The following is a 72,089-nucleotide window of genomic DNA, read 5'->3' on the forward strand; positions in this document are numbered from 1 at the left end:
GCAACTAGACATGGAGTTGCAAAAACAAGCATATGTAAATGTAGAAAAACTCCTTACTATAACCTTCCCGACCATGACAAACATTGTTTATGTCATATACACTATGTCCAAGCACACCACCCTCTTCAAAATATATATATATATATATATATATATATATATATATATATATATATATATATATATATATTACATGAATAAGGTAGAAGAGGAAAAATGATGGTAACACTTACTTGGGATTGGTATAAGTTTAAGTATATTTATACCTTGTAGTAAGCAACATTCACAACACTTTTATCACAATAATATTTAACAATAGAGTAATTTCCTCAATTACTTGGAGCACAATGAGGCAAATGAACCTCTTATTTATAAGCAGATCACCATGACCCTTTACCTTCTTGTTTCCTTTCATTCAATGATAACATCTATTCACTTCCAAAACTACAAAGAGTCGTGACTGTGCAAGACCTCCTATATTAGTGTGCCCTTTGAGAACTGTCATATCATTATTATACCCTTTTCGTCACTTCGCTTCTCGAGGCTGGGGATACTATACCTATAAGAATACAACTAAGGATACAATTTTTATTTGCAAAAACAAAAAAGGCTAACAACTAGAAACTGAAGGTCGACCACCGAATATTGATAGCTAAAACCTAACATCGTAAATTCTCACAAACTCTTCAGCATGTTCCATTCTAATGACTGAGGGACAAGTGTACTATTTATGACTATGTCATCCTCAATCATGACCAAAATTGATACTAATCGTATACATGTCGGCCGATTGAGTTGACATGTATCCAATTCCTTCTTATCTGACTAAGGTAACTTGTGTATTAAGTTTACTTTAATTGGGCCTACCAGATCATCAACCCCACATGTAATAGGGCCCCACATGTAATTGGACCTCTTGGTTGAAGCCCATTTAGGTAAAAGCTTACAAAATATAATAATATAAATAAGACATCAGATAAGGTAAATATTTACATTAGTTTATTAATCACAACATTAATTGTTGACTAGAGCATATGGTTGACTTGAACGTTTGACTATTTTCTGTAAGAATATCCATATTTTGTGTTAGGAGGACAACAACCTAAGGAAAGAAAGATGAATACCTGAAATTGGAGTATCACAATGTTTTTTGAAGTCTCTACAGAGTATATTCGGTCTCGTAAAAGCAAATTAACTTTTTTATTGATTTGAATTTTTTTAGAACTAGCTAGTTTTAAATAATTTTGATTGATACTTTAAAAAAGGGTTAAATATGTTTTTGGTCCCTTAACTTTCAATTCAGTGAAATTTGGAGTTAGTCCATCTTCGAAACTTTAAACCAATTTAGTATTTCATTTTTATAAATGCGTGGATTTAGTCCTTTTTAACCAAATTTTGTTAAATTTATTTGATGTTTCAAACGCATTTCATGATTGTATTTGAGTTGATTATACTGTTTGAAACATTTTCGCTTTAATGTTAAGTCAAATACTATTATCAAACGCGTTTGAAACGTCAAATAAACTTAACAAAATTTGGTTAAAAGGACTAAATCCACATATTTCGAAAGAAAAATGATTAAATTGATCCAAAATTTCGAAAAGAGACTAATTCCAAATTTCACTTAAAGTTAAGGGACCAAAACATATTCCACCCCTTTAAAAAAAGACTAAACCAGAATTGAAATTAATCATTTAAATATTTATATTATTTATTCTTTCCTTGATATGTGAAATATGTAGATACTATGGAATAGATGAGTAATACTATATATTTAGTATATAAAGTGAGGGGAATAATATATATATATATATATATATATATATATATATATATATATATATATATATATATATATATATATATATTACATGAATAAGGTGGAAGAGGAAAAATGATGGTAATACTTACTTGGGATTGGTATAAGTTTAATTATATTCATAATTATATTCATAATTATTTTTAAAATAAAAATTTACATTTTATCTTTTTCAGTAAATATATTATACCTTTTACCATATTATTTTAATTATTAATTATATTTAAAAAAAATTACAATAATTGTAAGATGATATTACAAAAAGTTTAATATAAAAAAATATATAGAGAAAGATATAGAGAGAGAGTTGCTCGTGATGGGGTTACTTTAGTAGGGGTGTATGCCTCTGAAAAGTGCTTTGTGTGAACTTAAAATAACTTTTTTACAAAGCGCTAAATGCTACTTGCAAAGTTCTAAAGTGTTGCTGCATCTTCTTTCGGTTCCATGCGTAAAGGGCAATATGATCAAGGTAAGGATGTTTCAAGAAGACTACAAGGATATTGAAAGGATGCAAACACCATTAAATGGAACAATTGTTCTAAACAAGGACGATAAACCCATGACTCATTTCGAATTATGTTCAGAAGTTGTCTAATCTAGGACATTCTTGGTTGACAACAAGTGTTTTTTGTGTGTACCTGATCGGCATTGTTTTGGTATGGAACCAGACAATCTCAAGAATCCTTTATGTTGATCTTTCCTCCACTCCTCTATGAAATCTTTCTGAATTTGCTCACTATGTGAATTTCGAGGGTAAGGTACTTGCAGGCACTCCGACGCTCAAGTCAAATAGTGATTCCATATGAGGTTAGTCTAGTTCCACACAAAAATTCCACTCAAGGTGAGAAAAGCATACCTCTTTGTAGTCACTAGACCGTAATTTATATTACTCATATAGTATACCTGTTATGATTATTTGTGGTCTGTTCATATTTGAGGATCAACTCTTTCTTTTTTGTCTAAGATTTGCACGCATCAACTCTTTCCTTATTGACTGAGATTGCTTGTCTGTACATTGCCAAGGATCAACTCTTTCATTATTTAATGAGATTGCTCGTTGCTCCTCTGTACCTCTGCAAATCATTTCCCTTTTTTCCATCCATCGCATTATTGGGCCAAGATATACACGATCAAATGGGCTTAAATATACCCAGCCTTCTTGTCTTGCTAATGGTGCTTTGTTGGACTATTGTGTTTATTTGGACTGTTGTGCTTAATTGGGATGTAGAGAAGATTTCCTTCAACATTCATTACCGGGCCGGGATGAGGCCGGCCCTTGCCTAGGTCAGGATGATGTCGGCAACATGTGTACTTTGGTTGGGCTGATATGATGCCGGCCTACACCTCACTGTGAATATTCACTTTTCATTTGTCTTCATCAGTTGTAAAAATTGGACCTTTTAATTTTAAAAAATATTATTTTATTACAAATCAAATCACACATCAGGACAGGGTAACACTCACCTTTTTACTCAAAAAATGAAAAACTTCTATTAACTATTACATTTCATTTCAGGAGATTTCTTCTTGCATCTCAAAAAAATTTCAAATCTCAAAATTTCCTGTGACCTTCTATTAATATATATATATATATATATATGAATTATATAAATATATTAATTACATACATACTTAAAAAATAAATAAAGTTATAAAATAATTAAATTTTAAATAAAATATATATATATATATATATTTGGATTTTTTAATTTAAAATTTAAAATTTTTTAGTTTTATTTACTTTTTAATATTTTAACTTAGTTTTTTTATATTTTATTTTATTTTTAGAATATATATTAAAACATAAAAAACAAATAAAAACAAAAATAATTAAAATTAAAACATTTAAACTTTAAGTAAAATTAAAAAAAATGAAATAGAATAAAAATAATATATATATATATATATAAATTATATATAATTAAGTTTTAAAAAATTAATTAAAATTAAAATTAAATATATTATAATACTTTATTTATTATTTATCTTTGATATATATTCTAAAAATAAAATAAAATAAAATATTAAAAATTAAATTAAAATATTAAAAATTAAATAAAACTAAAAGTTATTAAACTTTAAATTAAAAAACAAATGAATATATATATATATATATATATATATATATATATATAATTTTTTTTCTTTTTCATTAATTATTTTATCTATTTTGTATGAACTTTTTTTAAGCTTTTTAAAAATTTAATTTTCTTTATTTTAATTATTTTTTCTTAATTTTTTTTCTTTTATTATATTCATTTTTAATTTTATCATTTAAATTTGTTTTAATATAATGTGTTAAAAAATGAATAATACTAAAACATAAATAAAATAAAATCATATTTAAAAGTTAAAAACGAAATATATATATATATATATATATATATATATATATATATATATGTGTGTGTGTGTGTGTGTAAATTCACTTTCGATGTATATATATAGTTTTTTAATGTAGAATTTTGGTATAATTTTTTTTTATATTCGAGAGTCTCATTTTTATCGGATGTTGACATTCCAAAGTATCTTTACTGGAAATCGACATCCAGAAGTAATTTAGGGTGCAATATATGTTACTATATATGATCAAATAGTTAAAGGATATTTTTGGAATTTGATATTTTGTTAGAAGTGTATAAGTAATTTTTGGAGTTACAGGAAGCAATTTCATTGAATATTCTTGGGATCAGGAAGGTTATCCCATTGGGTAAAGGGTTCTCTGAGTTTGAGTTCAAATCTGAAAGATTTTAAGAAGGATTCTAGAGGTAAAATCTTGTAATTTTGTTTCCACAAACCTTTATTATGACTTTGTATTTTTAATGGTATAATTCATTTATTTGAAGAATTTGAAATTTTTTAAAATAAATTGACTTGTGTGGACGAGGAAGCTAAATGGAAATTAAATTTTAGAAATTTAAATTTTAAATAACTAATATAAAAGAGTTTGAAATTTACTAAAAAAGAGAAAATTCAAATTCTACATGTTATTGAAATTCTCTTTAGTCGAGATGAAAAAAGTGCACAAGTCCAAAACATCGATCCTCAACTCAGGCCAAGGCATCTCAATATCGAGTTTCCATTGATTAGGCTCAATTATGAGTCCATGCTAACTTCTTTCGACTTTCACTCAGCGTCTGTTCGTTTGAAAGGTTCCTACTGTTCACGTGTATTAGAGAAGATGGATTTAAAAATATTTTGTGTTCTCATTTAACGATTCAAACAGAAAAGCGAAGACTGATTTGCGGGTTTTTTCTAAAAACTCATCCCCTCAATTTTGCAGAGATTTGAGATAATATACAAACATTTACTTTTCTACCCCTTCACATATATTTCATCTTTGCTATCTAATAATAGAAACTTGTTCGCAATCTTATTTCACCTCATCTTCCATCTTTCAAACCTTGTCCGCATATTAGGTTTTCGATTTACTCCACTGTTTGAATCTGATTTGATAGAAATTGTTAATGGGATGGTGGTATTTATGCAAAAAATCAACTCTTGTATGAGACTCAAGAATTGGTGATTGCTACCAGTAAAAGGTTAAGGAGAGGGAATGTGAAAGTGTGTGAAATAAGATGGTGAGTAAATATACTTGTGTGGGCACCGGTTACGTAACCGGTGCCTAGAAGAGCTTAACACCGGTTACGACACCGGTGTATATGTATTGTTTTTTTTAATTTTTTTTTAATTTTTTTAAACTTTTTTTAAAAATTTAATTCTATAAATTTTGTTTACATTCATAAAAATTTATTTATTATTTATTTAAAATTTCATATAATTTTAATATATTTTTACTTTGTATTAATTAATTATAATTATTTTTATAACATCAAATTACAAAATCATTCTCTTTTTTCATCAAGGGTATTTTGGTAACTCTAATTATATCTGTTTTTATAATTTATTTTATTTATCACATCAATCAAATTTTTCACTAACTTTCATAAAACTTATCTCCAAATCCACTCACTTTACCTTCTAAATCCACTCAAAAAAACACACAAATTCATTCACCCAAATCAACACAAATTCATCTTCGCACTCTCTCCCATATCCACACCCCCAAAGGAACACACCCTCAGACTTCCCGTTTATGACAAAAAAACGAATTGTCAATCTTTTGTCTGTTAGACTCAACTTGACCTTGTAAGTTTGAAATGGTGATTTAAGCCAAGAAGGGAGGTTGAATTGGTTGTTTAAAACTTTTTCGAAAGCATAACAAACCTTTTAATTGAACCAAATAGACTAGACAATTAGAATGTAAAAGTTGCAGAACAATACAATTTTAATCGGTCAAAAAATAAAACAGCAGACTAATTTGTTCTTGAGTTATGAACAGTCAATTAAAATTTCAAATCAGTCGGCTAAAATCCTGGAAATTTATGCAGAATGCAGAATTTGCAGATTTAACTCAAGCAACAAACTTTTACATACAAGAATTGTTCCAAACAATATTTCTAACAAGTATACAATCTCATATTACACAAGAACACATTAAAGTACAACAAAGAGTGGATTACTTGGTTTTTTTGAGTTTTTAGAGTGATTCAAAGTGAGTGAGATAAAGGAAAGAGAATTGCACAGTTGTTTTTATACTGGTTCACTCAATCACAAAGCTACATTCAGTTTACTAGGACAACCTGAGCCTAGTTTCCACTGTATTCAAAATACACACCAAGATTACACTTTTGAACAAAAAAACTCACAAGATTTTTTACTCACAAAAATCTAGACTAACACCTTGCAAGAATCTCACTTACAGACTTGAAATCACATAAGGCAAACAACCAGAGCCACGAGAACAACCAAATCTGATGGTGGCTCTCCCTAGCCAACCATACATACGTTGCAACTATGTATTGCAAAGAGAGGGAGAGAGAGAGAGAGAGAAAGAGTTTTCCAAAGATGAATGAAAAGATTTCGTGCACAAAAACTCAGAAATTTAGCTCTACTCTCGAAAACACAACATATATAGTCTGGTTTAAATAAAATCAGTTGGTTGAATTTTCTATACAGTCAATTGATTTCACTTAACTTAAGTGAAATCATTCGATTGAAAAATAATTCAACTGATTGAATACATTCACATAAGAAACTATATACTACAAGTCTTTTAACCTATTAAAACTCATTTTAACAAATTAAAAGAGACACATTAAGGCTAACAAGACATCTAACATATGTCATATAGCCTACGAACATGATATAACACATAATCATTACATTTAACACATTATTTCCGTATTTAATATACTAGAAACATAATCTTCAAGTGGATCTTCATCACAAACACATGTGATCTTCATGCACTTGGTTTTATCAAATCTTTGCTTCAAACTTGCTTGTGTCAACAGACCTTCTGCCTGAGTTGACTCAGTTCAACCCTTCGATATGGACTGACTAAGTTGGACCTTTGTCCCTTGTGATTTGGCTATACTTTCGACATAGACTTACTTAGCTCGACTTTCAGTGATGAAGAACCATTTTAGTTTTTAGAATGTGTTTAGGGTGTAGAGAGATATCTATTCAAACTGGTGGTGTTTTACTCAAAATATTCGACCCTTTTATAAGATAAAGAGGTCTTCTTTTATAGATTATGGAAGGGAGCTCCCAGCAAAACAAAGGATTGAAAACCATATACAAAAAGGTGTGGGAGGCGTGACATCCTTTGCTCTCCAACGCTCTCTTGGGTTTAGATGGGACGCTATTTGACCGTTTTCTTGCAGTGAGATTGAGATTTTTCTTTGCTTTTGCTTTTGGAATAAATCCATGTATATTGCACGTTAACTATTCACCAATCTTGTATACTGTTTTAATATCAGCAAAGATATGGACATAACTTTGTCTATAATTTTATGTTTTACCTCTTTTCATAGAAAAAACAATTAAAGGGTAGAAGTGAGTTTTTCCATTCATTTTTTAGCAATTATATAAAAAGAGTATATAGAAAATCAAAGCGTAAAAACAACATTCGTTTTCAATTGAGCACTTCCCACCAGACAAATTCTCTACTGCAAGTTTATGCAGAAGGGAAGTTAATCCTCCCTCTAATTTTCTAATAATTTAACAATTAGATACTGAGGAACACGAAACTAAATCACGATTACAGTAACAAACGAAGAGCGTCATGAAACTAGAATAATGCAGATACTTGTTTTTGTCTTCATGTGGTGATAGCATCCAAAGCCAAGATGGTGCTAAGGTTCATAGGGTTCATGTAGCCTTTAGAACCTGACATAATTTCCTCCACAATAAGTCTGTTGGCCTTCTCGGATGGATGGAATGCATCCCAAAATACATACTGCCCTCTGTTAGAGCACAGGTTGGAGAGTGGTGTGCACAAACCAAGACCATTGTAGGGTCCTTGTCCACAACAAGCTACCTTTGCAGTAACAAACCCTGCACAAAGCACCAACAACAGCAACACAAACCTTAGACCTTAATTGTTGCTTTATTACTGCACTAGTTTCAACATGGCTTTAAAAGTTATGATGGCAACCACATTGTCTTTCAAGTAACATGAAACACAACCTGTAACATAACTGCAACCACAGTGTAAAACCTGGACATAGAGGATATGGAATTAGATAACATGAAAAATAATTAGTAGTACGTACCAAACTGTCGGGGGTTAGAAACAAAGTTGTTATGCATTTTTCCTGTGTTTGCAGCAACGAAAACGTCCTTTCCAATTTTCCTGTTGAGTTGTAGCAACATTTGTTCCAGTTGTGGGTTAAACAATTCTGCAGCTCTTTGTAGTTCAGCAGCACATTCTCCATTTCTTCCACGTTGGGCCAATTCTGAAGGAACACAACCCAAAGGTCCTGTGCCTGTCACAAGAACTCTCCTAGCTCCAAGATCATACAGCTTCTGCAGAATTTGTATATGAAAAAATGAGAGAAATAGTTATGACAACACATTATGCGTTAACCCTTTTGTTTAATCAATAGGGTTTTACCTGCAAAAGCTTTTGGTACTCAGAGATGAGATACTTCACATATTGAGGAAGTGGGTATTGGCGAGACCTTGCTGAATTTGGCACCAAGTAGTAGTTGTTCACAAAATCATTGCCTCCTACAGTGATGAGGACTAGTGCTTGATTCACCAAGCTCTTAGTTTGTGAAGATCCAATTAGAGAACTCACACGGTTTTGGTATTCCTGAAAAAGCTCCAGCTGTCTGTACATTCTGATCACATTCACCTGCAGAATGTTTGTGTATATTCAGTTAGGTTGAGGTTTTCAACAAAACATGATATGAAAGTAGGAAGAAGTGAACTTACAAACTGAATTCCAGTGTCATTAAGGATCCCAATTCCGGCTGAAGCGAAATTGGCACCAACTAGAAGCTTGTTTCCTCTTAATTCTGGACTCAAGTATGGCAATGTAGACTCGGCACCAAGTTCCTGACCTGAACACAAGCCAAACCACATAGTTAGACACACACTTTATCATATGAAAAGTTACATTACAAAAAAGGGTTCAAATCCTCAAATGTGCAAGATAAAAGTGAAACTTGAAAAGATGAACATTGAAGAAAAACAATGTGGGAGAGAGAGATGTGTAAACTGAACTGATAAGATCAGGAATGTTGAAGCCATTGGAGAAACGACCAGTTGGTCTGTGAGTTGGAGCGTAATCAATGCCATAAGGAGGAGCATCAGCACGTGCAGTGGTAGCCAAGAAATTGTTATTTCCATTATCAACAAGTGAATCTCCAAATACAAAGAATGCCCTTGGCCTTGCTTCAGCACCAAACACAATGATCCCAATTACTAGAACAAAACTAAGAATGAAACTTGAGAAGGTTGTCATATTGAAAGGAACCTTTTGGGTGTGGGTTGGTGAGTTAACACTGAATGTAGAAGTAGTAGTTTTGGGTTATGGATGAAGAATTACGAGAGCATTTATAACAAACTTTTCTTATGTGATTTTGTACAGATCTTACTGGCTTTGGAGGTTGATTTATGGTGGTCTTTAATTAAAGCTGAATAATGTTCATTGTTCTTCTTCTGAAATTGTTGGCATTGTGATCATAAACATAAATGCGATAGGTTTGATTCGTTGAAGTGCAAGCAGAAAAGGGAAGATTATTGTAAAGGCTACTTACACGTTATTGTTTTGTGATCTATAGCTTTTTCTAGTCATTAAATTTTACTCAAGACTTTTTCTTATGATACTCAGTTGGAGATATGAAACTAAGTATTTGTAGTCTTGTGCATTATGTAAGGAATATTATTAATCAATGGAGACTTCATATTCAAACAATAAATATGATAATGATAATAACTATTTGTTTTTTTAATGGTTATTTAATATGTAATCGGACTTGTTTGGTTTCTAATTAAGAAAAAGGCATTAATCTTTTTAAATCAGTATTCTTTTCTTTACTTTTATGATGGTTGATGGATATATATCTCATTAAGATTGAAACCTTTTTATTGATTTACTAATGTTGTATATACGGTAATTAAAAATAAGTTGCTAGAAAAGCACAAGTAATATATAGAATCTAAGCATTAAAGAAAATAAGGCTCTCTTATTTAATGATATTTAAATTACTTTTTAACATGGCGCTCTTATAATAAAAATAGTAATAATAATAATATCTTATAATAATAATAATAATATGAGTTTGTCGTTTTCATAAACAATTAAATTAATTATTGTCTAGTGATTATATAATTTGTATTAGTCAAGTAATATTTATTTCAAAAGAAAAAACAAGCAAGATAAGATGACTATATAACAGTTTATTTTAATTTCATGTACAAAGCTATTAGTTCCTTATCTCACAAAAAGCCACTAAAATAAAGTATCTCAACGTTTGAAAATTGATATTATTATTATTATTATTATTTGTATTATATATATATATATATATATATATATAGAGAGAGAGAGAGAGAGAGAGAGAGAGAGAGGGAGATATATAGATGTAGATATATATGTATCTATGTTTGTGGGTGAAGGGACACAATTTAATCGTTATTGGCTGCATAATAGAGAAATATTAATGTGAAAATAATTGTATGTTGAAAAAAAGTATTCTCAGTTCGAATGAGGACAATTTAAGAATGTTAAACACCGATTTAAAACAATAATAAGTATTCTACTTTTTAAAATAATTTAACTTAAATAATCTTACTATTTCAACAAAAAAGGGCAGATAATTAATTTAAAATATAGAATAAATAAATTTGAAATACCATTATAGAGTAATGGTTTTATATAACAACCACTTTCATTGTTTGGTGAAAAGTTTTAATGGTTTAATCGTAGCCTTTGAAGTTGATGAGGTCAAACAAAATTAATTTTTGGAGCTAAGACTGCGGTGCGTGATTGATTATAGTACTTGCAACAATGAATTTGCTATTATTTATTCAGTTGCCACTTCTGAGGCAATTAAAAATCTCTTCAAAGGATTATTATCATTATTATTTTCACTTACAATATATAAGTTGAACTATTTGTAAGAGAAAAGATATAAAGCGAGGGAAAATAAATAAAAAAATAGTTTTTTTGGTCTCAAAAATCGAACATTAAACTAATTCAATAGTTTTCTTGATTGAACTTATTAGTCTGGTCAAAATTTAAAAATAATAGAAATAAAAGAGCTACTATATATATGTGTGTGTATATTTCAAAATTTATATACCTATATATGCTTATATTTTTCGGTTGTTATGCATTAAAAAAAGTTACTTGCAAATTGTGAGAATGTGGTCTCTGTAAAGTAGTTACTTCTTTTGTTTGTAGAATAAACGGTGGCTTTATTTTGAATAAATGTTATTGATTGTATCTTGTTTCTAAGCCTGAATTCTTTATCACCATTCTAACTATAAATAAAGTTGAGGTGTTAAAATACTTTTAAATATGTGTGCCAAATCGATTTATAGTCTGATTGGATTTAACAAAATTAAAAAAAAAAAATTAAATGTGGACCAAATTGAACTTTTCCTTAATTCCCTTAATTCATGGATTAAATGGTTGAATATAGATTGACTTGCATGACTTATAATCTATCAAGAATAACCTTTATAATTTTTTTAATTAAAAATTATTTATTAATTATAATTACATAAATTGGTAATTTAATTTTTTTAAAAGCTAATGTTGTTCATTAATCTTTTAATAGTTCAAATACTTAATTTGTTTGTTTAATCCATTTAGAGGTTAATACTTCAATTTTCAATTATTCTATTCATAGTCGTGTTTAGTGAAATATGTGAATATTTTAATAATGTTGCTATAAATAAATAAGTCGAATCAATTTACTATAGTTGAACTGCAATAATGTATAAAATAAATTAAAAAAGGAAAACATCCATTTTTAACTGAGTCAGCTTATTTAACCCATCAACCTACAACAAATCGATCAAGTCATAAAATAAAGTGAATCTAGTTGAACTAACTCATTTTAGTCCAAATTGTACTATGTTTATCTATGCGAAGTATGTATGTTCATTTTGACATCTCTAAAAATTAAAAAATTAAAAAAAAATTAAAAATCTAAGTAATAGTCTAAGTTCTACATTAATAAATGTTAGAAAATGAATACTCAAATAATACTAATAATAATAAAAATATAAAATGATATAATAATAATTATTAAATCAATAATAATACTAAGACCTAAATATAAAACAATGAATATTAATCAGATATCAACAAATATAATATCAATAATAAATAAAAAATAAACAAGGAAAAATATCCTGGATTGAGGCACGCATAACACTATCCTTAGAGAGAAAACGCCCCTACTGCACAGGGCTAAACAAATACACAATCATATGTGTTTCAAATCATATGCGCGTTTCTCTCCCAAGATACAACAACCCGTCAGATCGATCGAGTGTAGCGAAGGATCTCCGAACCTTATAAACACCACTGTCTTAAAGATAATATAGTAAAGAAAAAAAGAACATCTCAGAGAAAACTCTAGTGTTTGTTGTCCCTGTTGTTATGTCTTTTCCCATGCACCTAGGTGGTATTTATAGGTAGAAAAGGGAGACAAAAGAAGTAAATTGTAATAAGAATATAGCCGTTAGCCATAAATGACATTAACCCATAAAATTAAAAGTTCATGAAAACTTGAGTAACTGTGGGTTTTTTATTTTAATTATTTATTTTTTAAATTATATTAAAATATTTCCAACAATCCCCCACATAATTTAAAAAATAAAGTAAAATAAAAAATATATTATCTTTTAAAACAAAATATTGTAGTTCAGTGTAAGGAACCTTCGGAGTCTGACCTTTACACCTAGTGTTTATAAACTTCCACCCGAGAAAATGTAGAGACTTAATTCTCTTGAGCTACATCCCCTATGACCGGGTTTTAGTAAATAACACATACAATATCGGTGTTCATTATAGGTTCTAATCATTGGGGGCACGTTATGGCCTTGTGCATGTATCTTGTTTCATGAGTGTCACTTAGAGACTTGCCCATGTCTCACAATGACGGCCCCACCATCACACTCACTAGGTAAACCCTTAAAGGGTGGTTTGTGACTCACACCCCTACAATAATTGTCATCGGGTTTATTAAGAGGTATTTTATAAAATAATGCACAAACCTCAACCATTGGGTTTATTAAGAGGTATTTTATAAAATAAGCATAATAATGCACATACCTCAACCTTATTATTGCCACAATTTATAGTACACCTCGCCACAGGAATGAGACATAAAATTTAATCAAATTATTTGGTGTACTTTAGTCAACAACAACTTCGTTGTTACCCATTGAACTCCATTCCATGGGATCGTCATTTATGTGGAGATGAGTGTCCATTGTTGCAACTAATTTATGGGCTATAGTCTCATTCCCCTTGACGACTTAAATTCTTGTTTTTGATGTATCAACCTTTTGATAAGCAAATCTGCAATATTTCTTTTTTACCTGACAAAGTCAAGAGAGATAATCATGAGTAATTAAGTTTCTAATACATTTGTCTCTCATTCTAATATCTCAATTTTTCATTGACATTTTTACTAGAAACTCTAAATATAACAATTTGATTGTCAAGATGGATTGGAAAAAGAAATAATTTATGCTTGCATAATAGACCATGACAACAACTTTTTAACATATTTCCATGATAGGACACCTTCATCCAAGGTTAAAACATAACCATACCAATAGGTGATTTTGTGTCACCAAAATCAATATCCAATTTACATTAAAAATATCATTCAATAATCTCAAGAAATTGGACATATTGCCATAATATAAGAAACACAAATAATATTACACTAGATGGAAAAATAGTTCTTGAGGTATAACAAACAAATTTAGTCAATTTATTATTTGAAGGAAACACCTCTAAATATTTATCGATATAAATAACCAAAGATTTTTTTTTTCTCATTAAAAGGTATATTAATCTTTACAAGAAACCCCACACTTTAAAATATTTTAAATGTGGTTCTTTTTTTCTTTCATAACTTATAACAAGTTTTATCACAATTTTTTTTGTTCAAAATATGGTAAGCTGGATATAAAATTCCACCCTATATAATTTTATTGGCAAAGACAAGCCACAACTTGAAGCATAACATTTATTATATCAAATAAAAGCATTTTTTTTCTTTCGTTGCACCTTTATGAAGATGTTACATAATGAATTATACCATGAATTTTACATAAAAGCATTCATTTATAAAGACATGTATCATCACTTCTCTATTTAATTAATTTTGCACCTCAAAATTTTATAATTGAATGGTCTCTAACCAAACTTATCAACAATTATAATAATAGCATGTCATATAACACAACTTTCAACATTTGTAATAACCAAAGAAAAAGTTATTAAATATTTTATTACAAGATAAAGGTACTTAACTCAAACAAAATCATCACAAATATATCATTTACCAACCAAAACACATGTTTAGAAATAATAATTTATTGTACTAAAAAATCACTCCATAACCTTGATGAACAAAAAGAAAGTTTCTAAATTCAGAAACATGAACAACTCTTCTTTTTTTAAATAATTGCTGGAAGACAAGTTTAGTTTTTACTTGACCATCCCTTCGATTTATCATATGGAGATTTCTTCTTTTATCAGCATTTACACGATCTTAAACATGATATCAATTAAAGTAATTCATTTTAATTTCATGTCATAAACAATAATTTTGAATTCATAAATATGATAATTTATTATCAATCATTTTTTTCATATAAATATCAAACTATTGTTTGTTCGCAAATGCAAAGTTTAGTTCAATTGTTTTCATAACACAATAGTAGTTTTATGACAAATTATTTTATAATTATTTTCATACAAACACTTATAGTATATATATGATATAGAACATCTTTATCAATGGTAAGAAAAGAATAGACAATATTAAAGTATAAATTAATATAACAACAAAAACTTAGTTATAGACATCACAAAAATTTATTTAATGAGTAGAAATTTCATTTATCCATAATTTTATTTAGTGTTACCAATAAAAATAGAAACAATTATACATATCAATTTTTAGACTTAGTTGAAACTGATTTAAATATAACCATAAGAAACACATTAGTTCATAAAATGTGTTTTCAGTCTTCAACTTTATATTGTTTTTTATTTTAGAAATGAATATAATTGCGTAATCAAAAATAGAAATAACAAGATATTTTTCTCTCTAAGAATGTTAGCAAATGATTACTCAAATAATACTAATAATAATAAAAATATAAAATGATATAATAATAATTATTAAATCAAAAATAATACTAAGACATATATATATATATATATATAAAATAATGAATATTAATCAGATATCAACAAATATAATAACAATAATAAATAAAAAATAAACAAGGAAAGGAATAGAAATATCCTGGATTGAGGCACGCATAACGCTATCCTTAGAGAGAAAACGCCCCTACTGCACAGGGCTAAACAAATACACAATGATATGTGTTTCAAATTATATGCGTTTCTCTCCCAAGATACAACAACAACCCATCAGATCGATTGAGTGCAGCGAAGGATCTCCGAAACTTATGAACACCACTTTCTTAATAATAAATATAGACAAGAAAAGAAGAACATTGTAGAGAAAACTCTAGTGTTTGTTGTCCCTGTTGTTGTGTCTTTTCCCATGCACCTAGGTGATATTTATAGGTAGAAAAAGGAGACAAAGAAGTAAATAGCAAAGAAGTAAATAGTAATAAGAATATAGTTGTTAGTCATAAAACTTGAGTAACTGTAAGTTTTTTATTTTAATTATTTATTTTTTAAATTATATTAAAATATTTTCAAGAATAAAAAATAAATAAACTAAGAAAAAAAGAATATTCGAATACCTATCCTCCTAAAAAAAGCTAATAGATGTGTGGTTGCTAAAAATAAGTTAATCAATATCATTAATTAATACAAAATATTACATTGGCATTGAGATTGTGTTATGTTTTAGTATGTATATATTTTGATAGTTATATTCATAGTTCTAGATGTTTATGCATGTAGATTCTATCAAGTGAAAGTTGGTTGGATTTGGTTGTTGTGCTAATCATCAGTAGCGAAGTAACGATCAGCAAACTCTCCTAAGCCAGGGATGACATGAGAATTCTCATTGAGTGATACATCAATCTCTGATGTTACAAGTTTTATCAGTGGAAATCTCTCACACACTGCATTTATTCCTTGTGGTGCCTGCATGCATCAAAGTTTCTTAATAACAATGCAATCAAAACAAAAGGGTAAAGAAAACAAATCAAACTCACTTACTGCAACTAAGTTTAGAAATATGATATTAGATTCTGCTACACCTTTCTTCAGAAGTAGAGAGATAGCTTTCACTGCAGAGTTTCCTGATACTTACTAATATTAGACACTCCTTCAAGCAAATTTAAGTAGGCCAAAATTCAACTCAAGTAGAACTAGCATATATGTATAAATATATTTTTTTTAATGATTTAGGTTCAAAAGATACATAATATTTTTGCTTATCTTGTGAGGATTTTTTATTTGTGTAATCTTTTTTCTTTGAAAGAAGATTTACTACGTATTTAAAAGTTTCACATTTACACTTTTAATGTATATCTATGGATATTTTTGTACACACATTCAAAAAATCTTAATATTTCACTCATTTATTTATATATTAGTTATTGTCAATAAAACAACACAAATCAGGATACGAATACACTAGATTAATGAGGTGGGTATTTAGGTTTGAGCACAAAGGTTACCTGTGAAATCTGAAACCCACATAATATCCTGTTCCTAAAAATTAGAGACGGTTTAAATTTTGGGTAAACAATTTTATTTGCTGCTATTGGGAACTTTTTGTTTTTAATTTAATGTAACAAATATAGTTTTAATAAAAAAAATGGGTAAGCTAGGTAAAAATAAAAACTTTAAAGATCGTTTTGACAATGAACATCATGTATAGGTGATTATAGTGTAATAAGATAAATATTTATTATAAAGTTTCATTTTATAAAATAAATTTTAGAACATATTTATCGATTATTATCATTTGATGTAATTAGTTAAGTATGCTAATTATCTCTAATAATAACTAATTATCTAATTGTTGTTTTCAAACATACATTTACATTTAATCAATTATATAGGTATATCTTAAAGTTTAAGGGACATTCAAAATAAGGGAAAAATAATTAAAAGTAATATATATATATATATATATATATATATATATATATATAATATTGAGTTAAAAATGTTTTGTCGCTTAACATGTAGTGTAAATTAGAATTAGTCCATTTTCGAAACTTTTGACCAATTTAGTCTTTCATCTTAAAAAATGCGTTGATTTAGTCATTTTAACCAAATTTTGTAAGTTTATTCGTCGTTTCAAACTTGCGTTGCTCAGCTAATATTGAAGCAAAAAATGTGTCAAATAATGTAAACAAGTCAAATGTTATCATGAAAAATTTTTGAAACGTCAAATTAACTTAACAAAATTTGGTTAAAAGAATTAAATTCACATATCTCTAAAGTCGGGGACTAAATTGGACCAAAATTTCAAAGATTAAGGATTAAAAACACATTTAACAATTTTGTAGTAAAATTAATACTTATAGTTTGCACATACCGATAGTTTATTAGGTGACATCAATGCTTAGCTTTATGATCAAAATGACAAGAGATAAATACACTTAATAAAAAGAAGTATTTAGGTGAAGAAAAGAAAATGAAATGAGAATGGTAAAGCCCATTTGTTATATGGTTTGAAGATGCAAATCTCAATCATAATACAATATACATTTCTCAGCCTAATTATTTATTTAGTTTGTTATTCTAGCACATACCTTTTTTATTGCATCATTGTAATGTTTTATTATTCTATGGACAATGATATTTTGAGAACTAAATTATGACAACTTTTTATTACAACCAGAGGTAGTATCTTCTAAGTGATTTTGGAATATAGAAAAATAAGAAAATGGTAGAATGGAAAGCCACTTCGAAGATGTCACCTCAGGTTGTAAGGAAAAAGTTGTTAAAATTTAGTTATTAAAAAATTATTTTCCTTATTCTATTCATGCTTTCATGTGTTACTATTGATGATATATTGAGTCATCTTTTACATATAAGTAATGAATAAAGTGGCAAGTAAATTGTCAATTTATGTGTTTGTATTTTGGAGATTTTGTGACCTTAAACTCAAGGCGATTTAGTATGCTTATATCAATTTGGTCTTTCTATTATTACAATAAATAATACTTATTTTAGAACCTTTTGAGAGAATATGAAGTTATTTATCCAAAATCAATTTATCCTAATAGGTCTCCACTAATATTGACTAAGATTATGTAATTCACACCCAATTGTCTTACCACTCCATTCTCCACTCTACTTTTTCCATTTCATCCTTTTTACATAACTTTATAAATTCTGCGATGCAAGTTAATAGAATTGAAGGATAATCAATAATAACATTTACACAGTCCATTACTAGCTTGTTATTCTCCTTTTCCGCTTTTGTTCTTATCCCATTACACTAGGGCCTTCATTGAGTCATGATAGAAAACATACCTCAATGAGCTCTCGTATGACATTATACGCTTGCTAGAAATGGATGGAAAGAAAAGAGAAATAGTATTTTACTCGGTTTGAGACAATGGAATCATTCTCATCTAATAATATGAATATTCATTCGCCTTTCTAGGTGAGGAATGTAAAATTGGATTTTCTAATTGGATTTTGTAATATTTAATGGTATAGATATGATGCGACAAATTTTTAAGGCTGAGCAATTTTTTTTTTTGGATAATAATTATCATACACATATGAGCAAATATTAACCATACTTGTCAATCACATAGAGAAAGAAGTCATCCCTTGGTTTCAAGTAATGTTTAGGGATCTATTTTTAATATGGGTGGCTTTCACTTGGAAACTAGAGCTTTAATTTGGCCCCTCTCCATATAAATATCCATGATCTAACTTTTTCAAGCTTACTCAAATAGGTTATGTGCATGATGTTCAGCTTTATTATATTATTTTCTAGGAAACTTAAAACAAACATTCATTATGATGTTATTGCTCAATAACCTCCTTGATTCGCTTTGTGTCTGTATCTAAACTATATGAGTAGAAATACATGGCTAAGCCCCGAACTCACATTAACACTCACCAATCCAAAACACAAACCCCAAACTCTACCTTATCCTTTACTCCAAACGTTAAAATCTTTTAACTTATCACTATTACTTTTGAATCCTACAAATCCCAACACAACCTTAAACAAGAGAACTCAAAACATTAAAATAACGTCCCCTACTAAAATGCAACTGTGTAGAGAGAAAGGATTATGTTTTATTTGTGATGAAAAGTCTTATCTGGTAAATAGATGTCCTAATAAGCATTATTTGCTTCTAAAGATGGAAGAAGATTACATGGATAATCGTACACTTGACCCTATTATTGAAAATATGGAAACATTCACACTATAAGAACATCCTTTGTCCGATAATGCATTAAAATGTTCATTTGGATTGGTACTAATGAGATTATAAAGCACTATCAATGACATGAAAATTTAGAAGTTGTTGGACAGTGTGAGTTTTGATAATTGTTTATAGCCTTAGCTTTCTGTGGAACCAATTCCTATTCAAGTGCTTATAGGAAATGGTAAGGTTGTAGTAGTTGAAGGATTGGTCAAAGAATTAAAAATAAAGATTCAGGATCATACCTTGAATGTACTTGTCTACTTGCTTCTAGTTCTAGGTGTTGACTTGGTTTTGGGCTTGCTTGGTTAGCAACAATACTACAACACATTGCAAATTATAACATTGTAGACTTTAAAGTTTTTGGTTGATAATCTCTTTATTACCTTACATGGGGAGAAAAGTAAACTACTGACCTAAGCCTATTTTCATTAGTTGCTTAAAATGCATTACACTCGCTCTATATCCCCCTTGGATCATTAGCTAGACTTGCCTACCACTATGGAACCAGAACTAGTCTTGTTAAATACTTTTAAGGAAGCGTTTGTTCCCTTAGGTTTGCCTCCTAATAGATGTCAAAATCATGTCATTCCTTTGTAAAATCATGTGTGAGTATTGTAAAAAGTCCAAATGGTCATATACTATTTTTCTATATCAAAATAATTGGGTATTAGGATGCAAAGTCCATGGACTTCTAAAGGAGGACTTTGGACATTATTTATCGGGACATCATTTCATAGTTAAAATATATCAAAAAAGTTTGCAAAGTCTCATGGATCAGGCAATACAAATCTCATAACAATAGAACGAGTTGCATAAGGTCTTAGGTTGACCATTAAATATAAGTCTAGTATAAAGATTAAAATTATTAGTTCCCTCCCAAGATTTTTTTTATAAGTTGTTATCTAAACCTCAAATATAGATGATACCCTTACTTAAAGAAGCATTACCTTTAGTTTTATTAAACTAACATGAACATTACTATCAAATATTATGTTCAAAAAAATTTAATATGTTAACAAGTGAAGTTTTTGAATACTCTACCTTTAAGTTTGCTTCAACCCTTGCCTATATTGAATCAAATTTAGGAAGACCATGCAACTTTCAAATCAACTTTTCGTTGTCTCAACCTTGGATTCAAGATCGGTTTTAATGGGGGAGGAAATGTAATGAACATAAAGGAATGAAAGGTGGCTGAGGAATTTGGAAATATAGATAGTAGGGATCGCATGTTAAACAATCTGTGTGACACAACAATCAACTACAACTCTAGACCTAAAACAACCAATTCACAATTGAATTATTAAGAATGGAATGGAATGGAAATAAGTTTATATAATCTTTTCTTATAGAGAGAAGAAAGACAGTGGAATGTATCAATTGAACCCTTCAACTTAAGGTTCTTCTCTTGGCTTTCTTTTACGCAACTCTATGTAAATTCTTCTATACATGTCAATAGAATCGGAGGATAATCAATAATATGTTTACATAGTTTATTACTAGGTAATTTCCCAGTCCCTATTTATGTTTTTATTTGAAGAATTCTTATCTCATTACACCATGACAAATTTTTAAGTTAGACAAAACATGTAATAATCACATCATGAAGCATGTCTCACTCTTTTCTTTTTAGGTAATTCATATCTTGTTTCTTCCCAAAAATTAGAGTAGAAGTTCAAGTGTATTAATCAATCTCATTTCCCCAATCAATTGATATAACAAAACTATAGGAAGAAAAAAAAATTGACAATTGATGTCACTTTATTCACATGTGCTCTCCATCTTTAACTATCTTTTCATCTTTGGGTAAAGACCTTTCTAAGCCATGATTGTGAATCATTATGAAAAAAAAAAGCTTATCTAATTATTGTGATGACAAGTTTAGGCTTATATAAAAGGCTTATTTCTTCCTCTTTCTTATTGTTTATGGTTTTGAAGATTTTATACAAACCATTTATTGTGATCTTACCTAAATCTTTTAGAGAAATCCAATTACACCTATAAAGGCGCAAATTGGCCTAAATAGATTCCAAGAAACTAATCTCAAGAAGCCTTAACTTTAATGGGCCAATTAGGCTAATATCCAATCACCATATTTGTGGATAGTGCGAGTATTCATAGTTGGCCATTTCCTTTTGCACCCCATAATTTTCTTCTACACCCTATTAATATTAAAATATTCATTTTGTCCTTCAATTTAAAGTTTGTTTTGAATTTTTCAATTTGAAAATCATTCGAATTATGCAATTTGAAACTAAAAAAAAATGTCTACTTAATTACACAACCAGAATAGTAATTTTAAAGTCAATTTTGACTATCAAATTATGTCATTCACAAGTCCATATTGTATTCCAAATCACAACCTAAAGGCTCCTCATTTTATGTAAAAAAAAATGACTTCTATATTATGTAATTTGGAATCAAAAGTGATTTCTTGAATGAACAAATTTGGAAGCTTTTTCTTTTGCATAAAAATAAAGATTTTTTGGATTATGTGATTCGAAATATGACATTGACTTCCGTATTACATAATCTCAAAGTTATTTTTGGAAATTTGACTATGGATTGTAAAATTTGAAAGTACTTTTGAACTAGACAAAATTTTTAAGAAAATACTTTTTGAACTCTCCAATTTAGAAGTATTTTGTTTTGTTGCAATTTCTTATAACCAAATTGAGTAGGTGGATGATGTTTTTCTCAATGATATGAGGAATGCTTGAATTCATCTACTATAAAATATTTTCATCTCAAAATGTGGAGTAGCAAGCCCAAAGATTAATAAGAATTATGCTATTAAGATGAATTACAATTACAATAGACAAACCAATGGCAATGAATGTTGAAATGCTTAGAATGATTCTTTTATGTCCCAAATTTTGAGGCACTTTACCTAGGATAGTGTTCATATAAATGTTGGGATTTACAAAAATAGGTTTTGGAATGACAACAAGGCATGATATGTTCATTTTCCTCCTTTACATACTCATATGAGGCGCAAGTGTGAGATATTAAGGTGCAAAAAGAAGAATCCTTCATAGTTTTGTGTAGGATGCAATTATCAAGTTTTTGGGCCTTCCTACATAGCCCACAAATACCTTACATGTTATGATAGGATTTGGATGTGTTGCTCTTGAACCCTCCAACATTCAATTTATGGTTCATTGTCCTTTTAATGTAAATAAAAATCATTTTGAACTTCCATGGTCTTATGAAAATTATCAACCTTTGAAGTTCATTCAAGGATTTTGCACCAAAAGAATACCCCTAATAGAATTTAGTGCTCATAAATATTTCATTACCATTTGTTTTGGAAAAAAATGCATCTAGATTGGTCATAGGAGTTATGTTAAAGTAATAACACCATCATATATCTTATTTCAATAAGACATCTCTTTCCTGGTCTCCTTCAAGCTTCTACATACATTTGAAGGTTCACTCAAATACCTACTCACCAAACTAACAACTTGGGCAAGATATGATCTATTGTAAGCAATCACATACATCAAACTTTGCATTAGATTATCACAAGGAGCATAAGACATGTATTCCTTCTCTTCATCAATCTGAGTAGAATTAAACTTTGAAATATGTATAGAATTTGTCAAAGGTGTATGAATTTTGAACATTCCATCCCAAAACTTCTCAGAACCTTTTGGATGTAATTTATCTTAGAAAAAAAAGAGTTTCTTTTGGACTCAATACCTCTTGATATTCATCCTCAAAATCACTTGTTGTGTTAATATCTTTCATCTTGAATTCACTATGTAGTAATGACTTCAACCACCTAGTTTCAGCCATAATTTAAGATGTGATCAACATAGCATATACTTACAACACAAGTAGATAAACTCGCCAATTTTCATCTCCTTATGATAGACACATATGTCATAAGGACTTCTATTTTACCCTTAAGAAACAATGACCTACTCAAACCTCTTAAACCATTGTCTATGATATTGTTTGAATTCATACAATCATCTCCTACTACAACAAATCTTAAAATTAGCGACGAAAGATTACCAACAGATTAATATTCTTTGATAAGTTATCATTTCTAACAAAATTACAAAGAGATTTCTATGTTAAATTTATCGACAAAAATATTCATCGGTAATGGTTTTATTCTCGACAGATATAATCCATTAGTAAATGAGCGAATGATTTTAAACTAAAATTCCATCCTATGATAGCTTGTCTCCATTGTGAACTGAAAGAGAAGGCAAAGGGCAAGTGTGAGAGGGTGAAACACAGACTCCAACTTCTTCACCAAATTGATTGCAAAAAGGATAGGATTAACACCTCTTGTTCTTGATTGACTCTTGTTCTTGATTTGAAATCACTAATTATGAGGGTCAATGCAAGGACTTTGATCGAAATTCGTTTTACCTTGATTGAAAATCAATATTGTGGATGTTGCCGCTGGACAGCTTTATCTCTAGTGCAAATCAAAAGGGAAGGCAGAGGGCGAATGTTAGAGTGGCAAAACGTAGATTCCAACTTCTTCACCCAATCCATTTGAAAACATTTAGGATTAATGTTCTTGTTCTTTATTAACAATTGTGCTTTAACACTTGTTCTTGATTCCAACTTGTTTTTGTAGTGTCTTTAGTTTACACATATAATCCTCCTTACCTTCCACCTCAAAGCGTTATAGTTGTCGCATTACAAATTTCTCCTTTAAGTGACTATAGAGAAAGGTCATTTTCATGTCCATCTATTCAAGGTTCATATCTTCATTTTTCATAGGAGTAAGCAAGACCTTGATGGACATGTGCTTGGATACCAAAGATAATATCATATTACAATCAATGTCCTTTTTATGATTGCAACCCTGACGTTTCAGAAGAACTTTAAATAAGAGATAATCTGATGTAGATGTGTCATCAAATGCTTCATTGTTATCATTTTTTTCCTAATGTAAATGCTACAAAAAATATACTACTATATATCAAACATTATTGCCAACAGGTGAATCACCACCCTCTCTACTATTAAATGCTATCATAGTTGACTCATTAGATGCACTAATGTCGTACCTAAATGTAGTCACTTCATTAGTTGTATGACTTTTAAGTACTTTTGGGATCTTCTTCTTCAAGACCCACTTTCAACCAATAATACTCTTACCTAGTGGTGTCCTTACCATTTATTGAGGGTCATGTTTTACAACAACTACATCTCTTTATGAATGGTCAAAATCCAATTGGCACCTTTCGCATAAGCAACTACCTTATGAAACATAGTAGGTTTATGTTAGCTTAAATTACTTTGATGCATCGAGATTTGATGAAGATATTGCGTATGGACTTGACTAGATTATGATAGATTGTTGAAGGCTTAACAGAGTAATGAGACTTGAGAAATAGTATGTTGATCAAACTTGATGTGTGCTTAATATGACTATCACGCGAAGATCTTGAAGCTTGAAGGTTGGATCTTGACATCAATACATTTTTTACATAGAATATTATCTTATGTCTTATTATAGTCTTAGTTTGTTAAATGGGCTTTTAACAAGTTAATTGGTTGGCTGTTATAGTTCTGTTATTAGCATATTCATTCAACTAAATTATCATTCAATTAGTTGATTTCACTTAAGTCAAGCGAAATCAACAGATTGAACAGATAAATCAACATGTTTACTATGCTAATAGGTAGATTATAGAGTCTGATTTTTCAAAGAGACTAGTAATGGTTGTGATTTTTTAGCGTGAAATTAGTGTGAATACTTTACAAAATTCTCTCTCTCTAAACTACACAGATATGCAGTTGCTCATGTGGTGTTCTTTGCTTCTTAGAGCATTTTTTATGGTGTAAGAGACTTGGAGAAAAAGTTTTGGTTAGCTAGCGAGAGCTACTACAAAGGTTTGATCTTTTTTAGGTTTATGTGTGTTGTTTGGAAGGTTTCTAAATTTGTAAGTGGGAATCTTGTTGTGCTTTACTTAGATTCTTTTGCGATTCAAGGGTCTTGGTGTAGTTTGTCTTTTCAAAAGTGTAATCTTGTTGGATTTTGTAAAACTTTTGACATAGTGCAAAGTTGGGCTAAGGTTGCCTTGACAAACTAGATGTAGCTCAGATTTGAGTGAACAAGTATAAAATTCTGTGTGTATTTGTTTTATCTTCTTTTCCTTGCTTGTTCATTGTTAAAAAAATGTTTTGAATAATATTTTTATAGTATTTTGATGATTTGATGTAATCTGGAGTTGTAACCCTACTTGTACTACTAATTGGAGTTGATCTTGATTAATTGTGCTGCGAGATTATAACTTTATAATCAATTATGTTTTCTTTATAATTTTTTGAGTTTTTCAATCTGTTGAATAGTTGTTTTAATCTGTTGAATTATGCTAGTATATTTGTGTGACTCTTTGTTAAATGAAATCAACCTGTTAACTTTATTTTCAATCGATTAAAAATGTATATTCTAGTAGAGATTGCTTGTTAATTTGTTGGTTAATCTGATTCAAAGTAAAGGATTTTTATAAAATCAAATTGAACCTAATTTTCTGTAATAGTCAATTTAGTCACCTCTTCTTGGCTAAGAAAGTCTTTTAAAACTTACAATTGGTGTCAAGTGCAGGTTCTTGTAAGATAATCGAGTTTGATCCTAAAACATTTTTTGAAATGACTGAAAATAAACTCCTTTTTGCAGAAGGTGGTTCTATAAAAAGCCCTTATATGTTTAGTGGTATAAACTATCATCTTTGGAAAATTTGCATGAAAATTTTCATTGAATCAATTGACCAAGGAATTTGGAATGCACTCATGAATGGACCATTCATTCCTAAGCATATTGTTGATGATAAGTAGATTGACAAGCCTTAGGCCTCTGGACAAAAAGATGTGAAGAAGGAAGTGTAATATGATTATGCAACCAAGAACATCTAAACATTTGCATTGAATATGGATAAATTTTTCAGAATTTCTCAATGCAATAGAGCAAAAAATATGTGGCATGTGCTTGAAGTCACACATGAAGGAACCAATGATGTGAAGAGGGCTAGGAAGCATGCATTGATACAAGAGTATGAGTTGTTAAAGATGCAACAAGGTGAATCCATAACTAAATCCGAGAAAGGTTCACACACATTGTCAACCATCTCATAAGCTTGGGAAAGTAATTTGACAAAGACTTGGTAAACATCAAGGTCTTGAAGGTTATTGATAGAAGTTGGCAACCTAAAGTCACTGTTATCTTAGAATCAAGGGATTTATCAACAATGATTGTTGCTACCTAGTTTGGAAAGCTTAGAGAGCATGAGATTGAGATGAATAGGTTGAATGAACGAGTAATGAGAAAAAGGTTAAATAACATGGCCTTGAAATCTAGCATCAAGAAAGATGAGGAAAATGATGAGGATCTAGTTGAATCCAAAGAGAATGAGAATTTGAATCTACTTACCAAGAAGTTTGGAATGTATCTAAAGAGAAAAGGTAACAAAGGTAACTAAAGGAGGTACAATTCTAAATGCAATAATTCAAATAGTACTCCTAATTTCACTTGTTGACGGGAATCAAACCAAAGAAAAAGGTATTGAAAGGAAAAAGGAAAGCAAGCCCAAGGAAAGACGTGCTTACATTCCTTGGGAAGATAAATTGATTGAACAACTAGCTCATCACAAGAAGAAAGTGAAGAAGCAAACTTATGTCTCATGGCTGGATATGGGTTATCATCATCAAGCCAAATAAGTTCTTTGTCATCAAAAGACAATCATGATTATTACCAACTACTGCATGACTTTGACGAATTGCATGATGTAGCTAACAGAGTTGTTGTCATAAATAATTGACTAAAAGGTTTAAATAACTAGCTAGAAAACAAAGTTAATCACCTAGAAACAGAATTAACTAATTTAAAAGTTGATTTTGAAAACATGTATATGATTTACAATAATTCAACCTATTATAATGAAAATCAGTGATGTCAAAACCTTGTGAAAACTACACTATTTTAGAAAAAAAAAGTCAAATACCTTATAAAAACCTATGTATAGAAGATTCACAAGAGGAAAAATAAATTTATAAGTTGTTCTTAGCTCTCAAAATTGTGTTTTTAGAAAGGCTATAATTGGTTACAATTCCTTTAGTGAAAAGAAAGTCAAGAAGTTTGCTAATTTCTTTTGCACCACCAAATGAAGTGATATATCGTTGATTGCTTGTAATTATTGTATGATAAAAGGTCGTGTTTCTAAGAACTGCAAAGCAAGAAAATATGATGTACCTAAGGGATATTTGAAATGGATCCCAAAAGGACCAAGAATAGATTAAACATGTTGGACGTAACATATCAAGGGTACCATGTAATGTAAATCTATTTTATAGGTCGCAAAGAGTGATAAGAAAGATTTATGGTACCTAAATAGTTCAAGGTACATTGTAAGACCCGTAAAAATTAATTAATTAAATAATTAATTAATTAATAAATGCGGGTAGTGGGAGCCTTTATGGCATTTAATTCTAACATGTGTGATGTGGAGAAGTACTAGTTCAAGTGGTTGAGAGAACTTAATTGTGTGAAAGGACTTGGGTTCGAGTACTTAATTTATTATTATTTTTAATAATATGCTTGAGCAGGTTGAGGGATAATATAATCATAGGATTATATGAATTACCACTAAACGTGAATTGATTAAATGGTTGTGCATTGATTTGGACATAGGCATGGTTATGGGTTCAAACCTTGGTAGTTTCACATTAAACTTTATTTTTGCTAAGATTAGTTTTGGTATGAATATGAAAAGCCAGAAACCCTAGCGGCCAAGGGAGGGCTGGAAAACCATCATAATACAACCATTGAATGACAATTAAACTTAGTTTTAATTGTATTTTCGTTTTGTATCATTTACCTCACATTAAGACAACATTTAGTGATCAATTAAGGGTAAGAGAGAGTGCTTTTGTGGCTGCCATTGTTGCATAGTGGGAGGAGTACGAAAATTGAGAGTTGGTTGAGGACTGAGTGAGGAAAGGAACTGAATTGGAAGAGAGTCAAAGGGAGGCCATTGGTGATCAAGGGAACCCTCCAAATTTTCAATTTTAAGCAAAAGGATCCAGGTTAGGGGAGCTAAACCGTACCTTTTGTTATTGTGTTAATATTTGCATGAAATGTATGATAAATTAAATGCATAGACTCTGTTATCTCGTGTATTATTGTGTTTTCTGGAATTTCTAGAAACCGCCTGGCGGGTGATAAACCGCCTGGCGGCACGAGCCTTGCCGCCAGGTGACACGTGATTGCACACCTAGTTTCTAGGTTTCCTGATGAACTACCTAATGATTATGAACATCCGCCAGGCAATGTGAGTTGAATTGACTCTATTTGGATGTTTTTCGTGTTCTAGGAGGTTTCTGATCGGGAAGAAACCACATTCTAATCGTGATAATGATTAGACCCCGTATTTGCCTTGAAATTCATAGAATGAGGGATTAATTGAGATGAAAATCACATGAAGGTTATCTTAGGGTTGATGAATTGGGGATCTCTATAGTGGCACTAATCTAAATAGAAAAGTGTGAATGAATTCGGGTTTGGGAAGTGTTAGAGATGAATCGTAATCCTAAAAGCTGGAAGTGTATGTTATGGAGTTGTGAAATTGATTAAAAACAAAGTTGTGTTCATGGGTTAGGGTTCGCAGGGCATGGGAAATTTGGGGTTCCTGGAACTACAGGAACTGCCTGGCGGCATCTTGGCTGCTGCCAGGCGCCATATCAGAGTGGTATGTTTGTGAGTTTTGGGTGTGAAGTGGTGGTTGGGAAACTAAATTAGGTCATGGGTGATGAAATTGTGGGATTTGAAATACTATAGGGAGTTTCCTAAACTGAAAACTATGGTAATGGAAAGGGACTTATGACTTATGAGGTTAAGGGAGAGAAGCAATAGAAGATTTCTAAGTATTAAGGTGAATTGGACAATTAAAGGACTGGATTATCTTGGTAGTGAATTTAATTGTGTGAGATATTGTGTTCTTAATATTTATGGAAAGCCTATTATAAAATTAAGTTTGAATGTGGGTAAGGATTACCAATACTATGATTTAAATGGGGATGCCTTAATGTAGTAATGATGTTGATGAGTAGGTGCAATAGCCACTCTAATAGGCACAGAAATGACAGTTAAATTGGTTGATAGCCTATAATTTTGTATTCAGTTTAGTGGGAAGTTGAATTCTTAAAGAGAATTGAAGGATAACACACTTTGTAAGTTGCGAATGATAGTGGTTAATGCATAAGGGCATATATATATATATATATATATATATATATATATATATATATATATATATATATATATATATATATATATATATATAATTATTTAGACATGGATATAAGAGGATTCAGCAACCTGGATGCATGATATTACAGTACTAAAGTGTTGGAACTCGACTAAAAATGTGCAAAACTACTTAGATGCATGTTACTGGTGTAGTGCCTAGCGGCGATGTCTGAACCGCTAGACGATAATCACGAAACAGTGCGTTCTGGTGCAAGTAGGTGGTCCTGCCAGGCGATAGTTGTTGCGTCAATGGGCTCTTGGAATGCTTGCGCCTGGCAGTGATGGTATTCCCGCGAGCAGGGCTACAGCGTTGGTATTTTCAGAGGCGCTACGCGCCTGGCGGTACACGTCCCCCGCCAGGCGGCCTAGAAGTCTGCAACTATTTTGGGTTGTGCTTGCTTTGATTGCGTGGTCTACAAGACTTCTATGATATCTTAAAGGTCAGTTTGCTTGTGTTCCTTGAGTTGTGGCTCGGGATAGGGGTTAAGCATATGGTATTCCTTGAGTTGTGGCTCGGGATAGGGGTTAATCACGTGGTATTCCTTGAGTTGTGGCTCGGAATAGCATCTCTTGAGTTGTGGCTCGGGAAGGCGGATGAACACGAGCAACTCTTGAGTTGTGGCTCGGGTTGGCGAGTGTGAGTGTGCGGGTTGTGGCTCGTATGATGGGTCCAGTAGATTGCCCTCCTCAGTAATAAGCTGACGAGTTTGGTAGTCTTGGGACATTACGAATGCTATTCGTATTGGGAACTCCACCTAGCGTTATGGTATATGATCCATAGCATGGTTTTCCGCACGTGCTCTATCAGTTGTGGCCGATAGGTGTGGCAGCAAGACATCTTGAGGTACTCACTAGAAGACGTAGAATACGGTTAACATGGTTGTGACCATGTGGTATGAAATCAAAGGATGGAATTCATTTGGTATGATTGTGTTATATATATATATATATATATATATATATATATATATATATATGTGTGTGTGTGTGTGTGTGTGTGTGTGTGTGTGTGTGTGTGTGTTGTATATATGTTTTATTCTATTAGCTCACCCCATCTGATTGTGTTTGGCGATGGTCGTGTATGCGGTACACGGGAGCTGATTATGTTCCAGGTGGATCCGATGAGATTTAGAGACGGAGCATGGGCTAGCTTGGGAGTTTTCCATAAAGTTGTTTTTAATTATTTATGGAATTTACATATTTGTAATCATTGATTATGAACACGGTTTTATTTTAATAGAGTTTATTAGTTGAATTCGAGATACTTTATGAACGAAATAAAGTTTTAAATTTCCCGCATTTTGGGAAAAGTTATTCAATAAATTAAGTTATTTATTAATTCTCTATTTTATTACTTTAAATCTATAATATCTGGTCGACATGTTACACACATGACTGATGATCAATCAAAGTTTGCAAAGTTGAACTTAAAGGGTGAAGGATTTGTGACTTATAAAGATAACAACAAAGGAAAAATCCTTGGAACGGGAACAATAAGCAATTGATCCTCATTCAACATCAAAGATGTACTCCTAGTTGAAGGCTTAAAGTATAATTTGATTGAACCTAGTCAACATCAACTTTGTGATAAGGGATACAAAGTAGTGTTTGAACCTAGTCATCATCTTATTTTTGATGCATTTGGTAGCATTGTATTTTTAGGAAAAAGAATTAATAATATATACTTACTTGGTCAAAACCATGCATCATATAGCATATATTGTTTTCTTACAAAAGAAGATGGTACATGGTTATGACATAGAAGGCTTTGCACATACATATACAACATTAAAATCGGCTAAATAGAAAATAGTTGGTTGAGGAACTAGCAAAACTCAAGTTTCAAAAGGACAAGGTGTGTGAATCATGTCAAAAAGGAAAAGAAACAAATGTTTCTTTTAAACCTAAAAATTGTGTTTCAACATAAAGACCTTTACAACTACTTCACATGGACCTATATGGACATTCACAAACCATGAGTCTTGAAGGGAACTTCTATGCATTAGTCATAGTAAATGATTTATCTATGTTTACATGGAAATTGGTTTAGCATCCAAAAATATCATGTTTTCAAAATACTTGCCATGATCTTAGAAAATGAAAAGAGTTATGAAATAGTTTCTATTTGAAGGGATCATGGAAGAGAATTTCAAAATGAGAAGTTTGAAAACTTTTGTGAAAAACGTGGTATAAAACACAACTTTACTACTTCTATAACTCCTCAACAAAATGGTGTAGTTGAGAGGAAGAATATATCACTTGAAGAACCTTTTGGAACCATGTTGAATGAAACCTTATAGCCAAAATACTTTGGGGCTGATGCAGTCAACACAACTAGCTATATTTTAAATTGTGTGTTGATTAGGCATATTTTAAAGAAAACCCCTTATGAGCTTTTCAAAGGTAGAAGGCATGTTCTGACTCACCTAAAGGTATTTAGTTGTAAATGCTTCATTCTAAATAATGGAAAAGAAAAACTTGGCAAGTTTGATGCAAAAAGCTAATAAAGGAATCTTTCTTGGTTATGCTACAAATAGTTATGCACATAGGATGTATAATAAAAGTCTTATGATTTTTGAATAGTCTGTACATGTTATATTTCATTAATCTAACTCAAAGTTGCAAAACCAAGTGGTAATTGATGTAGATGAAGATGATGCCATTCTAGGAAAGCAAGCTAGAACAGAAAATGAATTAGATGAAAAGGAAAATCAAACAACTGAAATACCTGTTCACAATAACTTACAAAGGATTGGACTACTCTTAAAGGACTGTTAAAGGACAACATCATTTGTGATATCTACTAGGCGCAAGCTTAATAATTTGTATCACAAGTTGAACCAAAAAATGTGAATGATGCATTAAATGATAGTAATTGGATCATTGCCATGCAAGATGAATTTAATCAATTCACTAGAAATTATGTATGGTATCTAGTTCCTACAAGTGATGATATGAATATAACTGGTACAAAATGGGTGTTTAGAAATAAAATTGATGAAGATGGTAACATAGCTAGGAATAAAGCTATGCTAGAAGCTAAAGGTTATAATCAAAAGGAAGGAATTGATTTTGATGAAACATATGCACCTATTGCTAAACTAGAAGCTGTGATATTGCTATTAGCATATGTGTGCATGTGTAACTTTAAATTGTTTCAAATGATGTTAAAAGTGCATTCTTGAATGAAGAGATGTATGTATCACAACCACTTGGTTTTGAAGATCATCTTTACCCTAATCATGATTTTAAATTGAAAAAGGTATTATATGGTTTAAAGTAAGCACCACGTTAGTGGTATGAAAAGCTAAGGAACTTGTTACTATCAAAATGGTATACTAGAGGTGTTTTTTATAAAACCTTTTTCATTAGAAAATATGAAAGTGATGTGATATTTGTTCAAGTGTATGTTGATGACATTATCTTTTGTTCCAATAATAACTCCTTATTTGAAGAATTTATTGCAGCCATCTAGGATGAATTCGATATTACCATGATGGATGAGCGAACCTACTTTTTTAGGCTGCAACTCAAACAACTTGAGCCGGGAACACTTGTAAGCAAGTCAAAATATTGTTTTGACCAGTTGAAAAAGTTTGAGACGGAGAAATGCAAAGAAGTTATCACCTGATGGCCACAAACTGTTAATGGATTCAGATGAAGCTAGAAAGCAAATTGATGCAACAAAATATAGAGGACTAATTGGATCATTGCTCTATCTAACCACAAGTAGGCCTGATATACAAGTAAGTGTGTGCATGTGTGTAAGATTTCAATCCAATCCAAAGGAATCACATTATAAAGCTCCAAAAAGGTTTCTCAAGTATCTAAAAGGGACAATCAATGTTGGATTGTGGTATTCAGTTAACTCCAAGAAAAATCTAAGTGGATTTTCATATTCTGACTTTGCAAGTTGCAAATTGCATAGGAAAAGCACAAGTGGAATATGCAACCTACTTGGCTAAAGTCTCATATAATGGAATGATAAGAAATAAGCATGTGTAGCACTCTCTACAATTGAGGCAAAGTATATGTAGTTGGCTATTGTTGTGCACAAATCATATAGCTTAGGCATCAACTCTTGGATTATGGAGTGAAGTTTGTAAAAGTACATTTGTATTGTGATAACATTAATGCAATATATCTAATTGAGAATCCAATACAACACTTTAAAACTAAACACATTGAAATAAGGAATCACTTTATTAGAGATCATGTGTTAAAAGGTAATTGTAAAATTAAGTTTGTTAAAACAAAAAATCAATTATCTAATTTGTTCACAAAACCATTAGCTTGTGATAGGTTTTACAAGCTAAGAATTGAATTACGAATATTGGATATGAAAAATGTGGTCTAATATTTTTTTTATCCTGTAAATCATATAACTCCATTTGTTGATTTCATTTAAATAAGCTAATGTGTGCATAAAATGTCATTTGACATATCTAGCTCGTCAATTTAACAATTTTATGTGTTGGTTTCACTTAAACAACTATTGTGTGCAAGAAATATGATTTGATGCACTTTTAACCTATTGATTTTATAATTTTATTTGTTGATTTCAGTTAAACAACTACTATATGCTAGAAGTATGACTTGATGCACTTTTAACATGTTGATTTTATAATTCTATGTGTTGATTTCACTTAAATAGCAAATATGTGCATGAAAAAGATTCAATAGTTACCGAGTCAAAGTCATTATCATGTGATCAGGCACAGTTTGTTTGTAACAGCTATTGCATCTACTATTTGTTGCTTTTCATCTTCCATTAACCATAAAGCATACTTATTATGTAATTCCAATGTCTTACATGATCTAAACTTATTACTTCACTCTTAACAACTCATGGAAATACAATGCTTTTTGCTGATACAAATAATCTAATGCATTTAATATGCTCTAATTACATGAAAATGAGTGTATATAGAATTACATATAAAAAGGTGTCCCAAGTTTAATATTTAATTTAATGTTTAGATCTTATAAAAATATTTTTTTCAATTATTATATATTTTTTCATTTTAGTGTCTAATAACATAATACATATCATATAATAACATGATCATTTAATGATGAGATATTTTATCATATTATCATTTAAAGATATGATAAACTATACTACCATTGTGATAAACTCTACTAATGCAAAGTCCATTTGACTTCCCTCAATATATCGCGAGTTTAAAAAAAAATTGAAGACTATAAAAATGCGATAACATTTTTTAAATTATTAGGAACGTTTAGACATCAGTTTTTTGAAAAACTGAAGCCTATAAATGAACAAGCTTCGATTGTCTCGACCAATGATTTCAAAAATGCCATTGTATTTAAAATATTTTATTTTAGTTGCAATCTTTAGGCTTCAGTTTTTTGTAAAACTGAAGCATATTAGTTTATAGGCTTCGGTTTTACTGAAGCCTAAAGCTCAGCTTAGGGTTCATTTCATGAATTTTACAAAGGCGCTAAGTCCATGTTTTATTGCACTGTTACAATATATTTCATTCTCTTCTTCACCACTACGAACATCATTCTTCCACCATTCTCACTCCTTTGTTCTTCTTTTTTACACCATCTTTGTTGAACCAACATCCAACACATTCTCATTGTCCACCACAATGAACAAGAGTTCTTGAGGACCTACACCGCTAAACCCGAGTTCTTGAGTACCTTCACTCTTTGTCGTCACTACTCAATGTCGAACATTGGTTAGTGGTTTTTCTTTCTTTCCCATTCAATTTAATTTTTTCTTGCATTTTTCATTAAGTTTGCATTTTCCTTGAGGTTGGTTGTTACTAAAGTTTGCAATTTTTGTCACCATTCGTGTCTAAGTACTATTGCATTGTGGTGGAATTGATTAGCTTTCCAAAATGTGCTCAGGGTTGCATCCTCCTCCATTGTTGCTCGCATTTCGTGCTCCCAGTTTCCTATTATTTAATATGAGGCCTATACTTTTTTAATATGCTAATTTTTTTTTCTCTGTTAGATATGATAATTATATGATTAAATATATTGATTTATTTTCATTGATTTGTGATTGTTGTCACATTAAGTTGGCCTTAGTTTTCTATTTGGGATTGAATACGAAAATTATATACAATCTCCAAGTTTTTGAAAGAAATTGTATTTTTTTCAAATTAATATAAGAGGCAGCAATAAGAATAATTTATATGTATTGACTCTTGAATTGTTAGACTGGACAGTTTAAGAAGATTAATCAATTTTTCATAGTTTATTAGTGTGTGTGTGTGTGTGTGTATATATATATATATATATATATATATATATAATTATATGTCTTAAAATTCATGAATATTTACCAATATTTTTTATTGATCTTCTTGTACATATTTGATTGTGGTTGATAATTATTTTTATATCGAGTAACTTAAAGACCAATGCGAAATGCTAGCAAGATTTTGTGAAATTTAAGACATGCTCTTTAAAATTATATGTACCTATAAACTAAAAAAAATTGAATCTTCTTGAATGGGATAAGGTCACACCTTGAATACAAAAGTGAGGGCATCATACATTTAAAGATTACAAAAATTGTTCACACGATTTCAGTATATATAGGTATGGATCGACATTGGATTAATTCACCATGCATGATAGAGGACTATCCCTTTTATCCAATGTAATGGAGAAAGAATCTTTAAGTCGTAAGAATTTGAGGACAAATTCTCTTCAAGAAGGGGGTATGATAAAGGACTATCTTCTTATTTAATACAAAAAGAACTTGAGGAGGAGCCTTTGCAATTCAAAGGATGTGAAGATCATGACTTGAAACATAATTATAGAATAATTTTTAAGCATCAAAGTGTCTACGGTTTATTTTAATTTTGTAAGTTCGTTGGGTGAACATTTTGTTCTTGTTTATAATTTTCAAGTTATTTTTTGCCTAATATCTTTGGGCTTTCTTTTAGGATTTCTTAGGTTGCTTAAACATTTGTGACTATATATAGGGGCACCAAATACATTTGTACACACTTTTGAGTCATATTATATACATTTACATTATTTGAGAAGGGGTTCTCTTGGTTTTTGGTTTATAACTCTGATTCTTATCAACGATTAACATCTTTGAGGTAAATCTACACTTGACATATCAATATGTTAGATTGAGGTGACCCCAATCCTTGTCTTGTTTCGTGTTCTTCTCTGATTTGTTTTTGCGGCACCTCTTAAGGATTCAAATTCAAAAACGATCAACTCTTTCATATATGAATTATTTTTGTTGGCCTTTAAAGGATTCAAATTCAGAAGCGATTGTACCATTTCCTTGATAGGATTGTATCAACAAATCATTATTGAGTATGACAGAGGAGTTAAATAATTTATACAATTTGCACAACGTAATAAGGGTAGAAGTGGTGATGAAGTGAAGTTTAGATGTCTTTGTCTAAACTGTTTGAATGGGGGAAAGTAGAATGCAACTAAAATTAGAGAATACCTTATATCTAATGGTTTCCTTCGAAGTTATACAACATGGACATGGAGCAGTGAATTAATAGACTTCCAATTGTTTCCTGAATGGAACATGTTGTCGATTCCACCATGGAAGATCGATTGGAAGAAGACCAATTAGAGGATATGGTTCATGATGTTGGCATGAATTTTTTTGTTTAGGTATATGTTTAGTGTCAGTAAGAATGCAGGGTTGAGTGATGTATATGGGTTCATGGACCCCAATCTCATTCATTTTGGCAATAAGTTTGATGACAACCAAGCATACATCACCAATTGTTTTGAAAGGGAAATTATAGTCACTTGTATACATTTGTAAGTGTAGTTTGTTGTATTGTAATTATAATTCATCATTTTAAGGTATAACACTAATTTTATTTTAAATTTAAGCTTCATTGGCAGCTAATATAATTTCCCTCAAGGAGAACATTGTTGTATGGTTTTGCTCATTGCACAAGTTTCCCCTAAGCATCTCAAACAAGTAATATATCGGTAAGAACCTCAATCTTATGTATTTCTTTGTTATATAAGCATATCCTAAGACATTGTCCTTTTCCTAGTTCATTTGCTAGACATAGCATGTTGTTAGGGAGATCAACTAATACAACTCAAAAGCTTCCATGATTGCCTCTCCATGTTTCCTATTTTGGTTCATACATAATTGTTTGATTCCTTATCTTCCTCAATTATTTATAATTGTGTTCATAAATTGTAGTGTCATAAATAAATTGGCTCATATAAGTGTGGTTACTATGTTATACAATGAATAAAAACAAATTGTTGTGCTCATGTTACAAGTTGAGAAACAACAATAATTTAATCGAGTCAAATACTTTGCCACTTTCACTTTTTATATACTAAGTGAAATCGTTTTCTTTTGTGCAGAGATTGAACAATCTCAAATCAATGCACTAGAACTCAATAGAGTATCTAAGGAAACCTTGTGCAAAATATATAGTAGAAATGTATAATAATGTGTAATTAAGATGTGTGGAACATTGATTTGTACATTATTTAAAGCGCTTTGATTAGACATTGTCAATTATTGTTGTATCTGGGTTTTTTTTGTTGGTTCTAGTTGTTTATATTCTGTCAAAGTTTGTTATTTAGGCAGACAGGCAAACAGAAAAAATATTTAAAAATAATGTCTAGAAAAGGCTTTGATTCTGAAAATAATTGAATCATAAACGAAAAATAGGCTTCGAACATGGTAATAACCAAAGCCTAACCCCTTTCTAATTTTAAACATAATTTACATTTAACGGGAGAAGAACTAAAGCCTATTCAATTATATGCTTTAGTTTTTTAAAGAATTGAATTCTCTTCTCTCCTTAAATTTAAATTATTTTTAAAATTAGAAAGGAATTAAGCTTCGATTATTAAAAAAAAACTGAAGTCTTTTCGTTATCTTTTTTTTTTCTATCTTTCTTGATAATGTTATGCTTTCGGTTTTCAAAATCGAAGCCTAATATGAAGTTTATGTTCCAAAACAAAGTCAAAAGACCTCCATTTTTTACTTCACCTAGGTATGCTTCGATTGTGGAACCAAAATACAATATTCAAAAGAATCGGTGCCAAAACTCTTCCCTGTACTAGTGCCATCACAATTTTTTTAATATAGAGAAATGAAATAAAAATAAAATAAAATATAATAAATTGGAAAAAGCAACTAAGAAAATTAAAAAAAAAAAAAGAAATGCAACAAAATTAGAGAAAAAAAATTGAAGATACCAAAATTGAAAAGTGTTACATTTAAACATATTAAAATATTTTTCTGAAAATTTACTCAATTTTTTAAAGAAAAAAATATTTATTTAGTTTAGAAACTATTTTTATTTTTTAAAAGTCTATAATATTTTTTAAAAAGAAAGAAAAGGAAAAATAGAATAAAAACTTAGTTAGAAATATTGTATTTATAAAATGTTTCGCTTGTGTTAGAATAAGAAATTCCAATGATTTTAAGAAATTAAAATAATAATATTTGAATTATCCGTGATCAAATTCTCTTTACTTTTAAATATTTTTGTTTGTATACCAAAATATCGTACATTTCAAATTTCTTTGTTAGAATAAAGTAATTGAATTTGTTTTTCAAGATAAAACTTCATTTGAAAAATATGTATTTTAAAATTAAAATTTACAAAAAAAATTAGTTAAACTTAAATTAAAATAATATTTGACAATTCAATTTTATTTTTTGTTTATCAATATGGCCTAATTCACAGAGCTTAGACCTAACCCACATGGATTAGAGCCACCAACAAAGTCCATGAGGTCAAAAAGCTCACATAAGAAAATCCTAGAAGGTTAAAATATTAGCAAAAGTCATATGAGCCAAGCCCAACTAATACGTCGATTTATGTGAATCAATCTTAGGTCAACATAGACAAGGTTGGATCAAGACCAAGTCATGTAGGTCGTTCAGGTGGGATCTAAGTCAAGTTGTGTTGAGGTTAAGTCAAGGTTCATAGAGTTTGGTTAGAGTCAAATACACCTCACGCTAAGTCGAGTTTACCTGAGTTGAAGTTCAAGACAAGTCGATCGAGGTTGAAGCTCAAGACACGTAGACCTAGGCCAAAGATTGATACATGTCGGTTTAGGTTAAAGGTTGAGACAACTCGGCTTGGACCGAAAGTCAAGACAAGTGGACCTGAGTCGAAGGTTGAGACAAGTTAGTTTGGACCATGAAATGAGCTGAGTCAATCCTAGTTGAAGATCAAGTTTAATCGATCGGGCCAAAGAATTGAGCCAAGTTAGTTGGACCGAAGAATTGAGCCAAGCCAGACTAAGCCAAAGGTAAGGTTCATCCGAGCTAGCCCTAACAAAAGGTTGAGCTAAGTTAACCCATACCAAAGGTCGAGCTAAGTCGGCCTAAGTCGAAGGGATGAAGGTCAAGCTAAATCAGCTTGGTTTCAAGGTAAGTTGAGTCTACCCAACCAAAGGTCAAGTTTTCAATTCGGCTAAAGATCAAAGCGAGTTTGCATAGGCCGAAGGTCGAGTCAAATTGGTCCGGGAAAAGGTCGAGTCGAATCGAGAAAACCAAAGGTTAACTCGAGCCAATTTGGGGCGACAATTAAGGTGAGTCATCCGAGGCTAGAAAATTGAGTTGATATACCTTGAACCGAAGGTTGAGCATAGCCAGAGTCGAAGTTATGTCGAGTTGTCTCGAATAGAAGATTGACCTGAGTTAGCTCAAGTTAAAAGGTAGAGCTAAGCCACCCAAGGCCGAAGGCTTAACCTTTCAACCTACGTTGACTCGTCTGAACCTTCAGCTCAGTCAACTCGTCTGAACCTTTAGTTCGGGCTTACTCAATTTAACCTTCAATATGTGTTAGCTCACCTTTACCTTCGATCTAAGTTAAATGTCTTTGATTTAAGAGTTGATTAAAGTCTTATAGTAAGATCAAATCCACATTGATCCTGATCCTAATCCACTTATAATCCACTTTAAGAGGAAGTTATAGGGAGTGAGACTTTTTTATGTCCCTCCCATTTGATAAACCAATAAAATGAGAATTATTTAAAGATGATTGAGGTTAACCCATAGGTCATGGATCAAATTGCCTAATAAAAAGGAGATAATTAGTTGTGAAATTTCAATTTCCAATTTTAATAAATTTTAAATTTTATTTTAATTATTTAAAATACTTCTTAAAATTTAAAATTTCTTTTCGTCTACACAATTCGTTTTGTATAAAAAAAATTTAAATTCACTAAATAAATGTTCTTCTCCTAAATTAACTAGTTCAAACACGTTTTTAGGCAAATATTTTTTTCTGGCAAAGTGAACAACTTTGAAAGTGTTAAGTAAAAAGTGTATAGTGTAAAACCTGTAGCGAGAACCGGATCGAGTAACAAAACATGACGACTTGCAATGTCTTTCGGCAGCTTCTCATATATTAACTGCATTATATTATGCAGAGAAAAAAAAGTGAGTCTTATAGTTTTAGTTTATAATAAAAAAAAATAATTAGAATGGTAAGAATTTTATATATTTAATGTATGACAATTGATCTATCTGAAAAATTTTAGAATCTCACGAAAATTATTGAAATTATGCGGCAAAAGTTTGAGTACTTATTTTTCTTTGGTTATATCAAAATTCAGGATTGTTGAGTATCTATTATCGAACATAAAATGATAAAGAATAGAGCTCAAACTTTAAAACAAAATATACATGATGGGTTTTTTCATAGAGAGGTCGTTATATATATATATATATATATATATATATATATATATATATATATATATATATATATATATATATATATATATATAATATAATATAATATAATATAATATCAGTCTAACATACATAACTACTTTTAGTTCAAAATTTTAAGAAATTAATTTAACTTTATATAATATTTTTTCCCAATATTAAACTTTAACTGACATTTTGATTATACCTAGCAATACAAAAAGATAAATATGATAGGATATTATTGTTTATGATAAAAACAAAAGTCAACCAAAATTGAAAAACAAAGGTTGCCTTATGAAGTCGAACGAAAAAAAATTCCCATTCATTTATTTTTTGTCAAAGAAATAATTTGACAAATATTTGATACCAATAATAATTCCATATTACAATATATAGTTATTTTGCACTATTATTTTGTTCCTTTACGCTTTTAAGTACCTATAACATTCAAAGTTTAAAATGATTTCCATATGATGTTTTTTTTTTTTAAAGGTTAGTAGGAAGAGATTATATATATTTGATTCCCAACTTTTAAACCTTAAACCTTATAGATTTTTATACAAGAAATTTCCATCATTTTTAACCAAAACTCTAAGACATTAAGTTTATGAATCTTTAACTTATAATAATTCAAGTATGAGTTTAAGTTTCATATAGAATAAAAGTAACAAAGTTATACATCATATAAGAAAATAAGACTTATATACTCCATATCTAGAGTAGGGATGTCAACGGGGCGGGTAGGGTACGGGTAGTAGTTTTTCCGTACCCTACTCCCTGAATAAATATCCGTCATGTACCCATCCTCATATCTATTCGGGTAACCGTTATGCGAATACCCACATATATTTTAACATATTTTAATTGTAAATTGAAATAAAATAAAATACATCACATTTATAAATATCAAACAAAGTCCAAATAACCTATTTAAATAATGTTGAATTGCAATTTACAAAGTAATGAAAATTTTTTAAAACCAATTAACAAAGTAATGAAAATTTTTTAAAACCAATTAACAATTTTTTAAAATCAATGTGTTAATATTTTAATCATATTTTTAATTTAAATTAGAGTATAGCGGGTACGGGTATCCACGAGTACGAATACTATGATACTCATACCCACCCCGTTAACATGTAGGTATACCCGTCCCATTACCTATGAGTATTCATTTCCTACCCGTTACGAATTTTATCCACGGATACCTTCGGATACGAATTTTTTTGACATTTCTAGTCTACAGTTTTTGGATCAAAAGTAATGTCAATTCGTATGTTGATTAGATTCAAATTTTATATATATATATATATATATATATATATATATATATATAACCTCTTCCTAATCGATCCTCGAAAAAAAGAATAAAAAAACATTATCGCTAGAGAACCCATTACAAAAACTCATCATTTTCATATGATTTTGTTGGCAAAAGCAATACAAGTCTAAATGCTGAAGCAAGATTTTGATGACGATAAAAGAAGCCTGAAAGCCATCTGGAAGGCAATATGAAGAACATGTGTTGTTATGTTTAAAGCTATCTTGTAAAGTGTAATTAGAATAGTTAGAATCAATATTGCACAAAGAAAATTCTAGTATTTCTCGAAAAATCAAAGTGATAATCGATTATCACTTAGGATAATCGATTATCTGGAGCTAAGTTAATTTTTTTTCAGGAAAGCATTGGAATAATCGATTATAACCTCTAATAATCGATTATCTGTTCAAAAATTTGTTTTTCATAAAATACACTAGTGATAATCGATTATCCTGGTCAGTTGGGCGCGACTGTTCAGTTTTTTTACCTAATTTTTTTGGAACCCCTATTTAAGGAACATCAGAGTTACTTCTCACTTGCCTTTTTGAGAAGCTAGAGTGCTAGTGTTGTGACTACAAGAAAGTTCTCTGAGTGTTCTCAAAAGAAGCTTTGAAAAACCTAGTATGGGTAGAGTGATAACTTTTCTTGAGAGGTGTTCTAGGAGATTGAGTGTTGTTGTTGTTGCTAGGAAAGCTAAGGTCAAGTTTTTCTGTGTGATTCAGAGAAAGGTGTTCATCTCTTGTGTGTTCAAGAGAGGTGTTTTCTTTCCTTGCTCTTTTATTATCTGATTGTAATCTGTTATTTGTTAGTGACTTAGTTAATCTCGTTTTTTAGAGATTAACAACTGGACGTAGGGTCTTTTGATCCGAACCAGTATAAATACTTGTGTTCAATCTTCTTCTCTATCTCTTTATTTCATCTATTATTGTGTTCATAGAAATTAATATTTGATTTAATCGATAAATTTTGGAAAAAATTTAAAGTATTAATTTTATTACTTAAAACCAATTCACCCCCCCTCTTGGTTTTTGTCCAAACGCTTAAACATTCCGCTGCACGATACCAACAATTGGTATCAGAGCTTGCTTTGATAGTTATTCAAATTTTTTGAAAATGGTTGGACAGAATCAAACATTTTCTGAGGGTGCGTCTATCAACAGACCTCCTCTATTTACTGGTGAAAATTATCCTTTTTGGAAAGTTAGGATGCAAATTTTTCTGGAATCTGTTGATAGAAGTATTTGGGATGCTGTGTTAAATGGTCCATTTGTTCCTGTTAATATTGTAAATGATGTGTAGGAACCAAAGCCATTCTCACAATGGACAACAGATGAAAATAGACGAGCTTAGTATGATGTAAAAGCTAGAAATATAATTTCATCTGCCTTAACCCTAGATGAGTTTTACAGGATCTCAGTCTGCACCAGTGCACAAGATATGTGGGAAATATTGCGTGTGACTCATGAAGGAACGAACGATGTAAAAAGGGCACGCAATAACTCCTTAATCCAAGAATACGAAATGTTTCGGATGCAATAAGGAGAAACTATCTACGAGTGCAGAAACGATTCACAAACATCGTCAATCATCTCACAGGTCTAGGTAAAACTTTTGACACTGATGAATTAAATATAAAAATTCTTAAATCCTTGAACAGGATTTTGCAACTGAAGGTGACAGCCATCACGAGTCATAAAATCTTGCGACAATGATGATGGCGGCTCTATTTGGAAAGTTGAGAGAACATGAGCTTGAACTAGGCAGAATAAATGAAGAAGAAGATATTGGAAGAAAGAAGAACATTGCCTTCAAAACTGAAGTGGTTAAAGGAAAAAAGCAAAAGGAAGAAGAAGATTCAGATAACGATGAAAATCTTAGTCTTATGATTAAGAAGTTTACAAAATTCATGAAGGCCTAAGGTAAAAATCAATTCAAGAACAACAAGAAGGATAATCAAGGATCATCCTCAAATTTAAAATGCTACGGATGTGGAGAATCTGGACACGTTAAGGCTGATTGCCCAAAGTCAAAGAAAAGTGAAGAAAAGAAGGGCAGAAAATTCTTTAAAAAGAAGGCATACATAGCATGGGAAGACAATGCCTCAAGCTCATCAAATTCTAGCGATTCTGATAATGAAGAAGCAAATCTATGTTTGATGGCTAATCACGATGATTCTGACAGTGAGTTAAATTCTACTTGCAATGAAAATGACTATGATGATTTGTATGATGCTTTTCAACAATTACTTGTTAAATCTAGTAAATTTGATACTGCTCATAAAAAGTTAAAATTTGATTTTAAAGATTTACAAAGTAAATTCGAAAAATCTCTTGAAGAAGAAGAATTTCTAAAAAATAAAATTTCAATATCAGAAAATAAAGAAAAAGAAACTGTTGAATGTGCTTCATGTAAAAGTTACATGTTTGATATATGTATTTTGGAGAAACATCTTGAAGATGCCTTAGAAAATAAAAATTGTGAAAAGTTTAATCTCAAGAAAAACCCAAATAAGAACAAGCATGCTCATAATCATAATTTTAAAAATAAAACTAAGAGATCTCGTAGAGTTTTGGTAGAAAAAGGAACATCTCATTCTATGAATACATATGCATGTACTGCTACATGTTTTTATTGCATGAAAATGGGTCATACTTCAAACAAATGCAATATTAAACATTTTGGTGTTCCAAATGGGAAGTATCATTGGGTGTCTGTTCATAAGTAGATATTTTTCTTCTAACCCTAAGGACCCAAACAAGTTGTTGGGGACCTAAATGAATTGTTTCCTTATTTTGCAGATAACTTCTAAATCCAGAAGATCAATGTGGTATCTTGACAGTGGTTGCTCGAGACACATGACTGGAGACAAAAAGAAGTTTAAGAACTTTAAAAGAAAGGAACAAGGATTTGTCACTTATGGGGATAACAACGAGGGAAAAATACTTGGAACAGGTGATGTAGGTGGAAGAAATACTTTGGAGATCAAGGATGTACTGTATGTGGAAGGACTAAAGCACAATCTTCTCAGTATAAGCCAATTATGTGATAAAGGACTCAAAGTAATATTTGAGAGTGACTACTACACTATTCCTCAAAAGGACTCCAAAGAAGTAACCTTACAAGGTATGAGACACAATAACATTTACTTGATTGATCTTGATAATGCATCATCTAGTGATATAACTTGTTTGGTTGTTAAAGAAGAAAAATCCTTGGTTGTGGCATAAACGAGCTCCTCATATTCACATGCAACAATTAAACAAACTAATTTCTAAAGAATTAGTAATTGGATTGCCAAAAATAAAGTTTGAAAAAGATAAACTATGTGATGCATGTCAAAAAGGAAAACAAGTAAAATCGTCATTTCATTCAAAAAATGTGATTTCTACATCAAAGCCTTTAGAACTTTTGCATATGGATTTGTTTAGTCCTTCAAGAACAAAAGGTTTTGGAGGAAATTACTATGCTCTTGTTACTGTTGATGATTACTCAAGATATACATGGACCTTCTTCTCACATTAAAAAGTGAGGCCTTCAAAGCTTTTAAGAAATTTGCAAAAGTGATTCAAAATGAAAAAGATTTGAAAATTAAAGTTTTGAGAAGTGATCATGGTGAAGAATTTCAAAATGAATTGTTTGAAAAATTTTGTGAAGAAAATGGAATTATGCATAATTTTTCTGCACCTAGAACACATCAACAAAATGGAGTTGTAGAAAGGAAAAATAGATCTTTAGAAAAATTAGCTCGCACAATGTTGAACGAATATGATGTGCCTAAATATTTTTGGGCTGATGCTATGAGCACAGCTTGTTATGTATTAAATAGAATGCTCATTAGACCAATCTTAAAAATTACCCCCTATGAATTGTTTAAAGGAAGAAAGCCTAATGTAGCACATTTAAAAATATTTGGATGCAAATGCTTTATTCTAAACAACGGAAAAGAAAATTTGGGTAAATTTGATTCTAAAGTCGATGAAGCTATTTTCTTAGGATATTAATTAACTAGTAAAGCCTATAGAATTTTCAATAGAAGAACCTTGAATGTGGAAGAATTTGTGCATGTTGTTTTTGATGAAATTGTGGACCTTAAGGAGAACCCTCTTGAGTCAAATAAAATAAATGCAAGTGATGAAGAATATTTTAAAGAAGCTCTTGATGATATGTACCTAAATAAGAACTCATTGACTGAACCTGAAGATCTTGCCAAAAGCTGGAAATCACCTAGAGGATTGTCTCTGGAAAATGTCATTGGAGATATATCAAAGGGAGTAGTTATTAGAAATATGTCAAATTTTTGTATGGCTGTTGCCTTTGTTTCACAGATAGAACCTAAAAGTGTAGAGGAAGCTCTTCAAGATGATCAATGGTTTATAGCAATGCAAGAAGACCTGAATCAATTTCAAAGAAATGAAGTTTGGGAACTCATTCCTAGGGATGATTCACACCAAGTCATTGGAACAAAGTGGGTGTTCAGAAACAAGTTGGATGAAGATGGAAACATCACTAAAAACAAAGCCAGAATTGTAGCAAAGGGATACAAACAAGAAGAAGGTATAGACTATGATGAGACATATGCTCCAGTTGCCAGGTTAGAAGCTATATGTTTACTTCTTGCCTACGCTTCTCTCATGAAATTTAAACTATATCAGATGGATGACAAAAGTGCTTTCTTAAATGGATTTATCAAAGAAAATGTGTATGTTGAACAACCACCTGGATTTGAAGACTATAAGTTTCCTAATCACATTTATAAATTAAAGAAAACATTGTATGGATTAAAACAAGCACCTAGATCTTGGTATGAACGATTAAGTACATTTTTGTTAGAAAATGGTTTTGAACGAGGTAAAATTGATCTAACCCTGTTTATTAAAAGATTAGATGAGCATATTTTGCTAGTTCAGATTTATGTAGATGACATAATATTTGGGTCTACTGATATTTCACTCTGTAAGGGTTTTGCAAGCATAATGCAGGGATAATTTGAAATGTCAATGATGGGAGAATTGACATTCTTTTTGGGTCTACAAATTAAGCAAATGGAAAATGGAACTTTCATTTCTCAAACTAAGTACTGTAAAGAAGTACTTAAGAAATTTCGAATGGGTACTGCTAAGGAAGCAAGTACGCCTGACATTATGCAATTTGTGTGTGTGTGTGTGTGTGTGCTCGTTTTCAAGTCAATCCTAAAGAATCACATCTTACTGCTGTAAAAAGAATCTTAAAATATTTAAAAGGAATTGCATATTTTGGACTTTGGTATCCTTCAGGAGCATCTCCTAGTTTGATAGGCTACTCAGATGCTGATAATGGTGGTTGTAAAATAGATAGAAAAAGTACCAGTGGTACTTGTCACCTCTTAGGAAGTTTATTAGTCTCTTGGCACTCTAAGAAACAAGCTTGTGTGGCTTTGTCAACTATAGAGGCTGAATACATAGTAGCTGGAAACTGTTGTGCTCAAATTCTTTGGATGAAACAACAATTAGAAGACTATAATATCTTTCTAAATCATATACCTCTGAAATGTGACAATACAAGTGCTATTAACTTAACCAAAAATCCCATAATGCACTCTAGGACAAAACACATTGAAATAAGACATCATTTCTTAAGAGATCACATAAATAAAGGGAACTGTGAGATAGAATACATAGATACAAAGCATCAATTAGTTTATATCTTTACCAAACCATTAGCTAAAGATCGATTTTATGAACTAAGAAGAGACTTAGCAATATTAGAGATTTCTTAGAAATGCCAAAACTCAAGTTCCTTCAAAAATCTGAAAAACAACGTCAATAATCGATTATCGTTTCTAATAATCGATTATCAGCCACTCTTAAAAATTCCAAAAACATTTTGGAATAATCGATTATTTGAGGCAATAATCGATTATCCTTAATTCTGAGCCAAATATCAAAAACTCTTTGGAATAATTGATTATCACTTAGGATAATTGATTATCAGCTCGTCAGGATTCATATTTTACCCAGTTTTTGAAACAATAATCGATTATTGCCTTCTGCTAATCGATTATTACACGTCGTTGGATCAAATAAATTCAAAAACTAGTCGTTGTAATGGCTAGATTTGCATTAAAAAGCGTGTATATGGCCGTTGGAGACATTTCTCTATAAATATTAGTCATTTTGGTCGTTGATACACTATTTTCTCACCTTCAACACTCAAGAACCTCTCATTTTCTCAAAAACTCTCAAAGCTTCCTTCTCCTTCACTTCAAAAATGGCTAAACCTTCTCGTCGGAAGATTCCTACCCGTAGAAGAACTGCATCTCGTGCTCCTCAACCCTCAAATGCACCTAGGACTGCCTCTATTGAAGGATGGATTTCAGATGAAGATAGAAGATCTGAATTCATCACATTATGGAAAGACAAGCCCCTTATCACTTCGAAATTCATCCAATCTCAATGCTTTGTCAATCGACGTTTCACAATTCCTGTTTTTCTTGTTGAACAAGGGGTTAAATTCTTCACATAGATGCAAGGCACCTACTACCCCGATCTGGTACGAGCCTTCTACACCAACTACAAATTTAGAGATGGAGTGGGTTTTACAAAGGTGAAAGGTGTTGACATTATTCTGGATGATGATATTTGGAAAAATATTGTTCAATTTCCCATTCATGATGGCACATCTCCAATCCTCACTACTGACATTAAAGGGTTCAATAGAATATTCACCTATAGATCCTTTATGCGACGACCAGATCAAGAAATAGGCCGCCAATTGCTAACAGGACCTCTCAAAGTTGATGAGCGTCTACTTCACTATCTTATTGTCTGGATTTTATGTCCACGTGGTACAAATCTCTGAAGAACAATCTCATAACACCACTGAGGCAAACAAAATTGCGGAAAACTCCTTGAAACAGATGAAATTTATTCCTTTTGGGAATACCTACATTCACAAGGATGATATGCCTCCCTCGGACAATGAAGAAGAAGAGAATCCTATTCCTCCTATTGACACAAATATTGGATCATCCAATGGTGTTGGTGGCTCATCCTCTTCTTTAGAGGATCACATTTTAAACCTAAACCAGAGACTTGAAGAATTCTTTCTTCTCTCCACTCACCGACATGAAGAAGTCACTGACTTAATTAGAGGACTAGATTCTAGGATTTCTAATTTAGAACATAAGTTTGATAAATATGATGAAGGTGATGACATGAGTCAAGACTTTTAAATGTCTACATCATTGTTATTTTTTATTGCTATTGTAAAGTGTTTTCCAGTTTTATTATTTCTTAATAAAAGTCTATTTTTATTGTTATTATTTACAATTTTCTAATTGAGGGGGAGCTTTTCTATTAAAACTTTTTTCATATGATCAAAACGGGGGAGAAAAAAATTAAAAGTTTAAAAGTTTAAACCAAACAGTGCTACTAACAAATCTACTTGTAAGATATTTTGATTGCAGATACTTTAAACATATTGTTTTGATCATCATCAAAAAGGGGGAGATTGTTGGCAAAAGCAATACAAGTCTAAATGCTGAAGCAAGATTTTGATGATAATAAAAGAAGCTTGAAAGCCATTTCGAAGTCAATATGAAGAACATGTGTTGTTATGTTTAAAGCTATCTTGTAAAGTGTAATTAGAATAGTTAGAATCAATATTGCACAAAGAAAATTCTGGTATTTTTGGAAAAATCAAAGTGATAATCGATTATCACTTAGGATAATCGATTATCCTGAGCTAAGTTAATTTTTTTTAGGAAAGCACTGGAATAATCGATTATAACCTCTAATAATCGATTATCTGTTCAAAAATTTGTTTTTCATAAAACACACTGGAATAATCGATTATCACTAGTGATAATCGATTATCCTGGTCAGTTGGGCGCGACTGTTCAATTTTTTGACCTAATTTTTTTGGAACCCCTATTTAAGGAACATTAGAGTTACTTCTCACTTACCTTTTTTAGAAGCTAGAGTGCTAGTGTTGTGACTACAAGAAAGTTCTCTGAGTGTTCTGTGTTGTTGTTGTTGCTAGGAAAGCTAAGATCAAGTTTCTCTGTGTGATTCAAAGAAAGGTGTTCATCTCTTGTGTGTTCAAGAGAGGTGTTTTCTTTCCTTACTCTTTTATTAGCTTATTGTAATCTGTTATTTGTTAGTGACTTAGTTAATCTCGTTTTTGAGAGATTAACAACTGGACGTAGGGTCTTTTGATCCGAACCAGTATAAATACTTGTGTTCAATCTTCTTCTCTATATCTTTATTTCATCTATTATTGTGTTCAAAGAAATTAATATTTGATTTAATCGATAAATTTTGGAAAAATTTTAAAGTATTAATTTTATTACTTAAAACCAATTCATCCCCTCTTGGTTTTTGTCCAAACGCTTAAACATTCCGTTGCGCGATACCAACAGATTTATATTTATCACACTTTGTATCCAAGCTAAGTGAAAAAAAAAGGAATATTGGAAACAATGTATTATTTGTCGTCAACTAACCTGTCGACCATTTGTGCCATGTCCATGAATAAGGATTTTACCGATCTTGATTCCTTTACAACATGCTCTTAATGCATTTTCCATGCTTTCTCCACTAATGTTAAAATATGAGGAAAGTGTTCAATAAAAATTGTTAATAAACACATTTAATATTATGTAAACGCCAAAAGAAAAAATGTTGAATAAAAACATTATCATAAGGCAACATATAGCAAGTATTTATAAAATTAAGGAAAAATATAGTCCTATATTTTCAATGTTAGACTAAACGATTTTTCAAAGGTTTAATTTTGATGTGTAAGTGACTATGACCAAGGACAAGGATCCATTTGTAAGACTTGGAGGACCTATAATAAGAACTAGAGTAAGAAAAACAAAGAAAGTTCTTCAATAAGTGTTGTACATATTATTAGAATACAAACCCAAGTTTGAAAGAAAAAATACTAAGGTGGTAAATTACATTAAGGCCCAAATGGAGGAGGACTAACACGTCACTTTGCTTCAGTTTTTAAGTGATTAGTTTGTTCAAATAATGACTCAATCTTTTGTAAAATTGGGTGACCCAAAAATGTTTTGGGTTAATTTAGATTGATTTTATTTCAAGTTCTAATAAGGGTCCACTTGGCAACTTATGCATCAACCTTTAGGAGACCAAGAATTGAATAACATAATGTTTTTGGATCTTTTGATTGCCACAATCTTAGTTACTATCAATCTAAGTAGTGGGAACATTATTAGCGAAATTTGGATCATTATTAGTCTAAGTGGGATCATTATTAGCATAAGTCAAATGTAATTTCAATTAATGGATCTTTGTAACTCTGGTGGCTAAGTTTCTGTGTAAACTAAACCATTTTTATTTGAGAAAAGTGAAGTTTTATTCAGAAATATTAAAGTTTAACTCTTTTATCTTAGTGAGAGTGGTTTTCCTAAGTTCTTGAGTGATTCAAGAACCTTTTAGCTATATTAAAGGACTTTCTCATCCTTTATCTGTTGCCTCCCCCTGGAAAAAGTGATTCTTTCCATCTACCTTTCATATCCACCTTTTCTTCTTCCTTCATCCATCCGAATTTAAAAACTCACTTTTGTCCAGGTTTATTTTGTTGTCAACTCTCTCATTCTATTTGTCTAAATAAGTGATTCTAGAGCCTAGATTTAAGTTCAGAACATGGACTTTCACCTATTTTTGGAATCATCTCAATTGGAGTTTTATAACTCGAGATATTGACATTTCTAAAATATTATCAAACTTGAATTTTAGCCACTTTTTAATTCATCTTCTCACTAATTTTCCAAATTTACTACAAAGTTCTAACTCTAAAGATCTTAAATCAGCCATTATGCAATTGGGGTTTACATCAAATTTAAAGTCAAATTTAAAGCCAAGAAAGTGTTAACATTTGTTGAAACAAATGGTCACTTTCACATATAACTTGATCAAATTTGGCAATCTTTTTTCTTTATATTGCAAGAAGCACTTTGTAAGACCCACTCTAATTCTGTCCTAAAATTTAAAGGCCTCTCTTAGTCAATTGGGCCTAAGGCTAGCTCATAGGGCATCCCAAAACTCCTAAACCAGCCTAACCCTCTCATGTTCTGCCCACTTTGCAAAATCATCTACCTTACTCCTCTTCTCTTTTCCCCTCAAACAGTGCTCTGCTAGGGTTCGAAGCTCATTCAGATTCAAGTCCGTTCAACCTTATTCTCTGCTCCACGTAAGTTGTTTTCTCGCTCATGCTCTTTCTTCTTCAGCTTGTTTTCGTGGTTCCTGTTAGGGTTCACCGTAGTAATCCTGTTTTCATTTTGTGCCATTGTTCTCAACTCTTAAGTATGCTCCTGAAGTTGTTGGGTTCATTATCGTAGGTGCCTGTGCTTTCCACTAGCATTTGTCCAGGTGAAGGAAGCAAGGATTTTTCATGCTTTTATAAATAATGTGCCTGTTTTGGTTCTGTTGGGTGCTCTTAATGATTTGATGTGCTTTTGATGGTGTGAAAATAATTTGTGTACAGTTTTTGGATGGATTTTTGGCTTTGCATGCGTGAGAGCAGGTGAGATCTGCTATGCTCGCCTAAGCAAGCTGTTTCTCGCCCAAACGGAAAGCTCTCGCCCAAGCGAGGAGCTCTCACCCAAGCGAAGAACTCTCGCCTAAGCGAGAATGGCAGTAACTCGACCCCTTTTGGTTTCGAGTGCTCGCCTGAGCGAAGGTCTCTCGCTTGAGCGAGATGGGCTAGCTTGAGCGAGAACTCGAAGTACTCTCTGTTTTCAATCTCGCTTAAGCGAAAGCTTTTCGCTTGAGCGAGAGACCCCTTTCGCCTGAGCGAGAGCTCCTTAGCTTGAGCGAGATTAACAACAGAGTTGTTTAAATGCTTGTATGCTCCCATGATTGATTTGTTTACCCTTTTAAAGCATGAAATATGATGCCAATGTTTTATACAACGTGCTTGTGTTTTTCTTAAATTTTTGTTGTTTGGGATTTCGTGTTTTTACATGTTGAAACCAATGAAAATCTGTTAGTTTAGCTTAAGCGAGATATTTTAGCTTAAGGGAGATTAGCCTAGCTTAAGCGAGAATTTCTAGCTTAAGCGAGAATTTCTAGCTTAAGCGAGAATTTCTAGCTTAAGCGAGACCAGTCTAGCTTAAGCGAGAATTGCTGCAGAATTTTAATTCCTTACTTTAACTTGAAGTTGTGGATTGATTCAATTACTTTTAAAAGCATGAATTGGGTGAATGGGTATGAGTAGAATGGTTTATGGCCTGTGATTGATAAGTTTAACATGACATTGGCATGTGACTTGTATGGGATGGTTAGTTATCAAAGTGGCATGGTTTTGGCATGATAAATGACTCTATATTGATTGTTGGAAGCATAATGATTGGGTTGGTTAGGACATAATTCCACGATAGTTTCGTGGTGGTGCCTCATTTAGTTAGGACGTAATTCCATGAGCCTCTAGGTGAGACTTCCTGGTGGTGCCTCAGTTGGTCGGGACGTAATTCCATGACCCCTGTTAGTGGGAGTTCATGGTGGTGCCCATCTATTTAATTTAGTAAGGATTCAAGGTAAGGTTGCATCCTGACACTCTAAAGAGTCAGTTAGTCTCACATAGAACGTACTGACTCTAGTTGTGAGAGTAGCAGGAGGCCTGGAACTCATTAAGGACTAACCTTGTGTGTGGGGAATGAAACATTGTAACACTTAGCTCGGTAGAGCAGGGAAGTTCACCACAAGTGCAAGTATCTGTTGAATCCAACTAATTATATGTATCCAGATGAGTCATGTCTTGAGTCTTAGTGTATTGGTTGCATGTCATAACATGATTGGTTGATATTTGTATCTTTGGCTATGAAAGTTGTATGCATGGGTATGATAAAAATCGTTTTCTACTCTAGCATACCATTTCTGCTTGTTGTATGTTCTCTGTGTGTGGTGTTCTCTTTTTGCGATGATCATCAATTTATTGATGTGAGCATATGCGAAAACTCCTCGTGGTCAACAGGATAATGGAGACTCCACTACTTAGCTTTCGGTTGGATTCTGCCGTCCAAGTTTCTTAGGGTTGTAGCCCATGTACTTGTCTGCCCTTGGGCAATTATTTTGAATATTGTAGACTCTTACTCCACTTTGGTCATTGACATCTTGGTGTGCCTAAATTTCTATTCAGATTTCTCTTGGTTAAATGTTAGGGGTAGTATCTATACTCCTGACCTTTATTTCCGATATTATCATGTGTGACATTTCCTTTAATTAGCGTTATTAATTAAATGGGGTGTTACACACTTCATTAAAAAATAAGTTTTAAACTCAAATTCATGCAATATTTATTTGGCAATATATATGTATATAGAATTAAGTAAATTATTTATGTAAAATCTTTTATTTCAAAAGGTGATTAAAAAAAACACTTAAAATTATGTACCTTCTAATTACTGAAACTCCACACAACCTACTACAGAAAACAACACCAGAATATACAGATCCTGTATCAATGAGATAAGCTACCACTTCAACATTTTTGTTGATGATATTAGCAAGTGTATCACAATAAACGTAATTCAGAAAATATATAAATAATTTTAACCTATGAATATTTCTTTTTCCACAAGAATAAAATGTTTTCTAATAACTTTAGGTTGTGAGCATGCACAAATATAAATTTATAAAATAATAATCACATTATTAAAGTTAAAGATGTTAAATGGGTCCTTACAATTGAGTCAATTTGGCTCGCTACATATTTGAATTGGTTTAGGATTTGGAAAAAATTAAGTTCTTTTAGGAGTCGAAGAGAACCCGGCACACATAACTCACACTTAAATGAGTTTGAATAGAGTTAATCTATAACCCTCCAATAACAAACCTTTGTTAATTTTTTATCATTTTTCATAATTTTTTTTATTATAGTTATTTATTAATTCTAATTATGTAGGTTGACAATTTGACAATTTGATCTTTTTAAATACTATAATGTTGTGCAATAACATTTTTAATAATAATTTTCATATTTAATTTATTTGTTCGATCTTTTGACAATTTAATTTTTAAAGTACTATCTATATAATAATATTTGATAAAATAGTTGAACATTTTAATTGTATTAAAATAAAAGAATGAATCAAGTCCATTGACTTTGATCATAGTATAGTAAATATATAAAATAAATTAGAAAAATAAAACATCTTAAATAAATTAACTCACTAATTCATCAACCTCTAATAAATCGAACTGAATTATAAAATTTCTACAACACAATAAAATTAGTTGGATTGAGTTGATTTACTTTTAGTTGCTAAGTCAAACCAATATGAACTTCAAAATAATTATAAAAGTAAACCTTACTATACTACAATATAATATAATATAATATAATAATAATAATTATTATATATATATATATATATATATATATATATATATATTATGGAATGGTTTTGTTACGAAAGTAGCTTCTGAATAAAGAAATTGATTCAAGATAAGAAGAAAAAAAAATCTTAGAATGCACTATTAAACATGCACGACGTAAAATATTATTTAAAATATAGTTCAAATAACATAGATAGTCTGTAAATATGATAATTCTGATTTTAGAAGTGATGATTCTTAATCCAAAAATGTTGTTTGAAATTATCCTACAAATGCTTTACCTGTTGGTGTTATCACCTGCTTCTCCGAAAAAGGAAGGTGACCCAATCCATGTTCGACAACCTACAAATTTTCTCACAACGTTATAATTCTTCAAATTTAAGATAATTTATAATAATACTTCAATTTGCACATAGTTGTTACCAATCTAATTAGACGATCTGAGTAGAAGGCAAAGTCATGCTTTGTTGCCTTAGCATCACGAATGAGAGTATGCATTCCCTTTATCTAATTAAAAAGAAAAAAAAGAAGTCAATGTAATAATTTAGATTCATCATTGTTATCTTAAACTTCACATTGCAATTTATATAAAATGTTGTGGTATTCTAGAGGTGACATTGGTATTTAACACCTATTAAAAGATATACAAATTTTGAATACTCAACTTATTAAAAAAAAAAAAAGGTAATAGAGACTTTTTTAAAATTACTCGCATTTATTAGACTTAAAAACCTAAATATAGAATACCACTAACACAGAACATAAATATGATAATTTACCTGAAATGTTGAAAATATAACAAAAATATTGGGATGTATTTTGCATAAATCATTTTGGCCAAGCTTCATACGTATGTGCTGTACTATTAAGTCAATGGCCACATCGTTATCCCCTCCACTTGGAATAATAATATCAGCATATTTTTTCGTTGGCAGCACAAAATCTTCAAAGCTAGGCTTTACAAATTTCGAATACTGAAATATAATTTTTTTCATTAATCAAACACTTTGAACAAAAAGCTAAAGGTTCATGAAATCAACATTATACAAACATTTTATTTATAATACTCTCTTTCAAACACAGAAATAAGTGTAAATGTCTTCTTTTTTAGATTTTGTTTACTCCCATACACTATACATAGTCTTATTTACTTTGGTATGTTTGATTGGTTTACTAAAAAAAGGAAAAGAAGGTGGTTTAATTTTTAAAAATTCATACAAGTGGAAAATCATATGAAATGCTGGGTTAGATTTTCTATTACGCCGATCTAAAAAAATATTAGATTTTTTTTTCTCCATGTTATATCTTTAAAATAAACTTATTTTTATATAATGATATATTTTAAAATAAAAAATTAGTATATTTTGAAAAGAAAGTAAATAAACTAAAAATAAAAAAAGAAGCCAAATTTCAATTAATTTTATTAAGCTATGTTTAAAGGTTGCTACTTTGAATGAAGAATACAACTACCTAGGTCTTTGTCACCTTAATTTATTCACTTAATCTAATTCGTATGCAGTTTTTTTCTTCAAAATGTTTTTATGCAAAGAATTCAAACAATTATCTATGATAAATTTCGCAATAAAAAATGCGACCTGCGAACAAAATCGATTTAAGAAAAATAATTAGAATCATCTTATAGTTTATTTTAAAAAATTAATGAAAACTGTAAAAATTTAAAAATAAAAGTATGATCTACGAACATCAATTTTAAATTTAAAAATCAATTAAGTGTAAACATTTTTCAAAAACAATACCTTTACTTAAAAATAAAAATAAAATTAAATATTTATTTTTCTTCGGAAATAAGAAAAAATAGCTACAAAACTTGAGAGAGAATTCAAACAAATGTTGATAATAAGGACTAAAGAGTAGGTTTACGTACTTGATCTAGCACATTCTCTACATTCCTTCCATGATCAATAGCAAGACGTTTCATTCTTCGTGAAAGACGAACATCAGAATCTGCATTGCTTAAAGAAAATAAAATTGGGTGAATAAAATATAAAATATTATATTAAAATTTGAAATACAATACAAACTCGATAATCTCTCATTACAAAGAACACAAAACAGGATGGAGCAATACAAAATAGATTTTCCAATCCCCAACATGTTTTTTTGTTAGCTAAAGAAAATATCAAAATAATTAATTATTGGGATTGGAGATCTTTTCAAAATGATAATTGTGATAAAGTATACAAAATCTTAATCTAACTAACACCACTTCTAATATAAAATCTTAAAATGATAAATTTGAATTTTCTTTCTTACGAAAATCATCTTTTCATACACTTAATTTTTTTTAAAATGGATTAAAAATAACTAACCTTCATCAACAAAGATCTTCATGTTCAAAAGATTACGAACACCTGAGTCATGAAGAACTAATATTCCTTCTAAGATTATGATATCTCCGGGATGAACCTAAATGACCAAGAAAAAGAAATGTAAACCCATTTGCATGAATATCAATAAAAGGCAATTGAAAATTATAAGAACAATATCAAACACTTAATTAGATCTATTTATGTTTCTGATTTTCCAAAATTCATATTAATAACAATACCTGACGTTCAGCTTCAATTCTCTTATGGTGTTTGAAATCATAATTTGGTATATCAACATGTTGTCCACATTTTAATTTCTCCATTGTCGAGAGCAAAAGCTTCATATCAAAGGCATCTGAAAATTCAACAAAGACCAATTATTCTCATGCTGGTTTATATTTTCAAATTTTGAAATTCGTGTGCTAAAAAACAAAAATTTGATTCACTATGTACTCACCAGGATGATCAAAATTATACTCATTAACCTTTTGCAGTGTCTGATCACTCAGTGGGTAATAAAACGAATCCTGTAGCACATGTAAATGAGTTATAACCTAAAATTTAAAACAATAAATTATTTATATTTAGACAAATCCACGCCATAAAATTATCATTAAAATTAGCATGAAAAAAACCATTCAAACTTGTTTTGTCGTAATTGTAGAGAATTATTTACTTGGCTAATGAGGACAACACGTTGATCACGAAGTTGGGTGTTTATCATATTACAAACAGTTGTTTTTCCAGATGCAGTTCCACCAGCAACGCCTAATTTTTTTTTTTTTTTTTCGACAGTAAAAAAGAAATTAGAGAAATTTGAAAATTGAAAAATGAAAAACACTAAATATGATATATTATTACCGATGAAAAAAGGTTGCTTAGGTGTTGGTGGAGCTGTGGAGTCATTGGATTCGATCGTAAACTTGTCTTCAATTTTGAGATTCATTGGAATTTCAGCCTCTTTTGTAAAATCATTGTTCTCCATACTTCAATCTAGATGCATCTATGACCCTAAAGTATTAATCACTTAACACATTAATTTATATACACGAGATCAAAAGGCCCAGCATGTATGGTAAAAGAACATATACCCACCTTTTATCTCTGCTTACGTTGTGGAGAGTTTGTTACTCACATGCGTTTTAGTTAAATCTTATTAACTAATTTTTCTATAAATAATGTTGTTTTTTTTATTCTAGTTGGTTATTGTTCATTTTCTAAAAAATAAAATGTAAAGTATAAAACATATTTAATGATTGCTAATTTTGTTGATGACCAAAAGGAGCTTGATAAGTAATATCACTACATATGATTATGATTATTATTAGTAATAATAAAAAACGTTACTAAATTTTAATGTTATTACTATATAATATGATTTAGTAGCGCTACATCAAATGTTAGGCATACTATATGTTATTAATTACTTTTACCTTGTGTTTGGATAAAACATTTCAACAATTTTAGGAAATTAAAATGCATTATATTTAAAATTTTAGCGATTGAATTCCTTTCATTTTTTAAATTATATGTTTGGATAGAATAATTGAAATACCTTACAATTCAATTTCTTGTTTGGATAAAACAATTGAATTTCTCTTATGAGATAAAATTTCATTTTACTAATATTTACTTTAATATATAAATTTTGAAATTAAATTTAACAAATATAATTGTCAATTTAAAATATTTAAATTCGGTCAAATTTTGATCGAGCCGACTTGACCAAATTCAACCAAATTTTGACTAGCGTAAACTCAGTCCAATTTTTCCAAATTTAGGTTAGAGCCAACTAGGTCACGTTCGGCCAAATTTCGGTCCGTGTTGACTCGACCAAATTTTTCAAATTTCGGTCAAGGTCGTCGACCCAGCCCAATCTATATGCGTCGTGGTTGTCGAGCCTGTCGACCCGTCTTGGTCATCGGACCCGTTTGGGTCATTTGGTCCGCTTGTGTCAGCCCGTTTTGGTAGTCAATCCTGCCCGACCTACCTTGATCGTCAATCCACTCGGCCTGTCTTTTTCGTCAGGCCTATCTAGATCGTCAAGCCAACCTGACCTGTGTATGTCATCGGGCTAGCCCGACCCGTCTAGGTCATTTGGGTCGTCTGAGACAAATTGACCTCTCTAATATTAAACAATGTGGAATTTCACAAATTGTGAAATTTCAATTTATTTCCTTTTTGAGTGAATTTGAAATTCTACTATTTTAGTGATTTGAAATACCTTCTTAAAATCACTCAATTTCAATTTCTTTCTAATATCCTTATCCAAACAAGTCATTTTACTTTGAAGAAATTCAAATTCTTCAAATAAATGAATTACCCTCTTAAATTACCTCATCTAAACACACCATAAGGGATATTTTTACATATCAATCGAGACATTTGTAAGGATATGATTAGATATTTTTAGTAACATTATTTAATGAATATATAACATTTTAAAAATTTGTTACTAAATCATTTTAGTAATAGTTTTTTAAACTTAACATTATTAAATTGTTACTATATATCTTTAGTAACATTGTTTTAAATAGAGACACATTTTTAAATTGTTAATAAAATTTTTAGTAATATTCTTTTTATAAAGATAACATTATAAAAATGTTACTAATATTAATATAACATTTTAACAAATCACGGGTACATTTTGAACTTTCTAACTTGGCTTTTATGTCTCGGTCACGGCGAAAACGAGGCATAAAAACATGCAATGGCAATTTTGAAGTATATGCAATCTTTTATGTTTCAGTTACACACATCCGAGGCATAATAGTCCATTATGTCTCAGTTCTCAAACACCCGAGACTTAATGTCTCTTAGAAATTTTCATTTTCTCACTATTTCGAATTTTTAAATTTAAATGAAAAGTGTTTTGCCTCTTGCGAAGGGCCCGAGGTAGAATAACCTTTTATTGTAACATTTTAAATTGAAATGTCATAGACAATTATAAAACATACACTTTTAGCGATAAAACGATTATTGACAAAATGTACTTAAATAAAATCAAATTTAATTATACCATTTTGTAGTTAAAACGTCAATTGTCTTAAACTTTTCAAATGTTCATGACAAATAAAAGAAATTACACGTCTTTAATATTTAATTTAAACAACTTAATGAAAATAAATAAAATTACACATCTTTAATCATTTTGGAAATACTTGTCCCAACACAATTTAATCATTAAGGGAAGAATACTATTTGCATATATAATTGTGGCCGAGTTAAAGGAGAAGAGAGGAAGAGTAAGCTATAACTTTTGAAACAAGTGATTGCATTATATCCTCCATTATTACTTAATAGAAGTTTTTGCTTCCTTAAATTTTGTTCCTCACTTACATAGAGAGGAATTAATAACAATTACAACACTATAAATATATAGAAAGAGAGATGTCACAAACTAGCATGGAAGGCGAATACAAAGTGTTAGGATTTATTGTGTATCTTCATGTGGTGATAGCATCCAAAGCTAGGATGGTGCTAAGGTTCATAGGGTTCATGTAAGCTTTAGAACCTGACATGATTTCCTCCACAATAAGTCTATTGGCCTTTTCAGATGGATGGAAGGCATCCCAAAATACATACTGCCCTCTGTTAGGACACAGGTTGGAGAGTGGTGTGCATAATCCAAGACCATTGTAGGGTCCTTGTCCACAACAAGCTACCTTTGAAGTAACAAATCCTACATAAAAATAACACCACAAATGTTATAGTTTATTGCTTCATTAAATATGTAAAATATTCACATTATTATAATTCTTAAATATTATAGCTTAAATATACAATAATATTCTACTTAGTATCAAATTGATCCTTAAAATTACATTTTTAGTAGCAAAATGGTCTCATTGAAAGTAGGGATGGCAACGGGGCGGGGCGGGGACGGGTTTTACTATCCCATACCCATCTCCGCATAAAAAATTCATCCCTATCCCCATACCCAAACCCAACGGGTATCAAACTTTTTTCCCTTCCCCATCCCCACCGGGTAACGGGTATAATCTCGTACCCATACCCGTACCCATGTTCTAACTACTTCAATATTAATTTTTATAAAAGAAAAAAAATTACGGTAAAGAAAACATAATATTATGAAATATTCAATATTAGGAGGATTTTCTTCGATGTCAAATACATTAAAATAAATTATAATTGTTTATATTTTATATTAGAATACCAAATAAAATTTTATGTGAACCAAAACATTTATTAAATTTGCAAACTACAACATTAATGAACTTAGTTGATAAAATTAAAAAATATTTCAAAAAAGTATAAAAGGAAAACAAATATTCAAATTAAAATATATTTTAAATGTTTGTTTACTTCAATTTTTTAAATTCTAATGAATCTCTTTTTTATACACTAATAAAAGTTATAATATATCACTTGATCAAAATGACACAAAGAACAAATATTCAAATTAAAATATATTTTAAATATTTGTTTACTTCAATTTTTTAAATTATAATGAATCTCTTTTTTATACACTAATAAAAAGTTATAATACATCACTTGATCAAAATAACACAAAAAACAAATAATAAACATAATAATAAAATTTTGACATAGATTTTGTATCTTTTGAACTTCAATATATGTTGCATAGTGACAAAAAAATATTCATAGAAATTACATCAAATTTTTATATTGTAGTAAATAAAAGTTATTTATACAATTAAAGTAAAAAAAATTACAGTATGATTAATAGTGAGTTATAAAATAACAAATAATTAGATAGAATATATCGAAATATTTTATTCTACATGATGAAAATAAACAATAAATAAAAATATTAAAAAACTAACAAATGTGTGTTTTAGAAATAATTTGAGAGACTATCGAAAGAAATCGCACAAAGGAAATCAAATGTATAATTAAGGTATGATAAAATGAAAAAAACCTTAGAGAACTAATTATTAAATTATGTTTGAAGTGGTTAAAAATAAATAGAAATATCATTAGTGACAAAAAAATTTATCATTAAATTACAAATAAATTAGTAATTAAATTGGTCACTAAATCAAGTACCGATTCGATCATTGAATCAGTCACTAATTTAGACAATAAATCAACTACTACCACCAATGACGAAAAATAGTGACTGATATGGGTTACTGACTAAATCAGTCACCATTTCATTTTTTCTTGTAGTGAATTATCATATACTATTCCTAAATATCATTATATATATATATATATATATATATATATATATATATATATATATAATTTTAACCACTTCAAACAGAATTTAAAGTGAAACAATTACATTATGATATATTATTCTACATGATGAAAATAAAAATAATAAATAAAAATATTAAAAAACTAACAAATGTGTGTTTTAGAAATAATTTGAGAGACTATCGAAAAAAATCACACAAAGGAAATCAAATGTATAACTAAGGTATGATAAGACGAAAAATATCTCAGAGAACTAAGAAAACTTTTCAAATATCAACATATATACTTAATGGTTGAAAAATAACGAAAATTACTTTAATGAAACAAAAGAGTTCTTCAAATTAAACAAAAATTAATAATAATAATAATAATAAGTAAAGAATTTTTTTTATATTACCTTAAATTGAGAGTATAAACATTCTCATGTGAAAGGAAAATTTATAATAAATAAAAATATTAAAAAATAATATAAATATTCAAATGTAAGGCATAATTTTTTTTATTAACATACATTATTTTAACATAATTACATAAAGGTTATGATAAGATAAAAAATATATTGGAGATGAGAATGAGTTTAATGACAAATGAAATAATTAAAAGAAATAAAAATAGAATATATATATATATATATATATATATATATATATATATGGGTTACTTGATTAATTGTGAATATTTTGATAATTTAAACGAGAATGAAGATATGGCGGGGACGGGTATTATGGCGGGTATATGTACATCCCCATACCCATCCCCATACCCAACTGAAAAAGTCGGGGATTCCCCATACCCATACCCATACCCAGTCAATGCGGGGATTCCCCGTCAAAACGGGGACGGGTTCGGGCAATACCCACGGGGACGGGTTTATTTGCCATCTCTAATTGAAAGTCAACAATAAAAAAAATTGACAAATATTTTACGTTAAGAGACTAAATAAAATTTGTCCTGCTCAAATTACTAAGTTATTTATTCAAAATATATATTCTAATTATTTTTCTTTTTTTTACATTTTAGGCTATGTATTAAATATGAATTAAAAGTCTCCCATCAAAAGATAAAGTTAGATGATATATAAAAAAATATCAATAATAATTGAATATTAAAATTTTGTATTGAATGCGATGATTTCTTTATATTTCAGAAGTACTAGATCTCTGTTTTCTATTTTAGGCAAAAAAAAAAACATTTTGCTTTTATAATTAGAATTGTGGTTGTGGCTTGATAAGAAAGACGTGAATTGTGAGCATTATTAGAAAAACAGTTGAGGTGATTGATGATATATTTACCAAACTGTCGGGGGTTAGAAATGAAATCGTTATGCGCTTTTCCTGTGTTTGCAGCAATGAAAACGTCCCTTCCGAGTTTTCTGTTGAGTTGCTGTAACATCTGTTCCAGCTGAGGGTTAAACAACGCAGCAGCTTGTTGCAAATCAGGAGCACATTGTCCATTTCTCCCTCGTTGAGCCAATTCTGAAGGAACACAACCCAAAGGTCCCGTCCCTGTCACCAGAACTCTGCGAGCTCCCAAATCATACAGTTTCTGCAACACGCATTTATCATTAACCGATTAATCGTCATCACCAACATAAAATAAAAGCACACATTATTATTTTGTTACCTGCAAAAGTTTTTGGTACTCAGAGATGAGATATGTGACGTATTGAGGAAGTGGGTATTGGCGAGACCTTGCTGAATTGGGCACCAAGTAATAGTTGTTCACAAAATCGTTTCCTCCTACAGTGATGAGAACCAGTGCTTGATTCACCAAGCTCTTGGCTTGTGAAGCTCCGATTATAGCACTCACTCGGTTCTGGTACTCTTTGAAATACTCCAGCTGTCTGTACATTCTGATCACGTTCACCTGCAGAATGTTTGTGTATATTCTGTTAGGTTGAGGTTTTGAAGAAAACATGAAATGAAAGTAGGAAGAAGAGAACTTACAAACTGAATTCCTGTGTCATTAAGGATTCCAATTCCGGCTGAAGCGAAATTGGCACCAACTAGAAGCCTGTTTCCTCTTAACTCTGGACTCAAGTATGGCAATGTAGACTCGGCACCAAGTTTCTGACCTGAACACAAACCAAACCACATACTTAGACATACACTTCCTGTCGTTGTTAAGGTATATTATATGCAAAACTATCATTTTATATACGGTTCTTTTTAAGGTCATTCAAACGTGAGACTAAACTATCACTTGCTGCTACCTTACCAAAAAGGATTGAAAAGCACAAATGTTGAAGATAAAAATGAAACTTAAAAAGATGAACATTGAAGAAGAAAAAATGAGGGAAGAGAGAGAAATGCAAACTGAACTGATAAGATCAGGAATGTTGAAGCCATTGGAGAAACGACCAGTTGGGCTATGAGAGGGAGCATAATCAATGCCATAAGGAGGAGCATCGGCACGTGCAGTGGTGGCCAAGTAATTGTTGTTTCCACTATCAACAAGTGAATCTCCAAACACAAAGAATGCCCTTGGCCTTGCTTCAGCACCACACACAATCATTCCAATTACTACAACAAAACTAAGAATGGCCAAAGGAGCAAAACTTGACAACACTGCCATATTCAAAATGAAGTTTTGAATATGAGAAATAGCTGGTTTTTGATAAGTTGATGGAGGAATTGAAGAGGTTCAAGTGTTTATATAATAAACATTTTCACAGGATTTGATAGCTCTTACTAGTTTAGGAGGCTACTTTAGTGCTCTTTAATTCAAGCTTCTATGTTCTTCTGAAAACCGTGGCATTCGTCAAAAACATAAATGCAAAAGGTTGGATTCATTCAAGTGCAGCTAGAGATGGTTAGATATGTAATTAATATGCTTTCTTCAACATTTCTGCCAATTTCAAATATATATACCTTCTTATTTATTACTGGGATTACAATACTTTTACTTTTATTTTCCTACTATCAACTTTTATTATAAAATTCTCATTTCATTTTTAATCTGTTTTTTTTTTTTTTCAAATATTTGTACAGAAAACAGTGTACTAACAAACGTGATTTTAAAATATTTTTTAGACCTATCTTTAATAAGTTATTGCAGAAAGGTGTTTTAACTTTAACTTTACTTAAATGTTAATTTAAATCTTGTAAGGAACTTAAGTAATATATACGTACAACAAAATTATAATCTTATCAAGTTAAGTTTTTAGTTGAAGATAATACTTTTGCGACTTTGAATTAAGTTTAATTTTTTTTTCTAAGTTTTTACTGAATCTCTTTCCACAATCCTATCACATCCATTGAACGTCCTTCAATATGGATGGACTTTTTTTTTCCGTTTGTTATTTAATTAAATTTATGTATAATGTCTATAACGACTTTAAATGACACAAGAAGTACCCGAAGCATTTATGTTATCCTTATGTTTGTATAAATATTAAAACACAAATGTGTATACTCTCTTGTTTTCCGGAAGAGATCAATTTCTAATGGATAAATCATAATATATATATATATATATATATATATATATATATATAAATATAAGATGATTGTAAAAGTTAAATCGAGTTACTTTATGCTTAACTAGTATATAGTATAATAATAAAAAGGTTAAATTAGTCTTGTTCTTGCTTTTCTTCAAAAGTGTCAAATTGTTCCTATATTTTTTTTTGTTAATTATCATGGTTTTTTTAAAAGTGATTCAATTTGGTTCTTACCATTAGTTTTTCATAAATAGTTAAAGTCATTGTCACTTGTCAATTTATAGTTTTTTTAAAAAAATGATTTTTAAATTTTTTTTACACGTGTCACTCCATAATTGTAAAAACTAAGCAATATTGTCTCTTTTAAATCGAGACTTAAATTACTTGTATAAATCTTATGTTGATATTCTTAATAAAATTAAAATTTTTATTAAATATTTATGGAAATATTTTTAAACTAACTTTAAAATTTATATGAAATACATGTTTGAGATCATGTTAATTAGAGTTTGAATGTGATTATTAAATCCAACGAATACAAAGCATGCAACAAAAAATACATGAACAAATTAAAATCAATAAGTTGAATAGTATAATTCTCAAAATTTAAGTATTAACTCTATCAATTCACCCATGTGAATTGTTCTAAATATTTCATATAGATTTGAAACTTTGTTTAAAATTATTTCTATAAATATTTAATAAAAATGTCAATTTTAGTAAAAATATTTATAAAAAAAGTAAATTGAGTCTCAATTTGAAGAGAGATAATGTTTTACTTTTATAAAAATTGGGACTAAATTGAAATTAAAAAACAAATGTAGAGACTAAGACTCTGTCCACGTGGCACAACCTTGTAGGGGCGGCTTAAGAGTTCGGGAGGTCTAAAACAAACTTAAAAGATGAGGTCTTCTATTTAAAATTTATTTTTCAAATTTTTTTTATGCAAAATTATTTATAAAATTGTCATATAATTAATTTCATTTAACATTTCTTTCTCAATAGATAATAAGGTTAATCTATTTAATCTTTATTGTTTATACCCATCTATATTTACTAATTTATTTTTCTTACTTACTTTTATAAATTTAGTCATAGTTCCTTTTTGTGATACAATTAAAGCCTCAATTCTTCTTTTCTTTTGGATTTTTAAATAGCCAAATTCAATTTTTTTAACATATGTATATATTTTTATATGAAATAAAAAATTATAATATATAAAACACTACTATAATAAGTATATAAAATGAGCGAGTTAAAACAATAAAATTTAGTTCTAGTTGTCAAGAAAGTAAATTAGTAGACATGTAGTATCTTGAAGTTTTAAGTCTCTTTCTCCTTCTCAAGTCTCAACTTTTTCACAAACATGTAGGGTTTACTTTAAGAGTAATCATTAATAAAAATAATTTAAAAAAATTAATGTTCTTAACTCGATAGTAAGTTTTTTTTTCCTAAACTTGAATTGTCTTTGTATAGAAAACTTAACTATGAATTATGCTCAAGTTAATCTATTATCCACCAAAAGACTAAATCTTAATCTAATTAATAATTATGTAGAAAAATTACAACTCCATGTCAAGGTATACCCAAAAAAAAAACACTTGAAACTCGTAAATTGAAAATTACCGAAAAATAAAACTGGGCAAATGAAACACATTTATAATTTTAATACAAATCCAAAACAAAATAAAAACAACAACATAAATAGAAAGAAAAAGCATACTAACAAGAAAAAAGATGAAAAAAATGGTACACATGGACAAGGTGAGATTCAATAATCTACCAAAATGCTACAAAAAGATACTTAGGAGAGAAGAAAGTAAGAAGAGAGAAGAGAAGTCACATATAAATAAAAAGATAAAAAAAGAAAATAGGACTCCAGATTGATTATATAAGAATAAAGATAACTAATTATTCTATTTTTTGTAAACAAAATTATAATTTAATAAATATTAATTATAATTTTTACACTAGTGCAGAATAAACTTTTCACAGCGTCCAATATACATCGGTTCATGCGCAAACGAGGCATATAAAGACACGGTGGTACTTTTGTAATTTTTTCAAACTTTTATGCCTTGGTTGTACATAGAACTGAGGCATAAAACGTAGCGTTTCACTTCTCTTCGGTGTTTTAAAGCGCGTACACCTTGGACTACACCAACTCCACGAGGTTCTTATGCAGCACCATGTTCTCGTCGACCTCGCTTTGCAGCTAGTCGATGCGGTGTCGTTTTGATGTCGCGTCGGATTTAAATTGAGGATAGAGCTGGGAGCAGAAGACGTACTCGATCTGCGCGATGTGGTCCTTGGCGTCTTGAATTGAAGCGACGAGGATGGTGCTGAGACCGCCGACATAGTTTGCGGCACCGGCCTTGGTGAGAGGAAACCCTAACTTTGGAGAGGGAGGGTGGGTCAGAAAGTTTTTTTTTTTTTTTAAATTCGTGATACCCATTAGGCCTCGGTTCCCTTCAGAACCGAGGCAGTAACCCTCGCATATGCCTCGGTTCATAATCGAGGCATAAACATATCCTTTTTACCTCGTCAGTATATGTTTCGGGTGTAAAATCGAAGTCAAAAGGTCAAAATAACCGCGGTGAAATCCCTCCCCTACACTAGTGTTAATACCAACAAAAAATTAATAAACACTAATAATAATTTAATTAAATTTTGTTCTAAAACATAAACTTATAATTAATTTAATAGAACTAGTAATAAAAAAAATTAGGCATTTTATTAAACATAATTTTATAATTAATTTAATAGAAAAATATTAGTAGTTAAAAACTTTAGAGGCTTTTTTTTGTGTGGAAACCTAAAATGAATGTTTTACTTGCTTTCCCATTTAACTGATATGTAACCTTGTAGTGATGTGTGTAAAAGTAATTCAAAATTCAAAAAAGTTAAAAAATTAAAAACTAAAAACTAAAAACAAAACCATTGACAAGTGATATCAACTTTAACATAATTTGTGAAAACTAACCTGAAAGAACAAATTGAGTTAGTTCGAAAAAAAGACTAAGACTAAATTAAAACAATAAAAAAACTAAAAAACGAATTTCACACCCAAATAATTTAGCCTAACAAAAATTGAAAGTCATTTTCATCGTAGATTCTAGAAAACCGTTTACATTACTTTTGGCCTCCATAAAGTTTTCACATTTCACTGTATTAGATATTTATGGTACTTGTAATACGTAATATTGTAACCGCCATTAATTTAAAAAAGATGTTCACACACCATCGTCATACAATCCGGAGATAATTGAGTGATATTTAGGGGTGTAAAAAACATCCGTACCATAGGTATTTCGGATAAAACTTGTAATAGATAGGAAATAGATATTAAAAATGGATATCCGCAGATAACGGGTATGAGTATTTTTATATGTAAAATCCTAGAAAATGACATTTTAAAGGTGATAGTGGTTTAAAAATAGTGAGACTCAATTATTTTAATATTAAAAGGTTTTAGTATAAATCAAATTGTTATAAACGAGTTTCATTATTTTAAAACACATCATCTCTCTAAAAACCACTTTTCTAGAGTTCTCTTACTTCTCTCTAGAAGTTCTGTCTCTCTGGTCGTCTGATTGAAGAACCGAGACCGTAGGATTGATCCTCTCGGTGAGCTCTTCAAATTGGACTGATCAGTTTCTTCGTTCGCGTAAGTTGAGTTTCCGCTATCTTTTTTAGTCTTTTTCTGTTTTCTGTTGCATGCGAGCCTTCTTCCGCTTGTTTGCGACGTTTTAATCATCAGTATGAGTCTCTGCTGATCATTGATCATACCGCTATGTCCTGATCGTTCTTGTGATGTTTCTATGTGTAGATAGAGCATCCTGTGGAGTTAGAGGTGTTGAAGTTTTTAAGGCGTTGACGTTTATAAAGCTGTCTAAACAGGATAACAAGTAAGGGAAGCTAACTATTTTGCTTTAATTTTGTATAGAAATTATTCTGATGACTTTGAATTGCATGATTGAGTGTTGTATGAGTGCTTGAACTGTGTAATTGAGTGTATGATTGAATTGTGCTAGATTTCTGAACTATTGCATATGAGAACAGATTGGGAATTTGGTATTTTTGCCTAAGCGAGCAGCTCTCACCTGAGCAAAAACACCAGAAACTCATCCCTTGTTTCGGCGCGAGATCTCGCCTAGGCGAGCCAGTCTCGCTTGAGCGAGAGTCACTCTCGTCTAAGTGAGACAGCTTAGCTTGAGCGAGAATTCACCTAGAGTTTGGGTTGTTCTCTGTTTCGAGCCTCGCTCAGGCGAGAATGACTTGCCTCAGCGAGATAGCCCTTTTGTTTGGGCGAGACCTTCCAGATTGGGCGAGAACCTCTGCAACTGAGTGTTATTTCCCTGTTTCTAATGGATGAAGCTATGTTTAAATGTTAAAATCTAAACCTAGTTATGATATGCATGAATTGTTATGACTGGTAATATGTGTGGTGAAATTGCATGAAGTTGGAATATGAGAAGATGTGGTTGAACTAGGATTTCAAGGGAAATTCTAAGAGGAATGCTTTAGTGTATGTAAGGACATAAGGACTCAGTTTTGGTTGGTATCCTGACGCTCCAATAACGATTAAGGCTCATGTAGAGCATAATGGATTATGTCGGGAGGAGTAGCAGGAGGTCCTAGTTTGTGGACTCGATCAGTCACAGACGCGAAGGGGACTTACCCTGGAAGTGGTTGGGTGATAACCCCTTGTGTCCAAACTCTGCAGAGTTTGGGAACCGTTACAA

General features: G+C 30.5%; 3 protein-coding genes across 3 annotated transcripts; all 3 read right to left on the bottom strand.

The window, feature by feature from the left end:
* Positions 1 to 7,775: 7,775 nt before the first annotated feature.
* On the bottom strand, positions 7,776 to 9,686 carry LOC114182504 (GDSL esterase/lipase At5g33370-like). Its single transcript, XM_028069386.1, has 5 exons — positions 9,395 to 9,686; positions 9,104 to 9,231; positions 8,781 to 9,023; positions 8,440 to 8,692; positions 7,776 to 8,221 (listed from the first exon to the last, which is right to left on the bottom strand). Exons 1-5 carry the CDS (start codon positions 9,633 to 9,635, stop codon positions 7,986 to 7,988), a joined length of 1,101 nt encoding a protein of 366 aa, XP_027925187.1. The 5' UTR covers positions 9,636 to 9,686; the 3' UTR covers positions 7,776 to 7,985.
* Positions 9,687 to 16,352: 6,666 nt separating this feature from the next.
* On the bottom strand, positions 16,353 to 59,451 carry LOC114182639 (uridine kinase-like protein 5). The gene is made up of 13 exons (XM_028069549.1): positions 59,389 to 59,451; positions 59,170 to 59,239; positions 58,952 to 59,067; positions 58,713 to 58,809; positions 58,268 to 58,347; positions 57,162 to 57,356; positions 56,806 to 56,889; positions 56,664 to 56,724; positions 55,439 to 55,499; positions 51,522 to 51,615; positions 41,342 to 41,414; positions 16,575 to 16,657; positions 16,353 to 16,499 (listed from the first exon to the last, which is right to left on the bottom strand). Exons 1-13 carry the CDS (start codon positions 59,434 to 59,436, stop codon positions 16,353 to 16,355), a joined length of 1,209 nt encoding a protein of 402 aa, XP_027925350.1. The 5' UTR covers positions 59,437 to 59,451.
* A 2,515-nt stretch (positions 59,452 to 61,966) lies between these two features.
* Positions 61,967 to 66,536, bottom strand: LOC114181585 (GDSL esterase/lipase At5g33370-like). The gene is made up of 5 exons (XM_028068081.1): positions 66,224 to 66,536; positions 65,849 to 65,976; positions 65,526 to 65,768; positions 65,195 to 65,447; positions 61,967 to 62,397 (listed from the first exon to the last, which is right to left on the bottom strand). Exons 1-5 carry the CDS (start codon positions 66,474 to 66,476, stop codon positions 62,162 to 62,164), a joined length of 1,113 nt encoding a protein of 370 aa, XP_027923882.1. The 5' UTR covers positions 66,477 to 66,536; the 3' UTR covers positions 61,967 to 62,161.
* Between the last annotated feature and the right edge of the window lie 5,553 nt (positions 66,537 to 72,089).

The sequence above is a fragment of the Vigna unguiculata genome, chromosome 4, assembly GCF_004118075.2.
Source record: "Vigna unguiculata cultivar IT97K-499-35 chromosome 4, ASM411807v1, whole genome shotgun sequence".
NCBI classification, from domain to species: domain Eukaryota; kingdom Viridiplantae; phylum Streptophyta; class Magnoliopsida; order Fabales; family Fabaceae; genus Vigna; species Vigna unguiculata.

Bases quoted from the DNA above. Each gene is read 5' to 3' on its own strand.
- LOC114182504 (XM_028069386.1), bottom strand. From the start codon at position 9,635: ATGACAACCTTCTCAAGTTTCATTCTTAGTTTTGTTCTAGTAATTGGG. The intron at 9,232-9,394 runs GTTCAGTTTACA...GCTTGTGTTCAG, and splicing joins CAACATTCCTGATCTTATCA to GTCAGGAACTTGGTGCCGAG. The intron at 8,222-8,439 runs GTACGTACTACT...TGCTTTGTGCAG, and splicing joins TTCTAACCCCCGACAGTTTG to GGTTTGTTACTGCAAAGGTA.
- LOC114182639 (XM_028069549.1), bottom strand. From the start codon at position 59,436: ATGATAAACACCCAACTTCGTGATCAACGTGTTGTCCTCATTAGCCAA. The intron at 59,240-59,388 runs GTAAATAATTCT...CATGTGCTACAG, and splicing joins GTGTTGTCCTCATTAGCCAA to GATTCGTTTTATTACCCACT. The intron at 56,890-57,161 runs GTAAATTATCAT...CTTTTTAATTAG, and splicing joins TTATATTTTCAACATTTCAG to ATAAAGGGAATGCATACTCT.
- LOC114181585 (XM_028068081.1), bottom strand. From the start codon at position 66,476: ATGGCAGTGTTGTCAAGTTTTGCTCCTTTGGCCATTCTTAGTTTTGTT. The intron at 65,977-66,223 runs GTTCAGTTTGCA...GTTTGTGTTCAG, and splicing joins CAACATTCCTGATCTTATCA to GTCAGAAACTTGGTGCCGAG. The intron at 65,448-65,525 runs GTAACAAAATAA...TGCGTGTTGCAG, and splicing joins AGTACCAAAAACTTTTGCAG to AAACTGTATGATTTGGGAGC.